Below are 51,512 nucleotides of genomic sequence, written 5' to 3' on the forward strand. Positions count from 1 at the left end.
TCTAAGAAAAAGAAAAGTGTTCTTTTGTGTTCAAACACATCGATTTACCAACCGAACAATTAACATTATAACACACTAACACATATTTAAATATTTTATATTTAATCAAATATATTTTAAATTTTATAGTATATACATATCACTATTTCTGTTATTTATTTTATATATATTTGAAGTTAATATAAAATGTGATTCTTACATATGATAAAATATAATTTTAAGAATTTTAACATAAATAATTATATATTTAAAATCTGAATTCAAAATTTTAATTAAACTAAAAAAGGACTTTGTCGCTCTTATTTTCCAACTATTAGATGCAATTAGACTATTAGTAAAGAAAAATCTATTTGAAAACAAAAAATATATGTAGAAGTGAACGCACATTGAAACTAAAATCATAAAAGAACAAATAAATGTTCAAAGAAAAAGAAAAATCACGCACTATAAGTGAATGTGGGTATTAGAAAAACCATAAACTAGTATTTGTGGCTGTTTGGTGTGGTTTCCATATTTACAATTAGAGGCAATGCTATTTGTAATGCTCGCAAACATCCCACGAGCCTCTCAATTCTACCTTTGCATATTTTCTTGATCCTTATCTCTCTGCAACCTTCCATTCCTTCAATTATTTCTCTCTCTGGATACCTCTCGACATCCATCTTCTTATATTCTTCTTTTATTTTCTCTCCAATCACTGCATCAAAACTAGCCACTGTACTATAGCCTGCCACTTGTTAATTTCTTGTACATATATAGTTTGAAGTTAAAGATTCGAGGGTATGGCTCTTGAAACTTGGCTTATTAAAGTGAAAACTGCAATAACTCATGGCTTGGATTCAGTCAAAACCTCTGCTCCGATACCAAAATCATCCAAGAAATCAAGTGTTGGAGTTTTAGCTTTTGAGATTGCTGGTCTCATGTCAAAGCTCTTTCACCTATGGCAGTCTCTTTCAGACAAGAACATAATTCGGTTGCGAAATGAATCCATTTCTATTGAAGGAGTTCGCAAGATGGTGTCCAACGATGAGTCTTTCCTTCTTGGCCTTGCATGCGCAGAAATGGTCCAGAACTTGAGGCTTCTTGCTAAATCTGTTTCAAGATTGAGCAAGCGGTGCGAGGATGGGAATCTTCGTCGTTTTGAACGTTTATTCGATGAGTTTGCCAACTCAGGTCATGATCCTAACTTTTGGGTCTTGAGTAGCAAAGAAATGGAAGCAAAGAACAAGAAGATGGACAGATATGTAACTGTCACAGCGACGTTATATAAAGAAATGGAGGAACTATCTACCTTAGAGGGTGGAGTAAGAAAGGCCTTGCAGTGTATTGATCATGAGTCAACGACAAAAGGACAGAAGATTATGGATCTTCAACAGAAGATATTCTGGCAAAGACAAGAAGTAAAGTATCTGAAAGAAAGATCTCTTTGGAATCGAAGCTTCGATGGTGTAGTTTCAATGCTTGTAAGGTCTATCTTTACAATACTAGCAAGAATCAAGCTTGTTTTTGGCATAGGACCTGGATATCCGACTTCTTTACCACGCAGTCTTTCAGCTTCTGCAACTGTCCACCCAACTGAAAACCCTAGTACTTGCAACTTTGTCTCAGGGCCATTAAAGAGTACAAAACTTGAAGGAGATAAAGATTTGGTTGATATGTTTTTTGAGTCAAATTCAAAGCTACTAAAGCCACCAGAAACTACACTTGGTGCTGCTGCTTTAGCTCTACACTATGCGAATTTGATTATAGTTATGGAAAAGATGATCAAGTCACCACAACTTGTTGGTGTTGATGCAAGAGATGATCTCTACTCCATGCTTCCAAATAGTATAAGATCTTCGCTAAGGGCTAGATTGAAAGGAGTAGGATTTTCTGCAAGCGATCCACTTCTTGCCGCAGAGTGGAGGGATGCCTTGGGGAGAATACTTGGGTGGTTGTCACCTTTAGCACATAATATGATCAAATGGCAAAGTGAAAGGAGCTTTGAGCAGCAAAATTTGGTACCAAGAACCAATGTTCTTCTATTGCAAACACTATTCTTTGCAAACAAGGAGAAAACTGAAGCTGCAATCACAGAACTTTTGGTGGGTTTGAATTACATATGGAGGTTTGAAAGGGAGATGACTGCTAAGGCCTTGTTTGAATGTGCCAACTTCAATGGACTCTTGAATAATTGTCAGAGTTCCACCTAAGAAGATGGTTCTTTTTTTCTTAATCTTTATTTTTTCTCTAAATTTTTCTGGTTTTAATTTTGTTTTCTGAAGTCTATCATGTTTGATCTTAGATTGAACTGAGTTTCAGATCTTTGAGGGTTTGTTAATTTTCTTTCTGACCCCGATCTGTATAAGGCAGAAACTATAGGTGTATGTACATGATATGTGATATGATTTTGAGTATAGCCTTCCATTTTCAAGCAATGCTTGGACTTTCAATCATAAAAATTGTTTTCAGCCATGTCAATTAACAGTCATTCTTATTATCATTATTATTGTTATGTTAAGATAATTGAATCGAGATTATGTTTGAAGCTTATAATGTGTGGTTAGTTACGAACTAAAGATTATTTAGATTCCAAGGAAGTGCGGTTTGTGATATAAAGTCATAAACTAACTTACATACAGAAGCAGTTAGATAGAAATTGTCAAATGGGCCCTCCAGGAACCTCAGGTTTTAGATCACAGCAGATGCATAGTCTATCAAAGTTGGAATCTTTTTAACTCCATTGGATCATCATAATGTAAAGATAGACTAAATTAAAAAGCAAAGAAGAGAAGAATTCCTACTATTTATGCATGTGACTGAAGATAAGATGTAAATGCCAATGATAGTTGGTTGAACCTATAATCTGTAAATGAGAATTGTTCATGCCTAGTATCTATTGTCCATATATTAATCAACAATTTAAACAAACTCGTATTCCTTGTCTTCTTCTTTCTTTTCTCCTTTGCTTTCCCTTTTGGTATGTACATATATTATTGGATTGGCCTGTTGATTGAGGCTGCTGATGTTGTCTTATAAACCAGAACATTACTATAGGACTAGTTTGTTTTTTAACATATCTTGAAACAATTAATATACAAGGACAAACCCCACAATTTAATTATCCCCATTCTCTTTCCATTTGTTTATACTTTTGTCCATTTGGACTTACAGCTCAGAGCTTCAAAAATGGTGCTTCTTTAAGACATTCTTCTCACTGTGTTCCCCACCCAACTTATTATCCTTTTTATGTCCCACCTTCATTTTCTTTTGCAATCTTATATTCCTTTGAATGTCCCCATTAGTTTTGGTTAATCATAGCTGAAAATGCATTTCTGTCTCTTTGCGAAATTGCAATAATCAAATTATAATTTAAGAGGAGTGGGTCTTAATTAATCACAAATTAAAATAGTTAAATATCTGTCCACAGAACAATCTGATTGCTAAGTGCCCCATGATCATATATTTTATATGTTACCATTAGCTTAGCCACTTGACTAGTCCTGCTACCTGGGCTAATCATTTTGCCTTTGGAAGGTGTCGTAGAAGGCTATGGAGTGGACCTGATCCAAAGTTAAAAGCTGAACCTTTGAGACCTCTGACGGCCAACAATAGTTTTTATGCACTTTGAACATCTTTATAACCTCGTCTGTCCAGGATAAAGCAGCTGGGAGCCAGCATTAGCAATCTTTGCCAGAACATGTGAAATTTTGGCTACAATATCACAGGCATGTATGCAGGAGAAATCATATCTTATTTGCTCTTCATACGTTCATATATTTGACCTTTTGAGTGAAAAACTCTGGGTTTTTTTTATTTACGGACATGAATTTTGTGGACATTTGAGTAATTATCTTTGTTAGAAACTGTGCTACTATGACGTATATATTTCAATTTACATTCTCTATTTTTAAATTAATTTTTGAGCATGAGTTTTATTCCATTCAATTTGATTTCCGCTTCGGCTTTGATATAGTATTTGAATAAATTCTAGCTAAGGCCCTTTATCAATTTTCGATCTGAAAAGTATAGAGCCGATGCCTTAGCCTGATAAAGACTCCATGGGATTGGAACTGGGAGCCCATAAAGGGTATGAATGTCAAGTCCATGTGGTTAGCCCACTCGGCGAATCAATTAACGGAATTGGATTGGAAATTCTAGGGGATGCTTCTTGCTACCGCCACCAGCAAGCAAATTGGATAACAAAGGGCAAAGAGAACAATAGGCAGAAACCAAACACGAGTTGGCAGCAGCACATAGAATACTTTAAACTATGTGTTTACCGGGAAAATTATGAGTAAATTCTGTTCAAGTTCCATTACTCGTGTGAACCAGAAAAATAAATGCCCGAGTCTATTGAAATATCTCTAGAATATGATTATCAGAGTGAAAGAGTTGAGTATAACTAATTGCGAATTCTGCCAAAAATAAATTACTAATTTGTGCAATCTGAAGATTACAAACAGAAAGTAAACCTTGATCCTAACTATATCAAAGCCTATTCATCCTAACTATATCAAAGCCTATTATCCATTTTATTACCCTTGACAAGAGGATTTTGCTTAACCAAAAGATCACGATCAGCCCTCTTGAAATCAAAGGTGCAGCAGTGCTCCTTAGGGTATCGATGCGTCCCGCAAAGCACCTTCCCGCAACGGCACGCAAACCCTGTAACACCCACTTTCTTGTTGCAACTCTCGCATCTGTTCTTCGCAACAGGAACCGTTTTTGCAGTCTCTTCTTCTTCTGCTGCTGCTTCTTTAATATTAATACAAGTTGCGATCTTGTTTGATAAGGAATTGGAGGCAGGTGAGGGTTCGGGTGCAGAATTGGTTTTAGCAATAATCTCTTGTTTGAGATAATCAGTGTAGCACTTGGAACACATGTTACGATTTTCTGCTGAGCCAAAGAAACCGCAACCTCTAGCGCATGAAGGAGGAGTAACCGAGCTGTTTGGAGAGTCCATGTTTCAGGGATAATAAAAAACTGAGCCTAGATGGGATGATGATTTAGACAGATATACATCCATATATAGAGAGAAAGATAGAGGATAGTTTGGGTACTTGAGAAGTGGATTCCGATTATAATTCTGAGACTCTGACAAGGAAAACTTTGGTGGGATACCGCTGTATCGTATCTTCCCGAACCTTCTTTAGAGGCGATTCAATTTCTTTTCCAAATGGATTTGACACTTAACTAAAGAGGCAACCATTAACTAAGCATTCAACTTCTTGGGATTGTCCCTTACATTGAATTCAATGAATTTACCCTTTTTTTCCGGTATGCGTCTAATTTTTATATTAACTTACCTAAATAATTTTCTTTTAAAGGCTTATTTATTACCAAGTTGACGTAAAATCACTATTGTATTTGTGTTTTTGATGGTTCAAATAGTATAAAATCTTTATATAAAATGTTATTTTCCTTTTCAGGGTGTCTCGGTTGATATAGTAATTGTTTATTTTTCTTCCTTCTCAAAATAGGAAGCATCATTTCAATTTCATCCAACACTCTCCTAATCTAAATCACACTCGGGTAAATCATCTTATGAAGGGCTTATTTATTTATTGATGTAAAATGACTATTGCCTATGTTAAGAGATCTGCCTGCACATTGAGCTACCAAAAATTGGCTTTTTCTTTTTTGCTTCTTATTGAAAAACTAGAGGCATTTTTACAGTTTGATGCATTAGCTATACCTGTTCACAAGTCTGTAGTCTCTCCAACTTATCCAACTTGAACTGAGCTTGGCTAGAGGCAATCAAACTCGAGACTGGCTTCAATTTGGCTGGCCATGATTCAATTTAATTAGCTTAATGGTACAATTACATCAAACAATTTTATTGATGGCTTATTAAGCTCAATCGTATCACCAACGCCGTATTGAATCAGCATGAAATTCATGAATTCAAAAAGTCCATATATTCCAGTCACAAGTATTTTAAACTAAAAAATCCAAAGAGACCAATTTCATCTCGAATCTCCTATGCCGGTCAAACTAAAAGGCCATATTGCTGTTTTGAAAAGCCTAAATCATTTCTTATTATACCCAACCATCACGAGGAAAAGAAAAATCATATTGTTGAAGTTTTCAACCAAATCATCAATTCAAGAGCCAAAATTGACCCTTCAGCCCTCACAAGAATAATACAATTTAAACCTAACAATTTAAATTTGGAAAATGCAATCAACCTATCACAATCTACTATTGATGTAAATAAAACACTCGCAATAACAAAATCTAATGGCTTTTAGTGCATTCTCTATTTGTCAAATGTGGTCAATTGGCAGGTGAATCCTGCCAACTTTAATAACTCGATTCTGTTCAAGTCTTCTTCTTGGAGCAGCTCCCAGACATGCCTAGATAACCTTAGCAGCTTAGTTTGAACGAATGATGACATATCTAAATCACGCATTTTACAGTACATCCCTTTCACTTGATCAAATGAGAGTTGTAAATTATTAAAAAAAGTATGATTTCCACTCATACATTTGCAGTGTAAATTACAACAAAAAATCTTATTAGAAAATAGCAAATTCATTGAATAGAAGACAGTTACGACGATAATTACAATCCTCAATGGACAACCCCCAGCGCATCCATATTGTAACCATTTAAAAAACCAGAAACACCAAGACTCTAGCCCATAAAAGACAGACAATAGCTACAATAAAAGGAGAAAAATAAAAAAAAACAAACAAACAATTGAATGAAAACACTGTATTGATGCATGCTTAGCATTTCTCTGATTTTGTCACTGAAAGTTACTGACATCCTATTTTTATAGGTTAACCGTTCAATTTTTTTTCCTTTAAAGAAAAGAATTTTGTATAAAGAAACACAGTACTCAAAAGCACAGTGATGAATGAAAATCTCTCTTCTTGCTTTTTTTTTTTGGTGGGATTTTTCAAAACCTTGATTGATTCAAAATCAAAGAGTATAAAAATGCTGGGTCAAACCCAACAAGGAAGTGTAAGTAATCAATAAGAAAACCTAATTTCTATTTGTCTACCTATTGATAGTGCCAATTTTACATGAAATTCTTTTTTCAAGACCGAGATTTAAATAAAATTCTACTCTGATTGCATGTAAATTTCAATTTTGCATAAATTCGATGCTTTTTTTTTTTCTTCTATGTGTTAGGCCCTACAAAAGCAATTAGACCGAACTCCATCGGTGATTGCAGTTGCAGAAAACCGTGGTTTTGGAGATGGGACCGAGAAGTATTTATATCGCATCAATTTGTAGAAAAATCTAATAAAAGATATCGCCAACCCTATTAAATTCTAGTATGCAATTTATCACTTTGCAAACCTGGATTTTGCAGGCGTAAAACCTCATGTCCAAACGCCTTATGATCAAACCTGCACTTGTGTTCTTCTGGATATCGGTGTTTTCCACAAAACAGATGCCCACATTTGCACCCAAACCCTAACAAGCCAACCCGCTTGTTGCAGCGATTGCACCTTTTATTTGTAACGGTTGAAGTACCAAAAGTGAAATTACGAACACTAATCTCAGGCAAAGTTGTGAATTTAAAAATTGAACCAGAAGCAGCATTATTATAATCTGTAGAAAAACATGACTTTTTACTAGTTCTTGAACAAGCACCAAACAAAGAATTAGCACCGAATATAGCGTTAGCATTAGTACTATCACCAGATGAAAAGAACCGAGGCTTTAATTCTTGCTTCAACGATTCCATGGATGATGATGCTATGGCTTCATTTGCGATCTCTATGTCTTCCTTTTCTCTAAAAGACTTTGAACAAAGATTGCAATTCTTTATCAATCGATTGAAGTCGCAACCGTTGACACAGTGTGGAGGGTCGATGCGCTTGCGTGACTCCATATCTGGCGTTGTTTTACAGCTATTGCTAGAGTTTTCTTGATTAGGTTTCGCAAATTGGGAAATTCTTTTTATCTTTTAATCTTGCGAGGGTTTTTCCTGTAATTTACATCTCAAATGAAATCGGTTTATTACTTATCCAACGGGCCAAAGGGTAAAACCGACATGAAGTTTGCAGGCCCAGAAATTTAACCAAAATTCCGGCCCAATATCTATGGGCTCGAAGTTTCTGTCCAATCAATGGGAATGAGCCCCGTTGGACAAAGTTCTAGTCACCAAATCTAAAAGATAGTCACCAAATTCAGCAGAGAGGAGCAGGTGCGTCTAATCTCCTTTATTGGAAAAATTGGTGCAGTTAGCAGGCAAAGTTTTAGCTGATAACTTAACCCACCACTATATATATGTAAGAAAGAGATGCATTAAGGGCACATCGAATCTGGTGTCTGTTCCCAGAATGACAGAGAATGAAATCATTGAAGCATCAAAAAGAAAGCACATCAGGCAACCACCATTTGTCCCATTTTTATGGGAGGAAAGGCCAGGAATTGCTAAAAAGGACTGGAAACCTGTGGTTTCTTCAGTTACTACCTTAGCTCTGCCACCTCCAGTCAAGCTTATTGCCTCTGTTCCCTTCAACTGGGAGGAAAAGCCTGGAAAGCCACTACCCTGTTTCTCACAGCCACCAATGGAATCACCACCAGCAACTCTCAATCGTTTACCATCCCCTCCCATGTACTATCAGAGATGTGATGACTGCGAGTTCAATAACGAGAACCGTGCTGGCCATGACAATTATGGGGAGAAAGAAGAAGGAATATTTGACTTGGACATTGAATCATTCAGCTTTGAAACTGATGATTCACTTAGTTCAGCACCTTCTCTCTTAGCAAATTGCTTGGTGTCATCAGTAGCAGTTTCTGATGCTGTTCCAGTTGATCACTTAGAAACCCCTTCCTCGCCTGCTTCAGACACTGACAGCAGCACGAGCAGCTACGCAACTGGAATTTCAAGCCTTACAGGGGCTTCTTTATTAGAATGTCTTTTTCCATTATATGCACCCGATTCTGGTTTCCTTGAGACAGTTGCACACTCCACAAAGGGCTCCCTCATTGCAACAGAGGTACAAAACTGCAATTCTAATCGTGCAAGTGACAATATTGTCACAACAAAAAGGACACCGACACTTGGAGAATTGATAATGATGAGTAGGAGGAGGAGTTGCCAAAGGAAAGCTATTCAAATGGGAAATCGGAATCTGCCAATGGTAAATTCGCAATTCATGCTTCTTTGAGTGTCATTAACAACTAAGAATAATTTCCGATGCTAAAGTAAACCACTGAGAAACAACTAAAAGGAATTCAAACGGAAATGCCTTAAAAAAGCAAATAGCAAGTGCATTTTAAGTTAGCTTCTTCTAGCAACATATTGAATTAAACAAAATAATTTTATTAATGATCTGCTATTCTTTTCTACATGATCAGAAACAAATTTACTCTTGCTTGATTGACACTGTCAGGAATTTATGAATTCAAAATCTTTCGGCTGCTGCATCTTTGGAACTGGTATCACAATGATTGAATGGTGGCAGAGGAAGAGGCACCATGCAAGACTTAAACTGATATAGGTTGGGCTTGTAGTTCAGAAATCACTCTGCAATTACCTTTCTCCATGAACCTTATATACCAGTTTGTTTTAGCTTTCACTTCCATTTATACAATATCCACAACGTAAGCACTTTACAGTTCCCAGAATGTACCCACATGTTCAACAGTACTAGAATGCCAAGAAATCTGAATTTGAAGTTTCGCCAAGTCAGTACCTGAATCAATGTGTATCGTTGGAAAATGATTAATATGAAAACACTAAGGCAACCAACTGACTAAGGCTGAACAAATTTACCAAGTAAGTCTCATAGTGTTTCATCTAGGAGATTTACAAGTTTCCACAACTTTTCGGATCCGTTCTATGACTATAGGAATATCTTCTTCAGTCAAAGTAGTAAAACAACAGCGGAACCATCCTGGTTCTATACAGTGGCAAGCTGAACCTGGAGTTGCATTGATCTTAGCAATATTCAACAGCTTGTCCCATAAGTCGAGTTCTCCCTTTTCACTGTAAGAGGGGATTAGTCCACTCATATTTGCCCAACAGTATAAGCCGGCACTACTTTCTGCACACTTAATTCCTAATTGCTTGAAACCTTCCATAAATAAGTGATTCATTCGCCTAATTCTCCTTCTATTAGTCTCAATATACTCCTCCATGAATCTTGTATCTGAAAGCATTGAAACTAGCAGCCTCTGGGTTGGAGCAGAAATAGAAGAAAATCTAGTTAACCTTTTAGCAGCAGTCAAAACACTTTCATTGTAGGAATAAATAGCCCCGACTCTAAATCCTGGAAGTGAAAGATCCTTTGAGAGTCCATATATAATATGAACACGGCCCTTGTCAAATTCTTCTTCCTCAAGAATTTGGGCCATGCTCACAAATTCATCAGTTCCGTACACAGAGCCAGCAAATATTTCATCAGAGATAATGTGAATGTTTTTCTCTTGGGCAAAGTCTAGGAGATCATAGAGCGTTTCCCGCGGTAATACATTGCCAACCGGATTTGAAGGGTTAGTAATCAATATTCCACGAACCTTTAGTCCCCGTTTTCTTGCCTGATTGTATGCTTGTTCAAGAGCAGTAACACTTAATATGAAACTGTCAGTGCTTCGGCAGTGAACAGGTATTAGCTCCACTCCTGTCCGCGATCTTATATCTCTATCAAATCTGCAGATTTTTTCCCTAATTAACTTCAAAATCTGACTTCTAAAGTAAAATTTTAATGAAATAATTCAAAATTTGACTAGTAAAGTAAAACTTTGATGCAATAATAAGTTCATAATTTGATTAGAGAATATTAGAAGGTCGCATTGGAATACAAATTACCCAGGATAATATGGTGTTGGCACAAGAAATGCATTTCCGTGGTCTGCCAAGCAGAAGCATAGAATCTCAACTGCAGGAGTTGCACCAGCAGTTAATACTATTTGTGATGGATCAAATGAGACTACTCTTCCCATGACCTGAGTCAAAAATTCCGCCATAGCCTGCAAGGTCCACAGGATATGGATAAATACGTGAAACAATAGCAGCACAGTCATCTGTATCATACAATGCATAGTCATATGTGCACATTATAGCTCTCTTGTCTCCTATTAGACAATGGCAAAGAAGAATAACCAAAACGTAGATGCAATAGATCCCTTAACATAAATAAAACACACCTCCTAAATAGTCTCTGCAGCATGTAAAATGTGCCTTCTCTCCATTTGAAAACTTGTATTTTTCAGAAACCATAAAGCACCAAAGATATTAAAAACTTCAAATGCTAGTCCCACTAAAATTCTTTATCTGAAATGTCAAATACCCATGATTAAAGTAGAAAAATCAATCTCAACAATGAAGTAGAGATAAAATTACACTTATGGATTCCTAATATTCACAATACCATGATCCTTTATTGCCAAGCAAAAGAAAAGATCCAACTAAAGGTTGCAATTAAAGTTCACCATGAACTTTCAGTTTAATATTATCTTAGTCCATAATTATGGAATCCAATTCGCAAGCCATTTCTCTGCCTCTCTGGATCAGCAAACTACTCAGACCTGATTATTATTATCAATGTTACTAAATGACTTTAAACTTAGATTACAGTGGCAGCAAGTACTTGTATTTATTCATCGAAGGAAAAACCCAAAAACACAGTGCAGAAAAAAAAAAAAGAAGCTAAACTAAAGCAGAAATGTTTAAATATTTAGATGCATAATGTGATCTTTCAATTTACCACTTTCAACTCCGTCAATCCGTCAAACGGCTGGTATGTCGCAATGCCATTGATGTTGAGGTCATCACTGCCGTCATTTCCAATTAAAGCATGCGCCACATTCTCCACCATCCATTTCTCAATCAAATCTAAACTTAACTGCAACCAGCAAAACAGTTAATTAATTATTAACAAGAAGCAAACAATATTGAATAAATGAATATATAAACAAGTGCAAACAATGAGAGTAAACTCACTCTGTTCTCAGACAATCCAAGCTGTATAATCCCATCCGGATTACCCGTTCTATCATACGGATTATTGGAAACCTTATCCAGCCCAATATAATAAGGCGAATCATTAGGTTTCGCAATAGACATCCCCCTGGTCGATAATCGAACCGGTCCAATCGACCCACGGGTCGATAAATTAGACCGAGAAGACGTCCTCGGGATCTCCGCAAGGTTTGGAGATGAAGCAGAGGGAGACGGAGGGTTCGAAGAGGAGTTAGGAGAACGATGTCGTTTTAGGTAAAGCTGGAAAAAATAGAACAAAGCACAAGGAATTAGAGAACCTAATATTAGGCCTCCTCTGCCTTGAACTACACCTTGAAGTGGCACTATTAATCTCATTCCGGTGGCTCCAGAGGATTTTCGGGGGGAGTTTTTGGGTTCGGCGGTTTGGTTTTGGGTCATTGGCTTAGGCGGATAAACCGCAGAAATTTGCGGCCTCGAGCGGACCGTCAGGTGAAGGTTGTAGAAATGCTTGCTTAGGTGGTTAAGAGAGAGAGAGAGAGAGAGAGAGAGAGAGAGAGAGAGGGGAAGACTGTGTTTGTTTGCTGAGTGTTTAGAACCGTTCGTTGGAGGGAAGATTGGATTTTTTGGTAGCTTTAGTTTCAGAGGTTTTGGATATTTCACTCTTGTCTCTTTCTTTTTTTTTTCTTAGAAAATAAACCTTTGTTGCACTAACATGTAATTTAAGATATTTTTATTTTATTATTTATAATACTTTATAAATATAACTATTAATAAGTAATGAATAAATTACATAATATGGGTGGCTAATGTTAACATAGCTATTATGTGTTATATAATTATCTCTTAATAATATTATATAATTTAACTGTTATTTACTTAATTATATTTATAAAATATTAACGTGATAAAAATATAATTAAGTAAATACAGAACAAAAATATAATTTCATGAAATAGATTAAGCTGTGCTAAAAAATCGCTGTGATAATAATAATTTTTATTTATATTTCATATAATATTTTATAATAAATATGAAAGTAATATATATATATATATATATAAAAGAATTTTATATTTTAATTAATAAATATATATCAACCATAATAAATTTATCAAAATATTTTTTAATAATATCTCTGTAAAAATAAATATGTGTCTTCTTCTTTTCTATCTTGTGTATTGTCTAGGAAAATATTCTCATGCCTAATACAGTAAAAGAAATAAAAGATAAAACTAAGAAAAAACAATGATGTGAGTACAATTTGTATGCCTTATCTTTCATTTTTATTCTTAATTCTTTATACCTCTATCTCTTTCGGATGAAAGAAATATACTGTGTAGTATATTATATAAATCTTTTAATGCATAAACTATATATATGAATGCTCTTTCCAATTCTAATAAGAGATATTTTTATTATATATTTATAGTTGGCAAAATGCAACTCGTGTCTATTTAAAAAATAAAATTTTAATTTAGCCACTTACTTATTGCCAGGATTTAATTTAAATTTTTAAATAATTATATATTTTAATAATATATATTCAAATTAGTCATATCTCAACAAATAATAATTTTATAAAATAATAATAAATTTTAAAAATTATTTTATAAGTTTAATATAATTGAGGCTTACCATCAAAGTCACTTCCTGGCCATCATCATAAAAAATATAATAAGAACATAGACAATAAGACTATATTTTAATTATTTTTGTTTTAATTTTATAATTTAAATATAAAAATTAAAATTTTAATTTCATTTCTCTTCTTTTAGTGACTGTTGTAAATATTTTTCTGCCAAAGAAAGAAACTGGATGAGTCAAAATATATAAAAGTTTTAGATTAAACTGAGCCTTAACTACAAAATCAGTGGCTAATTTAGAATTTATTAAAGAAGAATACAACTTTTGTTTTGTGAAAGTTATGTCTATCTTAAAAATATAAATTGTCAATGTGGCATTAAAGCAAAATGATGTATTTTATTTCAATGAAATGAGAAAATACAGAACAAAAATGACAGCACTGAAACTAGATTGTATTCTAGTAACTAAAAAGAGGGTTTTACTTAATAGAAAAAAGGGGCTTCTTTCTGTTTAGGTTAAACATTGAGTAGCAGTCAGCCACGCCATCTGTTGGGTCAAGCCCAACAGCTCATACGCTGCACCGCAAGAAATGGGGGCAGAAGAAAAACAAGAGCTCACCCTGCAGAACAACCAGATTATAATCTGCCAAAGCCCAATGGAAGGAAAATGAATTGTCAAACTGTCATAGGAAAGAGTCACTATGAAAAGTATAAACTCTTCACTTCTATCCAGGGGCCTAAAATCTAAAAGAAAAAAGAGGGAGGGAATATAGAAAAGAAAACCAAAGATTCTTTATTGCTTTTTGCACAAAAGAAAGGAATCGATGATGATCATATCATTAGTTAGTCTTCTTGATACAAACTTCTGAGAATGATATCATCACATATAGTGGGAAGTAACTTGATATTCCTTTACTCTATACTTGTCACTGTGTGACTTCCCCATTCACCATATTTTTTGGGTCGTGTTTAAGTTCATGTATTGCTCATTCGCATTATGTTTCCTGACAGGGTACCCCGCTTTCCTGCGTTTGTTGGTCCACCTTTGTATGAATTGCAACAAGCCAAGAAGGCTGAGCTGAACATTATTTCAATGCTAGAGTTCTACAATCCAAAGGTGGCAGCGGTGTACTCTTGAAAAATGTCCAGCGACAGTTGTTTCTAATTGAATAATTATATTAAAATATTTAGTAAAAATTTAAAAAATAGTAGTTGATAGTTGATAATTATATTATTTTTATTTTAGAGTTTTTTATCGGCTGATTTTTTTTTTTGAACACTATTATATTTATCAAAACTTATTAACAATAACTTATTTTAAATTGATCTCATATAATTAAATTTTAATATTTTAAAATAAATAATTATTATTTTGAAATTATTTTTAATAGTTAAATAATTATAATATTTAAAATTATAATATTTGAAATTAAATTTTTTTATTAGTAGAATCTAAATTTAAATTTTTTACTTTTAATATAATTTTTATAAATATTTTTAATAATAAATAAAATTGAGCTAAAAAATTAACTATAATACTATTAATTATTATAAATTATTTTTATTAATTTATATAATTAAATATAATATAATAATATATATTAATGATAAATTATACATTCAATGGTCATTTAACATACTAACAGCAGCCGCTAATAAAATTCTATTAAACAGTTTAATTTATTAGTTGCGATTGATCACCGAACCAAACATGCCTTTAATTTTCCGAGCGATTTCTTTTTCTTTCACTTCATATGAGATATCAATACACATCGAATTGTTTAACAGTCATCATTAAAATAATAACATCTCTAATGTGAGAAGAGAACTTGAACAAAGTAATCTTATCTCATCAATTTTTGCAATTATATATTTTATATATTGGTAACTGCAAATCAAATTAGGTTGTAGAATGATTGGCTTGCTAAATCTGTTTTCACATTAATTTGTTATATTATTTTTCAGTTAAGATTAAAAATTAAAAAATATATCAAACCGAAAAAAAAAAATCTTTAGAATTATTATACAGTAAGAAATGAAGTGATTTTAGCACTGGCTAGTTTAATAAATAATTTGGATAATTATAATATATCTTCTTTTACTATGTATATGCAGTCATTTTGAATTAAAAAGGTACATAAAACGGAGGAGCAGCAGCTGCAGCCCTTTGTATACAAAACGCAAGCACTGAACTCTGTAGAGTGAGAAATCAGACTAAACTACAAAACAAAAATAAACAAAAAGTCAAGAAAAATGGACAATGTTATGTCCACTATCATCCATTATCTCAGCGCTTCCCGCTATATCCTTAATCAATTTGAATTCATAGGAGCGTATGCCTTTTCTTGTTTTTTTTACTTCACTTCAGTTACCAAAAAAACAAGCATGTTCTTTAACTGTACACCAAAAGAATATCTGAAGAAGACGCGAGTTAACAAATTTGTACAGTGCAGAGAATATCGAACTGGAAAAGAACTGTCTGCCCAAAGACACTTTTGCCAGGTTTCATATTCCCATGGAAGAAGTTTCACGGGCACAGACAAAGACCAAAATTTGCAACAACAAAAATGACAATATGTTTACCAAATCACTGTCTTGTCTTTTACCTTTCCTTGATTCAAATTTCAAAAATCCTTGCATTGTTTTTTCTCTTGTTGTTCATTGATCAAATGAAGGCACCATATATATATATATATATATATATATATATATATATATATCAGTCGTGCCATTAATTAGTTGACAAATATAACAAACACACTTTCAATATCAAATGTAGCTTTCAAGTACTATCAGCTATGTTCATTTTAAAATGGTCCTATAATATGAGTTTATCAAGACGAGCCAGCTAATATTTGAATTGCTTCATATTGTTCTGACAATCTGTAAATGAAACTGAGCAAATTGTTTTCCTCTCTGCCCAATTCATTTAATTATCTTCGCTATCTCATAAATGCAGCATTATCCAATGTCAATTTCACTGCACTACAAAAATATGAAAGCTCTTTTATTATAAGATACTCTTACCCTTTGTTTGGGAATTTTTTTAGAATGGAAAGAAAATAAAGAAGGAAATAAGTTTTATTTTCTTTTCTTATGTTTGGATAAAGAATGAATATTTTCTTTCGTTTGGAAAGTGAAATAAAGAAGGAAAGAAAATTATTTTTTTATAGATTTACTACCTTGCCCTTTCTGTAATAAAATAATATAACATACTAAGGAGATAACAAAATAAATTAAGGAAACTTTTTTTTATTTTTTATTTTCTTAAAGGAATATTATCATAAAAATATATATCAAGCCCAATATGATCATTTAGGAAATAAAAATAGATTTTTTTATTATTGCAATACATTACTAAACAGTCTAGAAATAATAACATAAGAAATTAAGCAACACATGGGATACAACATAGTACCGAGAAGGTAAAAGAGAAACAGGAATTAACGATACAAAAAATAAAAATTAAGCAATCTAAAAAATTTGAATTTTTTTAGAGAGAAAAAGCTTATCTTAAAGAAATAACAATGAAGAGATTACCTCTTTAAACTTCTAGATCTCGTTGATTTACTTTTTTTATTGATGTTATAAATGAAAGGAAAAAAAAAATTACAGGTTCAATAGTAAAATAAATGGTTTTTTTTTTTTTTTCTCTCTTGTTTGTTAGTATAACAATTAGAAACGAAGAAAGAAATCTAGTAAAGAAGAAATGGTAGAATAGTAAATATACCATGAACAATAAAAACTTTCCTCCACCCTTCTTATTTTCTCTCCATTTTTAGAGAGAAAATAAGAAAAGAAAAATAACTTTTTTTTCCTCTTCTCAAACAGGGTAAAGTGGAAATTCCCTCTTGTTTTTCATCTTTATTTTCCCTCGTTTCAAACATAGGGTAAATATCATATACCCCATCCTCTTCTCTTCTGGTATGGTGCTCAAGGTGTCCTATAGCAATTGAGTGGTGCGAGTTCGAGCCTTTAAATTAGTGGGTCATATAAATAAGGTGTTATTATGCAGTAGAAATTAAACATTAAATTATATATTATTTAATTGAACATTACACCACATAATGAAAAGTGTATTGTTGGATCATACAAAATACTTTGTTATTTCTCAATCATTTCCCTTTTCATATTAAAGTTCTCAAGGTTTATACATCATTCTCCTTTTATATTAAACTTTTATTAAAAAGAATAAGATTTCAGTTTCTATAAATGGTGATATATACCCATCAAATGAATCAATCATATTTTAGGAAGGCTGCTAAATACATGGTAATAATGTTATTAGATAGAGGGTAAAATGGTGATAATGAAAAGGATGATACACTTACGAATGATTGGCCCGCCAGTTCAAATATGGAAATCACCCACCCAACCTATAAAACGTCTACAATATATATCTCTTTGCTCTGTTATACGATTCTGTTCTTTCCTTCCGTGTCTCACTGTATCCACCGTAATTATCGCCGTTCACTTCGATAAAAATCGTTTCTCTCCTTTCCCTGCACAACAATCTGACGTTTTTGTACTCAAATTTTCACATCTCCTTCTCCATTCCTCTCTCCCTCTTTTTCCCCGATTTTTTTTTTCGTAGAGAGAGGGATTGATAGCAATCTTATGAGCCACATCATTACAACTTTCTGCCTCATTTTCCGAGAAAGTTAGTGACAAAAGGGAGAGGAGAGAGAACAAAATTTGCAGATATGCATAAACTATTGTGCCTCTCCTTTTCCTGAAGCTAAAACAGAGACTTACAAGAAGAAGAAGAAGACAACGAGGAAAAAGAAACCTCTGCTTTTATTATTCTCTGAAGCCAAATACCAATACAATCTCATCAGAAATTAATCGGAGAAGGAAAAGAAAATATATGTTTTGGAAAAGGCTGTGAGCAATGATGTTTTGAGGACCGAAAAGAGCGAGGAGAGATGGATTTGGACATGTATGAATTTTGGAATGAAGAAATTGATTTCGATTATGAGTATGATGCAGCTATGTACTATGATTTCACCAGGCCTGAATCCGACTTCGAGTCTCTTGAAGCTGAGCGTTGGTTTGACTCCGCTGCATATTACCCTCCCTCACGTAAGCTGTTCATTTGCTATCTTGGATTGCTTCTATTCAAATGAGCTACAGCACTCATTAGATTAAAAAAATAATAATAATAAATTACTGTTAAAATGAATTATGGAACTTTCATGATAAATGAATGTTTTTTAAATGCTAACTAAATGTATTTTTGGTGTTGAAATTAGCTCTTATTATCAAGCTGAATTGGGAGCCAAGTGTTCCAGTTAAAAGTGGACATTCCTCTTTTATTTGTAGAGCTGTTGAAAATATTAATCGAACGAGTAGCAGTATGGACTCTGAAGTAACTTCAGCAGGTAATATTCACACAAGTATTTCCAAAGAGATTTAGCTTATTTTCAGTATCATTAAAACACACATTATGACATTTTTGAATTAATTTGCAAAAATGACTTCTGTACCAGCAAGTACGGAAACTCCGTTTTGGGTTTACTGTTCTATAATTCTACAGTATAACAATTGCCTTATCTCTTTAACTCATTTCTTGATTTGCATGAATTAAAAGCTTAATGGCGTTTCTTCTTATTTTGTTAATCTTCGTGTTGTTCATGACCAGCAGGATCAGAAATATATAGTGAAGCAAGATCACAAACCAAGTCACCTCTATCAAAATATTCACATTTCATGAATCCCACAGCAAGTCAGTTGGCGAAGCAAAATCGCCCTCCACAAATTCATTGCGATCGATTACTCCGGAGGTGTTTCTTATTTCTCAAGCATCACAAACAATCACATTGATTAGTTATCATCAGGAGATATCTTCATGTACATTCAGTCATTTGTTGGCCATTATTGACTGTATAGGTCTCAAAAATTTGTCAAAAACGAGGATAAAAGTTCAAGGAGCTCTTGCACGAATGGAACCCAGGCTACCAAAAGGCAGAAGCTCGAGGCTGGCTATTTATGCAAGGTGCATTGAGAATTTATCTTCTCTTATTATGGCAGCTTTAGTTTATTTATTCTTTCTGACACAGTCACGAATTGTAGCATAACATTGACTACATAAGTCTGCATATGAACGGAAAGTTGAATGATACAAAAACTCTAAAAAACTTAAGCATTGCCTTTGGTGATCCTTTAGGTGTTAGGTTTTTGGAGCTACTTTTGCTCACAATACAAAATGCTATCATGTATTTTAGTAACTTTCTACACAAACATGAGGCGAAGAAAGTATGAGTTGGGATTTCCAGTAAATACCGTCTTCTCCATAACATTGTTATGAAAGAGCATATTGTTTTATTTTTGCTTTTCTGCGTAATACAATGCAATAGCGATTAGCCAAATTCTATTTCTACCATGATAGCCTTAAGAACGCGGATTTAATTTGCTATTCAGGTTGCTCGTTTGAAGCATCAATCTCATTTTTTGCACAAGGAACCTAAAAAGGTCAGCAATGTACTTCTGGAAGTATACACTCAGGATTAGCTTTGAATTATTTTTCTTAATATAGCATTGATATTTCTTCAGGATGCTTTCATCGCTTTGCTAGCTACAGAGATTTTCTTACTGAAGTAGGATAGATCTATTTCCCTTCGTCATTTGCAATTTCCTAGACAACTTTTTATTTTTGTTGCAGGTTGGACTTACCGAAATTCACACAAAACTTGCTAAACCTAAAGTTACAATTCCCAGAGAACCAAATTTGGAAACAGCTTTCAGGGCAGAAAGACATAGGTAGCTTTCACCTCTTCTCATCTTATGCAGATCCCAATTCTTCTCCTTTTTTTCTTTTCACTTGGGGTGTGTTATGGCATTGCTGTTATAGCTGCTTTTGAGAAAAGAACCATTTTAAATATCATAATTAGAAGCAATTAAATTTGTGTTTGAGCTGCGATTTCATATATTCATTTCCAAAATGATTTCTGCAACATCTATGGTGGTGTTTATCCAACATAGTTTCAACTTCAGTGCTAAACGAACTACTAGGAGGATTGCATCATGAGATATTTCCTAATGTGCTATATGTTCTAAATTTCAGGTCCAAGATCAATTTGGATTTGGTTGAAACCGAAAATTCAAAGCCTTGTACCTTCAGAGCAAGACCCTTGAATAGAAAAGTTGGTACTTTCAGTTAAAACTGACTTTTCGCTCCTCCTGTTTGTCAAATTTTCTGAAAGCTACAAGCTTTAAAGTGAAGTGCTTCTAGATAGATGGTTCAATATTGACTGTCTTCTAACTATCTTTTGGGCTTGGCAGATTCTTGAGGCTCCTTCGCTTCCCCTCTCTAAGAAGAGCACTCCGCAACTACCGGAGTTTCAGGTTATTAGTAAACATGTTATGTGCTATCTGGCTTGAAGTTTGTGGCGTGATTTTTATTTACTCTCGTGTTTTCGTCATGGTTTGTAGGTGTTTCATCTGAGGACATCAGCAAGGGCTATGCAACATCAATTTATTAATGTAGGTTATTAAAAATAAGTCGTAAATCATCCAACATCTTGATGGTTTCTGCTGCCTAAGTGCATAGTCGTGTTTTGTACTGTTCGGAACTAATTATTTCTCATTCAGGAAGCAAATTCACCAAATTGTAGCCCCAGTCGACAGAATGAAACTATAAGATCTATAAGGTAATAGTCCCTACACTGGTAGCCTGAGCTAATTGTTGAAGATAATTATTTCAAAAACTTGTCTAATGATCAGTGCCAAATTTGACTTTCAGTCAATTGTTTGATACCCATTACCCAGTGAAACAAAAAGTACATCAAGCAGTCAAATTAACCCCTTCCCTTTCCCACTCACTAAAATACAAAAAGAAAAAAGGTTCATATATGAGGAAGTAATCACATTACAAAATATTGCATTCTTCATCTGGTTGAGTTGTATATGCATGTTTCATCTCTTACTTTTGTGTGATAAGGTTGTACCAGAGTATGACAACTTATTAAGTGCTACTACTGCTTGTTTTCTTAAAGCATTATAATCCAATTCCCAAAAGCATGATTAGTTTCTTGAAGAGGTTACAATGTTGTGCAGAGTAATCCCAGTTGCTGGTTTAAAGGAGAAATTGGAAGCACAAGATAAATTTAAAGCTCGCTGTCTTAATAAAAAGGTGTTTTGACTATCATCTTTGATTTATCAGTTGTCCGTTTAATTTAGTGATTATTAACTGGTGGCACTATACAGATCTGTTTGCGCTCTGTGTTTGTGTCTCATCATTTGATTATTTGGGTTGCTTTAATCCCATGCTTTTACTTCTTTCTAGGAACGTAATTTTCCAACTGATAAAAGATTCCCAAATGAGCCACCAATTGATTTATTTAGCAAGGTTTGACTGATGGCTTTTGTGAGTTCTTTGAAACAATTTTTATCATGGATTAGTACTCTCCCTGATGCTTTCTTAAAATTGTATCCAGCTCTCTTTGACATCTGAAGTTAATTCTAATACAAAATGTCGGTCAAAAATGACACGGCATTCAAAGGTTAGTTCCATAAAGATTTTGCTTTGCGGGGCTCATGAATTACTTTTATTTTTAGTCAGTTATAGCTTGCACTATTATCAGCTTACTAACGTACGAACACTTACTGAATGCGAGTTAAGGACCTGAAGGAGAACGCGCCAGGGTCTTCCCATTTAGGACAGCAGGTATGCTGGTTTTGGTCCGATGCATGTGTAAATATTACGTTTACATAGTCTTCATGCTCTAATTGATAAAAGTCTTAAGGCATGTTTTGGTATTACATTCACCTAGTTTTTATACTATCATAACATCGTGCTGCAGATGAAGAGCTTTGCCAAATCTCCGAGGCTAGGTGGCAATCATTTTCAATGTGGGAGCGACCGGATGATTTCTTCAGTTGTACCACAAATCAACAGGTAGCCTATAAATGTGGCTTCGAAACCAATCACATCCACTATGCCCTGGATTCTCGAGTACTTAAAACAAAAATCTTATAACATTTTTCTCATTTAGCTCATGAAAATATCACTTACCACTTGCTCGAGTAACTCGCAACTTGTTTGCAGAATCACAGTTGCGGCGTGCATTTGACATATTTGTTTTCTATTATTGATGGCCCATTATGGCAGGAGCTTGGACATACGTTGAGAATCAGATTAGTCGTGCAGAATATGTACATGAGTTATATGTATAGATGCCGATAGGTTGTTTTGTTGCTTCACTAGCTTCCAGAGGGAATAATGTGTGGATATCCGTAAAAGGTAGCAATTGCCCGATAGAATTTTGAAGACCAAATGTACAGAATGTTAAAAAGTCTGTGTTTCTGTTGGCTTTAGTTTATAAATATAATTTAAGTCTTCTCATTACACTTATAAATTCTCTTTCTCATTTAAAGGTTTCATCTGGACCCACTTCAGTAAATACTAAAGAAGCATTACAAACTAACTTAACATGTTTATTTTATCAAACATTTAATTTTCTTCATTCTTACTTTGGACCGACATAACGAGATCACTTGCATTTGTCGACAAGAAAACCCTAGAGATTTGTAATTTCTTTGTTAAAATACCAAATAAGGATTCGCAGTATATACTTGCAACCAGATAACTAGTAGTATATATTTTGCATAATGGGTTTTTACAACATAGATACCAAATTGGTTGTATGAAAGATTTTCAAAATAAAATACCCGATTAGACAGGATTGTTCCTAATATTAAAAATTAGTCAAGTTAGCTGTTACAAAATCCGCATCAAAATGTAATTAGCCCCGCCCATCCAATTTTGGAGCAGACAACCCATGTAAGCCAAAAATAGAGAGATCTGTTGCGAATTGCGAAAAAGATTAATCATAGCGTGTTCTTAGATATTACTTCCCGGAATCTAAGAAACCACTGAGCATCAGATGAGTTATTCTCCTGTTGAGCTAGCTGGTTCTTGGGTGCTGGTTGCTGCTGTCCTTTGTCAATCACAAACTTGGCATAGTCAATGGGCTTCGGTGGAGCTGAACAAGGTTTCTTTGTAGGAGGCGCTGGAAGAAAGGAAACCAAAACCCTCACAACCTCAGGCATTGTTGGCCTTTCAGATGGATGGCGCTTCGTGCACAGCAGAGCAAGTTGGAATGTTTTCCTGACATGGGTTATATCCATGCATGTGACAGAAACTTCTTGATCAACAACCTCCATCACCGTATTGTCATCAGCCTTGGATAGTATCTAGAACGGGAGACAAAGATAAGATAGTTATTCCAGTAACTGGTGCCATTGGTTAACCAAACAGAAGCTTAATGACAACACCCATCACTATTGCCTCGTTGACTTCAGTAACCAGTACTCTTATTCTGGGTCAAGTTAGGGGCTGGAACATTTAAGAAGACAAATGGCTGTGATACTTACCAGCTGATGCAAATTAGACTCATTATCCACAGCTTTCTTCCCAGTTAGAAGCTCTAAAAGAACAATGCCAAAGCTATAGACATCTGACTTTTCATTTAGCCGCGAAGTGCGAGCATATTCTGGGTCAATATAGCCAATTGTTCCTAGAACATAAGTAGAGGCATGAGTTTTTGCTGTTGAGATACATTTTGCAATTCCAAAATCAGATAGATGAGCTTCAAAATTGTCATCCAATAGAATATTTGAAGATTTCACATCCCTGTGGATAATTCTCGGATTGCAATCATGGTGAAGATAGGCAAGTCCTTGAGCAGTTCCAACTGCTATCTTTAGGCGTGTTTCCCAGTCCAACTTTACCTTCTTAGATGGTCCTGTTGAATTGTTAGCCATGAACCACATCAGTGACACAGCTGAAACAAACATAAATTGACAGGCATTGGCAAAAAAGAAAACCAGTTAAATCTAAGAGTGCACAATATCTTAGTACAAGGTAGGACACAATTGCAATTGATCTCTCCGCCCCTAGCCTAATTTAACCAAACATACTTCATTTTTTGAAATGCAAATCAGGCATGAAAACAAATAGAAGAACATGAAAGTTCCCTGACCATGAAGGAGATCCCATAAAGAACCATTGTCCATGTAGTCATAAAAAAGAAGGTTCCCACAAGGAGATAGAGCATAGCCATGCAAGCTAACAATGTTTCTATGTCTGATGCTGCCAATGGTCTCAAGTTCAGTTTCAAATTCTCGCAGGTTGTATGGATACTGATTGTAGATTCGCTTAATTGCAATTGGTCGGGATCCTTTCAGCACACACTTGTAAACTGTGCTTGAAGCACCATAGCCAATAACATACTTTTCACTTAGATTCTCAGTGCTTCTCATTATGTCTTCAAAAGTGTGGATAGCCATATCCATATGAAGAACCACAAGTTTGGGTGGACCTGGAAAGAACAGAAATTATCAGGATATAGAAACAAAATTATGTAACAGACCATGAAAAGCATATAGAAATATTTCTACCTTGAGTTGTTTTGTGAGAACATTTTATCAGCTGTTTCTGCTGGTTTGATTTGTAAATTGCAACAATAACCATGGACAATAAAGTGATGAAGCCCAATGTCATACAGACAACTGCAGCCCTGGAAAAGATTGCTGGACGGACAAGAATGAACTTAGCTTGGCGAGTAGATGGAAAATCCCAAAGGTTTTCTCCACACAGATAAATACATTAAACAAGAGCAGAGCCAACAAACACAAGTGCTGATGGTCAAGACTCAAGGTCTTACCTCTAGATTTTGGCTCATAAGGTCCACAAATAGAACCCAACCAATTGCCACATAACAATGGATTTCCAATGAAACTGGCACAGGAAAGATATCAGGCTAATTCAAGAAAATTCTGCCAAAGAGCAAGCATTGCTTTTTTATCATACCTTTCCGGTGGAAACCGTGAGAAGTTTCTCATAGGAGGTATAATCCCTGTTAAGTTATTGTACGAGAAATTCCTAACACATGGAAATCAACATGAATACCATCACAATTGAGCAAAACATGTAAAAGTGACATTTAAAGCACCGAAGAATAAAAGAAAGCTAAGAGAACATACAAATTTGCAAGACTGAAACAATTGGTGAGTTGATCAGGAATTTCTCCTTGCAAGCTGTTGTTGTTCAGTATTCTACCATACAATTTTGTCAATGACACAATACTGAACAATGTAAATAAGAAACAAAAGGGAGAATGAACTTCCAGACTCACAGAGAAACAATGTTTTGTAGTTGCCCTAATTCAGCAGGAATGCCCCCGGTAACATTGTTGAATGATATATCACTGGAGAAAAGGGAAACTGAACATCAACAATAAAGAGGACAATACAGGACGTAATTTATCTAAGACAAGTAGTTCTGATAATAGCTTACAGAATTTGTATACTCCTGAGATTCCCAAATTCAGCTGGCAGTACTCCATCAAGACGATTCCTGCTTAAATTTCTGGACATTAAACATAAGAAAAAAGCTAAATTCCATCAGACCAATTATGAGAAGAACACCCAAGTAAATGTGAAGAATCACTTTCAAACACTTACAAGGTAAGAAGGTGCTCTAGACCACCAATAGAAACTGGAACAGGTCCTGAGAAGCTATTGGCAGACAAATCCCTAAACACGTAATAATGCATAAGACACTTGTTCAAGTAAATGCTACCTCAATCAACATATTTTCATGGAGATACTCACAAAGTGTCAAGGTTAACAATATGTCCAAGCTCGAGAGGGATCCTGCCTTTAAAATTGTTTGATGATAGATTTCTGTAGGATTTAAAGAATATGATAAATTTAATGGAAACAGTAAACTGATTACTTGAGAAATAAGCTGTTAGAATCACAGCCCAAAAACTTACAGGTATGTCAAACTCTCTAAATTCTTGAAGCCCGAAGGGATAGTTCCATTTAAGCGATTACCATGCACATTGCTAAAATGGAAATAAATCATCAATGATCAAATGCTTTAAAAGTTTTGAAGCTTGTACATTAACCTAAATAATAACTAAAAACAAAATTTTGAGACATAAAAGTCCTACAATTGGTTCAGAGCAGTGCAGGAACTTATGTTATGTGGAATGGGCCCTTCAAGATCATTGTTACCAAGATTCCTGCAATAAAACCAGTAAATAACAAGGAAAGCCAAAACTGCAAAAGCATACAGTCACAGAAGGCTCACAATTCAAACAATTGTTCAAGTTTGCCAAGTTCGGGTGGAATGTTGCCAACCAGTTGGTTGTCATTCAATTGCCTGCACAAAAATTACAGCTCAGGAACATCACAAAGATACAGCATGTTAAATTCTGAATACACTAAATAGTTTTAGTTATGAGCAGCATCTTACAAGTAGCTAAGTTTTGACATGTTGCCAAGCTCTGGAGGAATTGGCCCAGTAAGTTTGTTGCCATAGAGATATCTGGGCAACAAAGTGAATAAGTAGCAAATATAGAAAAAGCATCTGTCACATGCATATTGATCCACAAGAAACTCACAGTTTTCCGGTGAATGATAGGTTGCCAAGTATAGGTGGGATTGGTCCAACTAGCTCATTCTCACTCAAATCCCTGGAATGCAAGAAAAATAAGCTGAAATCCTCACACAATAAACAAATGAATGCCGTAAATTGAAAATTTGAACACTTACAAAACAGCAAGGGCCTGCATTAAGCCTATCACCTCAGGGATCTTCCCCGTTAGCTTATTGCCTTGTAGTGACCTAGCAAAACAAGACCACTAAATTTTCTTTCATGCAGCTGATTAATATTAAATCAAGGTACAAGATACACTTACAAAGTAGCTACTTGCAAGAATCCTATATTATATGGTATCTCCCCGTTGATCTGATTGTATGACAGGTCCCTTCAAAAAATAGAAAGAATGAACATTTTTAAAAACAGTTTGGAAAGAGAAAGTGCGAAATTTTCCCCAAATGCACCTAAATCTTAACAGGGGCAAAAAACATACAATATCTGGAAGCTTGTACAGTTGCCAATGCTATCAGGAATCGTGCCGGTAAGGTTGTTGCCTCTAACATCACTGGATAAGGGGATAAAGCGAAGAAAATTTCAAATTACCTCAACTGCTTATCCATTTTGATAGAACACAAATAGAAGCGGAAATACTTACAAATACCACAAACCAGTCAACTGACACATGTCCTGGGACAATGTTCCAGTCAAGGAATTGCCACGTAACCCACTGCAACAAGATTGCACTTAAAATCAAGACAAACCATATACAAGAGCTTGCACTTAAAAATCTTGTTATTTGGAAATGTCCAAGTACTTACAGGTACTGTAATACTTCATTCCAATAGAGTAATCTTGGTATCTCACCAATGAGCTGGTTCCGAGCAAGATCCCTGAGAGGATTCACACCAATAAGAAGAAAATAATGCTGATAACATAGAAGGGAAAATCTTAGTAGAGCGAGTACTCACAGAGTCTTGAGGTTTGGAATTTGGGTTAAGGTAGCAGGGATAGGACCAGTAAGCTGATTGTTCTTCAAATTCCTACATTGAAAGGTATTATTAAACACCCAAGGTTCGGGACTATAAGACATAAGTTTGACAGGGAAACAGAGGAGTACTCACAAGAACTCAAGTTGCTTGAGCTTAGATACAGAAAATGGTATATCTCCGTCAAGCAAGTTATCCGATAAATCTCTGCATTTAATATTGGAATCGCTGTGTTAAAAGATGGTTTTTCGGAATACATCTCACACAAAAAGCAAATTTTAAGTTATAGAAGAGTACAAATGATAGAGAGAAGCACAGTTTCCAATCTCATCAGGGATTTGACCAGTTAGCTTGTTTCCCTGAAAGTCTCTACACATATTTAAAAGGAAAAAATCAGGGAGGGAGGGATAGTGCGACAAAACAAATAATGCGAAATTCAAGAAAATACATACATGGATTGCAAGTTCCTCAAATCTCCAATGGCAGTAGAAATTTCACCATCCAAGTTCAAATTTGACAAATTCCTTCAAAACAACTTGTGCAACTCAGAAACCAAACACAACAGTCATAATTCCAATGCAGGTAACCAGCGAGTGAAAAAAACAAAAGAGAAAACTCACAGAGAAACAACAGAGAAGCTGACATTATCGCAGAAAACACCGCGCCAAGAACAGAAATCTCCATTGTGCACATCATCCCAGTCAAGAAGCACGTTTGCTACATTGCTGAAGGACTCCTTTATCGACATCAATGCTTTACCTATATTTCATTATCATATACTCGAAATTGTTAGGTCTCTGAAGAGATACGAGCGTTCATTTAGGAAACTTGCTACTGGCCAACTTTATCATATATATTTGATTTCTGCGAAGTGCTTGCTCTGCTCTTATTTTTATAACCTCCTCTCCTTCGCAAGAGCATAAATAACAAAAGAGAAAGCCAGCAATGCTTCAAGTAATATCTAAATAAGGAATGATCATAAACCTCAAGTCAATGCACAGAAATAACAACAACAAAAGAAAAAAAAAAGGCAACCTTCATCATTAAGCGGGGAAGCAAAAGGACAGAGAAGCAAAAACAACACTACTTTAATCATGCAACATTTCATAATCAATTGCTTGTATTTCCTCATATCCTTTACTCCTTGCTCCATTAACACCAAAATGCAACCAATACAATGGAGCACAAGAAACAGAACATGAATGAAGCCTTGCTGCTACCTCTCTGCTTCTGTTTGATAAAGAAACAACAAAAGAATGAGCTTAAACTGTTATTTCTTTTTTGCTGTTGTTTTTTTGTGTGCGAGAGAGAGAGAGAGAGAGAGAGAGAGAGAGAAGGAGAAGCAGGCGCTTGGCGTGAACTGTAAGGAAGGAGTTAACACAGTCTCTTTATGAAGAGAGAGAGAGGGTGTGTATGAATTGTGATGACAGGCAAAAATAGTACAGGTACTCTAGAGAGAGAAAGTAGCAGTATAAGTGTAGAGAGAGAGAGAAGTTCTCTAAACGGCGGTGAGTAGACGTTAGTGGCTGATCCTTTGATAAACTTATGATTTGACAATGAGAGAGAGACTTTCTGTGTCTGTTTAATACTAAGGTAGAGAGAGGAAAAAGATAGATAGCGCGGCCGTCTTTCGTACTGCCGTTTCCCAAAGTGGTTACAATTTTCTGACAGCTATTTCATTATCTCTCTATCCCACGCGCTGTGCGTTACTGAACGGACTCATCGGACGGCTGTCATTTCTTTAGCTATTTAGCTCAAATGGACATTTGAGAAATACTAGGTAGTATTAAGTAATTTAATTATATCATTAACAAGAGTAGACTGAATATAATTAGTGGGTCTAAAACTAGAAGACCAAGTAATAATGGAAGGCTTTATTTAAAAATTTTGTTTATAAAAAAAAAAAGAAGAAGAAAGGATTTGCTTTTTAGAGCTTAGAGGTCTTTGGTCAATCCATGCAAAGCAAAGGTGAAAAGCATTTTGCAGCAATATAGTAACTATAATTTCCTTATTTTAATGCCTCAAAATAGTAATGCTTTAATCCTTGGAAAAGCAGAACAACTTTACAAACACTGTTGCGGAGAAAACAAACAATTGAATACAGGAAATGCAGAAGCAAGGCAGTGTCTGCGATCAGCATTATTACAGGTTGGTTCGTATAAAGCTGTCCTATGGCTATGCTTCTCCTTTTTTTTCGAACTTTTTCTTCTTTCTGTTTTCTCTTTTGCTCGACAAAATTAATATTTTGGTTTGGAATTTTCTTGGTTCCTTTGAATCGACCCCACTCCTGTTTTACACTTCCAACCCCTGGATGCAACCCCAGCCGTAGGATTGCCACCCTTTCCGTTTACATCTAAAGAGTTCATTCAAATTAACAATTACTGATTCCTAAATAGATCCTAAGTAATAAGGAATTACTTGCATGCTATCTTATTTTTAGTTTTCACAGAATAAATCTTTTGAATTTATGAGAAGAAAATAATAATAATAATATGACTTGTTTGAATTGATAAAATAAAATTTATTATATTCTATAAGAACTTAAATACTATTTATTTTTACTTCATATCAGAAAGAAAAATTATAAATTTTATTCTTAATTTAAATTTTTATTATTTTAATAAGTATTTAAACTGACTACAAATATTTAACATATTAAAATTTTTATATGATCTATAGTAAATAATAAATTTACTTAAATACTCTTGCCCTAGTTAGTCTCATGTTATTTTCATCTTCTTCTCGAATAATATTTATTTTTATATAATTATTGGCTGCTTCTCAAGAATTTAAGAAAAAATCTATTATCCTCAACCTTTTTAAAAATCTATTAAAAATTAATACAATATCTTTCTATTCCTTTATTTCTCTTAAAAAGTAAAATCACCCTTTTAACCCAAAAAGATTATAAACAAGAAAAGAAAAAGAGAAGCATCAGTATTTATTTTTATAAAAGATGAAAATAAAAAAAGAAAATTCAATTTTTTTTATCTAAGAACATTTAGAAAAGATAAAAATTAATAAAATTAAACATTAAATATAAAAATAAAATAAAATTTTATTTTTACTTTATAAAATTCGTGAGAGATATTATATTAAATACTAATTAATCGGATTAGTTTAGATTTTTAATCAAATTTAATATTTAAAAAAATATTTGGCGTCAGAATTATAGATATTATATTCTAATGATTTTGAATTTATTTTAATAGTTCAATTTTTATAGTAAAAGTATTTTCAGGAAAATAATAAAATTTTAAATTTATACATATGCATGTGCATGTGCTAACTGCTAATTATTACGTGCAGGCCTTGAAGCAATAATCACACCATAATACAAAAACTTTTCAGTGATTTAGCTGAGGCAGCGGGAACCAACCCACCATCATATCGAAAGAAATTGGTAGACACGTGTCAAAATCAGAGAGCCTCTATAGGACTCCTCTAGAAAGTGACACCTGACCCGACCTATCGCAGCTAGCACTAGGGTCTTTACACCTTTCAGAGTCTTAATATCAAAAGATAAGAGCCGACCGGCGATTTCTCCGCTGGTTGTAGCCGTCAGCTTGTACTGCCGGCGTGACACCCATGTGGGGTCTCTCCTCCTGATAGTCACTGGTGGCACGGCGGGACCCACTGGGGGTAGTGCATAGGAATATTATATTACTATTTGGATCTCAAAATGTAAGGATATTTGGCTGTCACGTAGGATATATGGTTTGTAAATAACCGGTTCATTAAAAATTCCAGTTTCTTTTTAGCTTTTTAATTAAGGGGTAGAATAGAAAGGACTGGATTGTAATGATTAAGTGAGATTCTAGTTCTGCTGCTTTTGGAATCCAAAATCTGCCACGTGTACTTCCAGAGTTCAATTTCCAACACAATAATAATATATTTGAAACGAAAGAGGTAATCCCATACACAATTTCATGTATAACAAAAACAAAGAAAAGAATCGTCCATGGAACGACTTAGATAAAATTAGTCGTTTTTCTGATGGTATATCAAACTGAACGCATCGTTTTATTTTGGAGAAACTAGATAGAAACTATCTTTTGGTTAATAATAGTTTCTCTAAGGATAAAGTATACGGAAATCAAATTATTATAAAAATTTATATTTTGTCATTAAAACCTCCAAATAATAAAATTTAATTATTTTTACTCGTATTGATTACATCTAGAACTCTAGATTTAATGTAAAATTTTTTTTAATATTATTATTTAATTATCAGATAATCTCCTAATAAATTAATATACAGTTTGTTTCGATAATAAAAATATATTATAATATAGATTCTGACACATTCACTTATTGATATGTTATATGTTTTTACTCATGTGGCAAGCTTCTTTTCTCACACAACAATATTTTTATTTTCTTCGTTAGCTTATTTGTAAGTGGATAGTGAGTGAAAGTTGTTTAGTTAGGCTACATTTCACCATCTCTAATATATTATCATAAAGATGTACGCTTCATAAAATTAGACTAATTCTAGAAAAAAGTTCTACGATTGCAGTAGCTACGATGTAAGTTAAATAAAAAATAAAGATATAATTTTAAAACATTTAAAACGGTCACAATTTATATTATCAAAATAATAAAATTCTTACATTTAACGATATTTTAGATATTGTTAATGTTAAGAGTTAATTGAATATTTTATAAAAATTAATAGATTTAATTGAGAAAAAAATAGAAATTTAATTAGATGTTTTATAAAAATTAATAAATTTAATAAAATCAAAAAAATATAAGAATTTAAATGAACTTTTTTAATAAATATAAATACATTTTTATACTTTTTGCCTTTTATTTTCTTTTATCCTGCCCTGAAGTATTAATAAGAGCAATGAAAGAGAACTTTCCAATAATTTTAAAAGGGCAGTAAAAACAGAATAAAAGGGTAAACAAATAGTGGGACCCAAAGGGTATTGGTGGAGAAATAAAGAAGGAGAATTGATTGCAGACAGCAGAGTACCCGTGATAGCTATCCCAAAATGTTAACTGTGTTTGTGTATTAGGTTGAAATAACATTAAATATGTGAAAATGGATGGCGTCGACTATATCATACCCATGTTCTTGTAACAACCAAACCGCATAAACTTAAAACACTCGAGAACTATACTTGAAAGTGACGCTACAAAATTATACTTAGACAAACCGGATTCCTGTCTGGGCTTTGTGATCAGCAACGTATCTCCCCGGCAAAACATCAAAAAGAAAACAACCTCTTCAGAGAAACAAATCAACTAAACATAATTAGATAAGCTTAAATTGATAAATAAGACCATTACTGCATTCATCAGGTTTTGATAGGTAGCAATGGCATGGTTAAGGTGTGTGGGTTGGGATGGCTAGGGGAGGGTGAACCAATTCTTTTTATCTTTTATTCCTGTTGTTCCATTAAATTTTTCTTTTTAGTTAGCATTCCTTTTATATTTTTAGAAAAATAAGAAAAGAGAAATATATATCATCATATTATGAGCCCAGTCATTAATTACATTTATTTTTGAAAAATATTAGGGTATGATTGAGATATATATATATATATATATATATATATATATATATATATATAATATCTTCAAATAGTTTGAGGAGCATTTTTCTCCCTTTTACTCCTCTTCCTATCCTATCTTAGTATAAAATGAGAATTTATTCTAAAAGTCTAGTGAGATATTCTAAATGAATCTTTGTTTTGAATCGATTACACCAAATGTAGAATCCCATGAAGTCTAATAAATACAAACTTAGTTAAATTTGGGTCACACAAGGAGAATGAAATGCAACTGCCATTGATTGATGCTTGTGAAGAAATCCGGAGAAAGAACTGGCTCTGAAAATAGTTATTTTCTAGACTTTAAATACTTCTTGAACACCACCTACACTCTTTAATACTAGAATTATTGTTCATAATTAAGAATAAGAAAGGGGCAGCAGTAAACACAGCATCCATTAAAACATCTCCTCGTTTAAATATGAGCGTCTCAACAAACACAATATTTATCGAAATAAACAGTGTCCAAGTAGAATGAAGGTTTAAATTGTTAATGATCGGGTTTCTTCATTATATAGCAGAGTCGGAGTTCTCCGCCAATGCGACAATAGTACACAACCATAACACCACTTTCAGGAGGCCAAAAAAATACGAGAACAAGAATGCAAGAGAAAATGCCAATAGAAGAAAGCAAGTCAAATTCCAGTGGAACATCCAGATTTCAAAAAAAAGCTTGTTATCACCCTGGCAATACCCTGGAAATGAAATTTGCAAATAGAAGGAACAGCAAGAGAAACACTTCATCTCTGCTGCTTACGACACCGGATCAGCATTGTGCCATCCCTTGGTGCAAGGTGGAATGGTCATGAATTCATCAAACTCCTTTACATGGACATCGCAACACTTCCACTGCCATATCATAGCAAATGTAAATTGACAAAAGATAATGGTTAAAACACAACCTGAAATAAAACAGACAGGAAATCAAATATAGCAAAAACATATACAACTGGCCGCACCCCTCTCAGTCGATCATGAAAAACAGCAGGCCCAGGATGATAACTACATGCAATTTCGTGATTATCCTTTTCTTTGAAAGTTTTGCCACAGCCCTGATTCCTACAGGTTTGGGGCTGGTTTATATCAACTATCTTCGTTCTTGGTCCAGAGGACCCTTGTGATGCACTGCTTCTAGCAGGTGCAGGTTGCTTGACTTGTGAACCTGAAATATATCCAGTGTGCTTTAGCTTCCAAAGCAATTAAACATAACAGAAAGCCCGGACGTAGAAAATGATGGAAGTTAAAAGATACATGAAAAGATTATATACTAATCCAACCACGTGCTCAAGGAAAAAAAAAAATCAAAGCAGCAGCAGAAACTAAAACGGGATCCAACTGTTAAATGCCAATTCTAAGAAATTATTTTTCTTAGTTTATTATTTTTCTAAGGAACTTCTACCCAATACTTGCCTCATTCTCTTACTATCCTAACTTTATCATTAGCACCAAAACCAGATATCCGGCATTTTTTTTTATTTCCATATTTGGCTTTACATTTTAATCAGGGGAAGGTGGCAAGTCAATAAAACAGAAATCAACTACCTGACATAATTCTACTCTGCATTTCTCGAACCCAAACAAACAAAAAGTTGTATGTGCGCACACTATTAAACTTCTTTAGTTTTTAGATTTTCCCTTCCCCCACAAATTAGCAGTAGACAATTTTCAGGAAGCAGTACAACAATGGGAGAAAAAGAAGATGATGAAGAAGAAAAAAGTTCATACTGTTCCCTTTAGCATCAATAGTTAATCACCAAAACTAAAAGGTCACACCAGCACTTGGAAATTTTTCACACTTTTTGCCAGATTATTGACGACCAACAATCCATTTGCAAGGGCCTCAAAAATGTTCATAATAATATCACATACAGTGAGGTCAAACAATAGCAATTTTTTTTTCTTTCCCATTATATTCTACACATGAAATGTCTATGATTTCTGCTAACAATCCTTTCAAGTGAAAGCATACAAATGAAATTACCATGGTCTGAGCAAAAGAAACCCTGCTTGCACCTAGGACAAGATTCTTTAGAGGACAAGTTGGTTGCCATAGCAGCAGCAGGAGCAGAAATTGGTTTCTTTGGACTTGGTGTAGTCTTTGATAACACTGGCTTTTCAGTTGTGTGTTTACCTGTCTTACATCTTTATCACAGAAGATACATTGAGCAACTGATATTAAAAATCTATAATCAAATTAAGATACTGGTCATGATGAATATGGCTCTAAGAAGAAGTAGAAGAAAAAAGTGGCAAGACGGAACCACAGAGTTTCCATTCCTCAACAAAGAGAGAGGGAAGGAGAGAGAGTTATAGAACATACCCTGGAATTTCCAGAAATAAGGTGAAATCATGACTTCTTTTCTTGCAACAACTCCATTCTTTAATCCCATCATGAAATATAGGCTGGAAAATACATTCAAGGAAGTGACAGCAACAAAAACATCAAAGTTAATGGAAGGGATGGCTAAAGAGGAAAATCTTTCCTCAAAACAAAAAAAAGAGTTCCTTTTTCATTTTCGAAAGAACAAAATGAATCAGGAAAAAGATTTGGACTTACACCCTGAGATTCGTACACATGCAGTGATACACAGACCAACCATGCAAGGCAAAAAAGTCAATTAGCATAATCCATGAAACATGATATATCAATATTTCTTTATAAAAATAAATAATACAGAAATCAGCATTGCAACTAATGGCTCATTGATATACATGGAATGATAAATAATACGATAGGAGGGAAATATACAAAACATTATCACAGAACAGCCAAGAATTGTAGAATGTTCACAATGACTAGATAATGTATAATATATATAGCATACCTCAAATTATAAACCACTCAACAATAGGTACATATACTCTTTCAGAATGAGTGCTGTAAGCCTAAGCTTTTGGGCATTCAAGTATTTATCAAAGTTACATATCACAGATATTAATAACATAATGTCGCCAGCTAGAAGTCCTTTGACAAATTCTCAATAATGCAAGAAGAACGAAGTGCATTGTGACCAGGCAGCCACCAATTAATTATAGAAGAGAGACAAGTATCTTTAATAATGATTTCTCTGTAAAATTTGAATAATTGAACCAATCTTTACTGCTTGAAAGCAATTAAAGGAATGGATGGTTTTATTGCAAAATTCAAATCATCTCAATTATTAAAGAGTAACCTATCAGTCATTAAGTGTATGGTTTACCTACTTTGTCAATTTTGCAGTTATCGCATAGACTGAAATTTATTATTGAAACAAACGCAGTTAATTAATCTTTTTGCTCCAGTTAAGCTAGCAGTTCATGCCAACCGTTTCAAACAGTAACTTGGCGAATTCTACAATAGGGGAAAAAGAAAAGGAAGCCTAAGGAATCATCACTGTTTAACCTAGTTGAACATGGAAGATTGGCGAATTCTATTAATCTTGCTCAATTATTGAAAAGCTGACAAACAATTTCGGCAAATCTACAAGAAAAGGTATGGATAGAAAAGAAGAAGTGCAAGAAAGTATATTTTATGAGCATACCGCGTCATGGTATTGACAGGAACCTTCTGGATTATCGTCGTCAGTGAAGGTGGCGTTGCAGCCGATTCGCTGGCAGCGGAGCCTAACGACCTCCTGCTCCATTTTTTTCCTTTTTCTTTTTCTTCTCTAGTCGGTGGTGGACCAAGGCTGCAAAAACTCGAGCAGAATCTGAATTGTCTCTAGCAGGCTTTTTCATTAGTCCTGTTATAAAAGGAAAAAAGAAAATAAAAAAACAAAATATACATATGAAGTCTCGACTCTCGGACTTCGAATTTTTAAACTTTTAAATAATTAATTATTTTTTTAAAATCAAAAGAACAAAAAACAATTACATTCTTAAAACGAAAAAAAAAAATCTATTTTAAAATATAATAACTTGAAATTCAGTTAATTTTATAGGTTAAAAATTACTTTAACTCTTCGGACTCATATTCTTTTTATATAGAAAACTTATTTTATTTTTAATAAATAAAATCCATAATATTTTAATAAATAATATCAACACCATCATCATTTATTTTAAAAAATAAGTTAACTCTAAGAATATTATTAATTTATTTTTCAAATATTCAAAATATAATTGAATGATTTGTACGCTGTGAGATTTAATTGCACTTTTACTAAAATGAAAGTGCTTATAAGTACTTGTGCAAAAAGAAATACAAGAACTCCGAGAATTCCAAGATCAAACTAGGACTTTTCCACTACAGCAGCACACCACTTCCCTTGCGTCCTTGCCGTAAATGGTCTCACTTAATAAATGGAAAAGTGTGTTTTTCTTTTTCTCATTTTCCGACTCGTTTTTGTCCTCATATAATGTATTTTTTTATAGGCCATGTAAAATATAATGTTGATTAATATATATAGATTAAAATGTATTTTGTAAAGATCATAATGAGTGTAGAATTTCCATTCAAATATCATACTTTTTTGATTCACCATTCAAATGTCGGATATAATATACGATTTTGGCTGCATTTTACTTATATATTTGTTAATCCTTTTTTTCCTTTCTGTTAACACTATTTTTCCATTCGTTTGCGAGTAAATAACATGCAATTCTTTTAAATCATATGAGAAAATTAATGAAAAAGAAAAACATATACCTTTTTTCTTCACTGTAAAATACAGTCTCGAACACATTTTAAGTAGAAAACGAACCAAATCGAATTTTAATTTCTTGATCCAATGCCTTCTAAATTAAAACCGACTTCTTCTAACATCTGTCAGAGTCTTGATTCTTGAACCGACTTCTAAACTAAAATCATTGACTCGTTATCTTCTACAACTTTCGTTTTTCCTGTTACAAAATCATGATACCTAAAAGAATTGTGTACAGCAATATAGTATTACAGGTAAACTATGCCAAGCGATCACCGATGACAAGTGATGGGCACAAACATAAAAATTATATTTACACACTATCCCCAAAGAATAGGAAAACTTCATGCATGTGCATGAGAAATTGGAGCTGAATTCTTCATGAAACTGAAACTCTGACGTCTTTGCTGAAATTCCAACATGGAATTGGCAGTGAGGAGAAATCCATTATATTTACAAATTACTGAAGTCTTCAGTTCAGGGTCACAATAATCTGTTATGTGCTTCGATCGTGGAAACTCTCTCTCTTTCCTGCACAAGAAAGATAAAAGATTAAAGGGAAAAAAAAAAAAGGAACAAGATAACGTTACGTTTCATATTTGTTCTTTTTATTCTCTCTTTTTAACTCACATAAACAGGAAAAGAAGAGAAACGAGGTGCAAGTAAAGATCCGGGAGCAGATATTCAACGTGATTTTTACTAAACAATAGATATTCAAAATTCCGATGCTGTCCTACTGATGAAATTTCAGGGAAACTCTACTAAATATTGATGAAAATAAATCAAAATGCAATCCATAACTAATTGTCGCACTGACATATGATGTGCGTGATGAATACAACTTAGTCACATGTGCATCCTTAAGATAAAAGTAAACGGCTTCCTAAACAAAAACATCCATCAAAATTTTTACAAGTATACAGAGTGCTGGATTCCATCATTTCTTAAGCTTCTAGGAGTAGCCATTCGTGCTATATATATATAAAAGAAAACATTTCACAAAACCTAATATACTTCACAATGCAATTTAAAAGAACTCTTAAGATGCAGTCTTTACCGCAAACATAAACATTAGAAAGAGTTAAACTTTATAACTATAACAAGCAAACCAACCAAGTAAAGAGTAAAATATTTATTTATTTTCCGAGCTGAAGCATATTATTTAGTGGTCATACATTCTATATAAGGGTGCCAGTGGACACGTGCACATTCATGCACCCATAGAGAGATATTACAAACCTCATTCTGTGTGCTGCTTTCTGGTGGAAACCATTGCATTAGAACACCCAAATTCATGACATTTGGTATCAATTTGAACAAAAGAGGAGTGGTTACCTGAATGACCATTTATTTAGGTAAAAAAAAATCCAAGAAAAGAATAATTAAAGCTTCCAATGCCTTGCTATGTATAAAGAAACAAACCAGACTAAGAGCTGTTGTTCCAAGAAGAAGAAGATACATCTTTCCCTGCATTAACCAAGAACCAATTTCAAGCATCGAGTTAATACCCACATACTCAAATGGCACATATTGCGTACCAACTTCGGATTCTTAAATCATACTGTGTAAATTTGTAATAGACACACATAGAGGGAGAGAAATAAGAGAGGTCACCTCAACCAGATGAAGATTTGAGGCACGGCTTAGAAGAACAAAAGCAAACTCTCCAATTTGTGCAAGCAACACTCCAACCTAAAGCACAGTGCATTAAACAATTCTCTTTAAGAAAGGAGGGAGAATAACATAAATGAATTTTGGTACTTTAAGGTTAAGCCAACTCACGTGGAACGATGTCCTAATGCTATATCCAAAAGCTTTCGTAACCACAGCAGCAACAGCTGTCTTGACAACTATAACCAGAATCACAGATGCTAGCAATATATCCACATGATTCCACAGAAAATGTACATGTATGAGCATTCCAATACCAGAAAGGAAGAGAGCTGCGAACAGGTTGCGGATTGGTTCCACCTACAAAGTAGAAAAGCAACAAATTCGAAATAATGTACTGAACACATACATAGCCATATCTAACAAATCTATAACATATTCTAATAATTATATTTAGCCCCCTAAGAGTTCATTTTCATGGATAATCGAGGCATGATGTCTTGAAATACATTATAGAAGACTACAAGCATTTAAGGCTACTGAAGATGACCTTTACAATCCAATATGAATGCTTAAAGAACTTCAAAAGATAAAAAAGAGAATAAAAACTAAGAATTGAAGTATTTAATATCACAAATGACAAAAGCTTAGGACAAAAGATGCTAAAAAACTACCTGATCTAAAGTGTGTTGTGCAAAGTCGGTGGTAGATATCATAACTCCAGCTACAAATGAACCCAACTCAAGACTAAGGCCAAGCTTGTCACTGCACTGAGATGGTTGAAAGAACTCCAAGAGTATTACAAGTGTGACGAGGAAAAGTATTCACAAGCAGCACATGATGCATGCTGCAGCTCAGCATCTTAAGTTAAGAGAGTTAATCATGCATAAAATTTGGCCATTAAAGAAACATTTCTGAAAAAATCTTTCCAAAGAAAATATATTGAAAATAAATGCTAGTTCTTTATGGCTTAATAATCAGCAGATGAGTGTTCTTCCAGGACAAGAATTATTATCATGACAAAACGATCATAAAGTACAAAGCATTGTTTTCCATGTCTTATCATCCACAGATAACTTGGCAAAGGCTTAATCTACCTTCCCGGCACTACAAAGCATCAATTCCTAATCAGCAGTTAAACAGACTACTCTGCTATCTTAAAAGTGTAAATGAAAAGCAGTGGCATGTTATTTCCATTCAAAGGGTTGGTTATTATCTCATTGTCTTCTGAAATGACAAGCAATTGAGCATATGTTAATTAATTAAACTCCCAACTTGGGTCCATAAAGTTCATATTCACCAGGTTATACTTACCCAAGCAGATAATAAACAGAAGGCAACAACAGCAAGCTGATAAAGCTCATTTGTCTGAAACACAAGACGAAAACAAAAGGTGAACTTATGATGGTCAATCCATAAAAGAATCCAAGTGAAACTATCGGAATGCCAGAAATGCCAGAAACTCACTTGAGATGATAGCTGTATCATTAACTTAAGAAAGCGAGGAACAAATGACCAAGACAAAATAGATGCAACAATGAGGAATATGGACAACACCAACAACCTGAAGTTCACGAGATAAAGAAAGTTGTTGATCCTAATCATTGATCTGGGTATCACTAATAACTAAAAATTTTAAGGAAAAGCAAAGCAAGTAAGGGATGCGGAGGCAGTTATGAGGGAGAATGCGGCAAAGCAAACTTACAGCTTCCCCATTGAAACCATTCCTTGTAGCATGCCACTACTGCCACCCAAGACTGGGAGCAAAGCAAACAACAAACCAACAGCACAATCCTGCAATAATTCATGGTGATAGACTGTATATCAGAATCAATATTTCCCTTCTTCAACATGTCATCTATTGAAGAAGTGCTACCAAATAAATAAAACAGCGTAAAGGAATAGGAAACCTGAAATATAAGTGTGCCGATTGTGACTTGACCATGAAGAGAATTACTACTATTCCGTTCAACTAAAAATTTTACAACCTGGTAAGGAGAAAAAGAAAGCATGAGTCCAAAGTTTCATCAGGAGGGAAAAAAATCAAAAAGAGAAATACTAGCATCATACTGTCAAACAGTACCACTGCTGTTGATGACATTGACAGGAAGAAACCAACAAAAACACCCTCAGACAACTTAGCTCCACACAACTGCATAGTTGACAGACATCCAAATTTTAGCAGAGAATTTAAAAGAAATCATTGAAAGAAACAAAAGAACTTGGAAACTTAAGCAACAAACCACAGCAGTTACGCCACACAAGAACATAAATATAACAATTTGAAGTAGCCCTCCTACTACAGCAACAGGCCCCACAGCTTTTAACTGCATTAGGAGTTAGAACAGTTTATCTAAATATTTAAGGAAAAGTTTCTCATAAATACCTGTATGATTTGCAGAAAAAGCTGATGCATGGTTTAACATACATATGAATTTCCCAAACCAAATGTGTACCTTTGTCAAAGAAAACTCCAGTCCTAAAGCAAAAAGAAGAAACACGACACCAAATTGAGCAACAGTTTCAACCTGTGATGAAAGCAACAAGAGGGTAACTGTCATCATATAAAAAATTTATTAGCAATCAATCCTCAAACTATTGAGGTCAACACAAAACACACTATATTTGCCAAATCCCAGTCTAGACGTTGGCTGGTACTACATCAAATGTTATTTTGTTGAGATGGCTAGTTAAAGATATGGGAGTCACTTTTCCTGGGCCCAAAATCTCTTTAATTATCCTAATAGGACAGTGTAATGCACTTCATGAGTGAACTAAAGCAAGTTATGTACTCAGAAAAAGACCAAATTCTGAAAACTAAGTACCAAAATCCAAAACCTAAACTTGGAGTTCTCCCCAAATATCTTCATCAAAACCACAACAATCATGGCCATAAACAAAGAGAAAAATTAAGCACTAAGAAAAAAGGAAAAATGATATACCTGTACCATCTCACTAATAAATTTCAACCCCCCTGGTCCAATAATCGAACCAGCAAGAATATAGCCCACGATGATCTACCATAGACAGATGAAAAAATCACCTCAAATACTGAACAAAAAAAAAAATCACAAAATAAACCTGAACATCTACCTAAACTAAAGTTTGAAAAAAAAAAAAAAAAAAAAAAACTAACGTCAGCACAAGCAAAACATGATAAAGTTAACTATTATGTACATATACTAACCGGTTGTCCCAAGCATGAGAATATAATCCCACCAATAGCAGCAGAAACTATGGCAACTACCAGATCTGAAATTAATCTGTAGAAATGTCAAACAATATATTAAAGCATAAATCAAATGCAGTATAAATACCAAAAGCCCAATAACTTCCAGCCACAGGAGTTAGGCCAAAAAGAACAAGTCATGCATTACAGACCATGCATAATTGTTGAACGGCTTATCATACCATGAGACCTCATAACATTATTTATAGTAAACAGCTAGAAATAAATACTTAAAAGACATTAACCTCAAATCTACTTGAAGTACTGGATACTTGGACTTCTTGTTTGACATGACAAATACGTTATCCTACAAATAGTAAGAGAATAGTGTTACAAGGAATAAAGATGTGAAAAACAGTTGAATCCATGAATCTGCTCAAAAGGTTACAAATAAAGAGCTGATTATAAAATTTTGACATACCTTTTTGTCGATAAGGGTTGTCATGTCCTCAGAATCTTCATTTTCCAATTTAAAAACATCTTGAAACCCAAATGATTTTGTTCCACTGCCAAAAATATTAACACAAAGTATATATTTACAAACTATCAGTTTTTGCCATTAAACGAAGAGAATATATCTTAGTATTCAATGCCATACTGCAAGATAATTTTGCACCACAAAATACTTTAAGATTCCTTACTTAGCAACTTGCGTATCATTTTTCTTGGCCTTGTTGATTTTAACTACAGTCTCCAATACAGCCTGTAAAAACAAACCAAGACTGGCATGAAAAGACACCCAACTTTCCCCGTAAAATACCAAAAATAAAGTTCAAAGACAAACTGCATTAACTGTTGTTTGAGCTTCATGACCCACATAACTAGATACCTGCCAATATCCTTTTTCTAATTATGCGTTACAACTGTGTAACTAGTCTAGTAAGCCAAGAATTTCAAAATGCATTACCAGGGAAGTTATACAGGAGAATCAAAAAATACCAAGATCCAACCTGTAAAGCCCTTGCATATAGTATACTAAGGGAGACATATACCTAATTTATTGCTGCGAAATATATTCTCAAAAAATAAATCTAGACTTTTAATATTTTATGAGTAGGGCCTGAGATTTAAAGAAGACAAATGTACCACATTTGATCCAATACAAAATTAAAATTACCTGTTCATCAGCCACACTACTGTTGAAACTGCTTCCATCAGAACCTAGAAAAAGAGAGAACAAACTTGAGAATCAACCATACAGCATCTAAGGAACTGAACTATGGACTGCTAGAATAAAGTGCATAATTATCAACTTAAATCGGCATATAAAATAGAATCATGTGCCGCAGAAGGCATAGCACAACAAACATCTAACTGAATCTAAATAAAGCTCATACTTAAGCGTCATAGTCAACCTAAGGAGAGAAGTCCAGGCCATGATTATCAGACCTGTCACTAATCCACAATTTAACAATGAAATGGACAGGCATAATTAATTCAGATTTTTAAACAAGGAACTTCTTTAAGCTCATATTTAAATCGAAACAAACCCATTGCTGCAGAGCTCTGCAAGATGATTTCCCAGTTTGCTTGTATCATATTTCCAGTCATAATATCTATATTGGTAAAAAGACTCTTTGACTTTATACCCTCTTTTGTGTTTTTTAAACATAATTTCATAGCTTCTCATGAAGTTATATAATTCCTTTGAAGCTATATCATGGTCCTTTTGCTACCTCCGCAGCAAAGATGAAGGGGAAAAAAGAAGCAGTCTCGCCTACGTAATCCTCATGTTAGAAAGAGGGTATTAGCTGCAAATCTCATCACTTCCATCAAATATCAATATCCTATCTCATTTGCTTCAATAGAGCATTGAATGTTAAAAAACCATCTCACCTTTTAACAACATGTTATGCTGCTATGTTTATTCAATCTTGCAGTTGTAAAAATTGTCAATATCAAGATACATATTCAAGTCTCTTGATCATTATTCACATTGAACTCCATAGATATGAATTCACAAAAAGTATAAACAACTACTGAAAATCGGTTGCCACTGTTAAAAACACTTCATAGATCCTGGCTTTTTCTACTGCAACACTTTTTTTAGAAACTATTGTTACTTTTGAAATAAATTAAAAGGCATGATCCGCACTGACGTTTACATATTGCACTCCGAAGATAAGAAAATCCCCACTGATTCTCCCAGAAGATTAAACTAGGAGTAACGGGTGAATAAATAAAATAAATAAATCAAGACAACGTAAAATGAGATCAGCTAAAATATATGCCCTAGAGTATCTTAGTTGACGAAGTCATATTCAACAAAAGTGACTTCAATTATGAATCTAAATAGCACTACTAAATTATGGATTGCATTCTTATATTGCCATAAAATATAAAGACAAAAACTCGTTCAATCTCTAGTCATTCATGTAAATTGAGCACCATGTTTGTGTATTATCAAGGGAAAGTAGTATCAACTGAAAATTTTGAGTTTAAACATAAATAAAATAGGTCATCTATATTTCTTCTATAAAAAAAGAGAGAAACAGAAAGCAAGAGCCAGAAACCTTCAGGCTGATCATTTTCAGAGAATTCTTTCTGGAGAACTCGATCGAACATTTGCGCTATACTGCCATCTCCATTATCAGGTGCGGATGAATTTAACAAATTCCCGTAAAACCGCTCCCTCATTTCCTTGTCAGATCTCGCCGATACAGAAATCGCTGTAGAAATTAATAGGACTAGCAACGACAGCAACCAATACCGTTTCGCTCCGAAGATCGCCATAGTCTATGGCAATCTCTCCCTCTCTCTCCTACAATTCAAAATCCAAAGGGAGAGAGAAAGGGGAAATTAGAAGAGTATATAATAACAATGCGTGATCGTGCGCGAGATCGAACTGGAAAGCCTAATATCGTGCACTTATCTTTTTCCTCTGTTCTTTGTGTTTGTTATTAATCATTGGGACTTTAATTAACGACTCATGGCGGGATCGTGTTGGGCTATTGGGTTTTGCAAGTAGCTAGTGGCGTGAGAAGCTTGCGTCATATCGACGTTCCGCGCGTGTAAAAGTAGATCTCGCGTCTCAGACTTCTTGTGATTAAGGTTTTGTTAATGTGGTTAATAATGGTGAAGTATACAAAAGGATCGAGGTGCTTTTATCATAAAGATTGTTAATTTATATGATTAAATTTGTTTAATAAATGTAAGGATATTTTTTCAATTTTTCTTTATAAAAATTATTAGTTTTATTTTTATTTAAATCTTTATTAATAAAAATACGATTAAAATATTATAAGAATTTGTAATGCATACTCAATTATAAAAAAAATATGTCTTGTTAAATGTTTTAAATGTTAATGCATTGCAGTTTTATTTTAAGAAATAACTAAAATAATTTATTAGGAACATTCCGAAGAATAATATGATATAATTTTTTTATCAATTTATAATTAATCATTGATATAATTATTTTTTAGGTGAATAAATTATTTTTTATTTATAATTATATAATTTAGTTGATAATCACTTGTATCCATTAGTTAACTCCTTTTTCTTTGAGGAAAATAATTTTAATTAGTTAACTCCTTTCAGTATGTAGTGTTAACTCCAATTAGTAATTATGTCGGTTAGGATAATATTTCATAGATCTCATGCAAAATATATATTTTATTATTTCATTACATTAGTATAATATTTGATTGAAATTTATTAAAAAAATCATTTTATATTTTAATATTATAAAATGTACTGATTTACTTATATGGAGTTTATTTAAAAAATTTATATATTTTATTAAAATATAATCTAATTATAACTAATTTTATATAAATTTAATTATGTAAAATATTAAATTCCTTCATACACTTTTTAAAATATAAATTTTAAATTCATAAATAAATTTTATAAATCTCAACTAAACATATCCTTGCTAATCTAAAAAAATCAAAGATACAATACAAGGTAATAAGGGAAAATCACACAGAGTGCCTAGGTATAGCATGTTTCCATTGTTATTCTTCTTTTTCTTGATGAAAATGAAAATTTTAGTCATTTGTTTGGACAAAAGTATATTCCTGTTCATAATTATTCAAGCACAGGCTATTATGCTTGTTTGAGTTAATAAATGACCCCATTAGTAAATTAGTAAAAACTAAAAAGCATGTTCGTGGGGGCTGAATGCGGAGTATTACTAAGCAAGTGGTTAATATGCTCCTATCATTAATTAAGGAGTCGCAAAGCAGTGATGTGATACTCATACTGCCACCTCCACTCCTTCTCTACTCGAAGAATAACCAAATCGTTTTTCAACTCAAAAGAAGAGAATCATTTTCGAGCTGTAGGGCAGCGCAGCATGATTACCGGAAATTTTGAGATTTTTCATAATTATATGCGTAAGTTTTAGACAGATTCTTGTGGAATACATTCAGCAAATAAAAATTCTTCCATAGTTTCATCTACAGAAGGACGAGCGGAGTTGCTGATGGTGTAAATTTGAATAATAGGTCAGGTGCTAATCGGCCCATGGCGTATGGGCTAAAAGGTGGAAGTGGAATTTTAAACTCGGGTGTTAATCAGCCCATGACGGGTCTTAGCCAAGTTTGATATCAATCACAAATCAAAGGGAGAGCGTGCTCTCCACAAGTTCAACACCACCCACTTTTCAAACTGGCTGATACTTTTGTCCTATATTTTTTAAAGTTTCAACGCCACACACCTACTCAGACTCCGATTTTGTGTTAGATAGAGCGAGACCTACTTACCCATTTCAATGGCGACAATTGCTGCTGCAACTGCACTGGCCGCTGGTTTTTGTTACAGCAAATCGAGAGTGGAGGGACTCAAGCCAACCACTCATGCAGCTGCCAAACCGAGGCGCATGATTGCTGTGAGAGCTGAAGCTCAAGGCATCAACCCAGCAATTAGAAAGGATGAAGAGAAAGTAGTTGACTCCGTTATGGTCGCTGAGCTCTCTAAGCCACTCACTCCTTATTGCAGGTTTGAATTGCTTCACTCACTTCATTTTATGGCAGTTTACTTCTGTTAGCTTCACAACTTCACAATGATTGTCAAGTAACAAAATAAAAGGTCTTTGTTGCATGAAAATGAGCCAAAACCATCAATATTTGTTTCATTGAATATTATAAAATTATAATGGTCAAGTAGTAAAAAAAAAAAAAAAAAACCCAAAACTTATGGGATTTTAGTTAGTTTTGGAAATATTTTTTATTTTGGTAAAAATAGCTCAATTGTAGGCCAATATACTCAATTCTGTTATCGCATTTGAGTGGGACATGAAGTCGTTACACCATTCAATTTACCTCATTTTAATTATAATTAGGTATAATGTTCGTAAATTATAACTAATTTATAATTCAGATTACTTTTGCCAAGACTAAAAAGATTCACTAAGATCATATATAAGTCCAAAATCATAAAAGTCGGTCGTTTTGGATATTTCTTTTGACCATCAGCCAATTATAACTGGACTTTGGATGCCTCACCATGGCACGAGCAATATGGTCAGAATTAGTAATAGTATGTTTAGTCGAAAATTCATAAAAGAATTCTTTGAATTAGTAATGCTATGTTTAGTTAAAAATTTATAAAAGAATTTATTTTATTTGAAAAAAATTATATGAAAAAAATAAAATTAATAAAATTAAAAGAAATATTTTAGTATTATAAAATATATTCACTTATTAATGTAGAATTCGTTTGAAAATTCTATTTGTTTCATTCAAATTTAATTTAGTTATAACTAATTTGAAAAACTTTGATATATATATACGGTGCAAATCTTGATATTTTTTTTCATGCAATTATATATAGCCTCGTGTTAAAAGATCATTATAAGAACCCTGCAAAGTAATATGTTGCATCAAAGGACGAGCCAAAGTTTTGCATTGCTCTAATTTTTTATTTTTTTTTGTTTTTCATATATGTTGACTTTGATTAACTAACATGGATGTGTTTCTGATATATCCTTTGCTCTAACTTTACTAATATAAAAGCTGCCTGTCACTTTGTAAAGCTAAGTCCTGGTCTATGCTAGTTTCAAGCATTCAACATTACCTTATTGCTTAATTTTTGCTATTACGAGACCTTGTAATTGAGGATGATTTCATCTGTTTCGTTCTCTTGTTTGTCTTATAGTTGAGTAACCTGCATTTGTTTTAAATGCTAGATGCTGGAGGTCGGGGACATTTCCTTTATGTGATGGAAGCCACGTAAAGCACAACAAAGCTACTGGTGACAATGTTGGACCTCTGCTCCTGAAAAAGCAGAAAGAGTAACTACATCTTTCCTTATTTTCTTACAGTTGTTAATGAGCCATGTAAACCCTTTTACGATGAAAATTTTTTGTGCTGTTTTCTGATGATCTCTGTTCATTTCCTTTGGATTCGGGAGAGTTCACTTTCATGTGTTGCATTCCCAGTTTTCAAACATAAGATATTGCAGTCAAGAGTGTGAGACAATATTATCTTTTAGTTTATTATTGCCTTGTTGTCATGCCTTGACCAGACTTGGTGATCGCTTGTAGTCCATAGTGAAAAAGGACTGCTGGAGACATGCTGATTTTGCAAGGAGTTCGGCAATAAAAATACTATATTAAAGTTTGACTTTTGATTTTTTTTTTTTTTTTGTTGAACAAGCTTAGAAATTTCCCTTGTCAACTTGAAGTTGAGCCCAATCCTTAAGTGATTAATCGGGAACCAGGGGCTTATACGCCCTGGCCCATTTTTCCGGAAGCCTACCTCTTTTCCCATTTTTGCTTAACCCTTACGAGAACGAACCCCAGCACTCGTCTCTCTCCCCATCTGTGGTTTCTGGCTCTGTTTTAAATATCAACATAAGATATCATCACCTACATCTCGAACTTATTTACTGAGATTAGGAGTCTCTTGCTATTTTAAAATTGTTGATGCTCTAGAGCTAAGTTTCAAAATCATACCCTGTTATTTCCGTCCACTGGACTAACCCTACAAGCTAGTTTGTGGCAATCATTTGTTTGCAATAGAAAGAAGAAGGGTCATGATTAATAGAATGTGAATAAAATGATATTATGATAATAGACCACGCCAGTAAAGATATGCCATGATGGTTCAGGATCCACTCCTGCTCAACATTCATTGCCATGAACTATCCAATTCTTGCCATAAGCTCAGAGCAATGACATTAGGTGGGCATATTAATTAACTAACCACAAAGCTATCTGATGGACCTCATTACATAAATGAATATACCATTAACAAGAGTAGTCGTACAAACCACTAAGATATAGTGGCATATCTGTAACCACTAAAATATAGCGGCATGTCTGTAGATGATAAAGATGAATGATTTTGATAACTCAATGACATAAGACTATAAAAAAAATTATAAAAATATTTATATTTTTTTATATTTTATTAAATTTATCTTTTTATTTATTTTTATTATGTTAAAATATCAAACTACAGTTTTTTAACTTCTTTTTTTAAATTACAATTTTGGTTATTATTTTGATTTTTCTTTGATTGTTTTTCAGTAAAACAACTAAAAATAATTACACTGTAAATTTAAAATAAAAAATTAAAAAGTCGTATTTTTTAAAAAAAATTACACATTAAAAACAATATTTTTTATTAATTTTAGGATATCTTTTAACTGTTCCCAAAGACTATATGAGAAGAAGAACCCAATTCCAATCTCTTAATGCTCTTGAACTTGCTGATGAAAAGCAGTTCCAATTTTAATAATCATCTCTTTTGTCTGCCACTGAAGGTTTTTTTTTTTTTTTAAGGAAGGGAAAGTGATTAACTAGACTAGGTTAGCACTTTACAAGCTTAGGTGCTTTTGCTAATAATTTTTGCAGCTACCCCTATTGGCTTCCTTCCATCCTCACACTATGAGTGTTGGCATGGCATCACTTTATTTTCTCACTGTTATGTCACATTTTCCACAATTGACATGGGAAAGTACTTCTTGGACAAAAAGTTGCATATAGTATTAAATTAAAGGCAATTATCATGACAAATGAATAGTAATTAAAGATAAACAAAGAACCCGCAATGATCAAGGCAAATGAAAGATGCTAAACAAGCCAATAAGACAAGGGGCTCAAATAATTTATCGAAAATTTTCGAAAAAGAAGGTGAGGAAACATGTTTCATCAGGCTAACGAGTCTTAAATGATCCAAACCCCACCAACCATTATCCGAAGCAAGTTGGCTGATTTGGAATTATTCTTTTATTCCCAGTAAATGGTCACGATAAGTAGTGCAAAAACAGATGATCTCAGGCTTAACCTAGTTAATTTGAACTAGCTCTGCAAGTTTGAAAGCAATACTTAAGCTGAACGCAAGTTCGAGATAGGCAGCACCGTACAGAGTGGGAAATTATTACAGGAACAATTCTTTGGTGATTCTTTTGCAAAAGTCAAAATGATAGTACGGTTCGATCTCATGTGATGTGATGTGAACTATGTACTTGCATTCATGGCACTCTATACTATATCCTGATTAAAAAATCATAGGATGATAAATGGAATCTCGGTTTGAACTAATTAATTAATAATGGATTTCATGTGTATAGCTAAGCTAAGTGAGCAAGAGAATGAATTCTATATTTCAATCGCTCGAGCTGGTCAACAAATACAAGCTGAGCTTAAGCTAGGTTAGAGTTTTCGTGCATTGCACTAGACAG

General features: G+C 33.7%; 10 protein-coding genes across 14 annotated transcripts; 4 read left to right on the forward strand and 6 right to left on the reverse strand.

Moving 5' to 3' along the window:
• The first annotated feature begins 433 nt into the window (after window positions 1-433).
• On the forward strand, window positions 434-2,532 carry LOC8266024 (protein PSK SIMULATOR 1). Its single transcript, XM_002510857.4, has one exon. The coding sequence runs from the start codon at window positions 783-785 to the stop codon at window positions 2,190-2,192; it is 1,410 nt and encodes a 469-aa protein (XP_002510903.3). The 5' UTR covers window positions 434-782; the 3' UTR covers window positions 2,193-2,532.
• A 1,847-nt stretch (window positions 2,533-4,379) lies between these two features.
• On the reverse strand, window positions 4,380-5,251 carry LOC8266023 (putative zinc finger A20 and AN1 domain-containing stress-associated protein 8). The gene has a single exon (XM_015723685.3). The coding sequence runs from the start codon at window positions 4,943-4,945 to the stop codon at window positions 4,496-4,498; it is 450 nt and encodes a 149-aa protein (XP_015579171.2). The 5' UTR covers window positions 4,946-5,251; the 3' UTR covers window positions 4,380-4,495.
• Window positions 5,252-6,415: 1,164 nt separating this feature from the next.
• On the reverse strand, window positions 6,416-7,970 carry LOC8266022 (zinc finger A20 and AN1 domain-containing stress-associated protein 1). The gene has a single exon (XM_015723114.3). The coding sequence runs from the start codon at window positions 7,829-7,831 to the stop codon at window positions 7,259-7,261; it is 573 nt and encodes a 190-aa protein (XP_015578600.2). The 5' UTR covers window positions 7,832-7,970; the 3' UTR covers window positions 6,416-7,258.
• A 177-nt stretch (window positions 7,971-8,147) lies between these two features.
• Window positions 8,148-9,639, forward strand: LOC8266021. The gene is made up of 2 exons (XM_002510854.4): window positions 8,148-9,092; window positions 9,345-9,639. The coding sequence occupies exons 1-2, from the start codon at window positions 8,283-8,285 to the stop codon at window positions 9,450-9,452; spliced, it is 918 nt and encodes a 305-aa protein (XP_002510900.3). The 5' UTR covers window positions 8,148-8,282; the 3' UTR covers window positions 9,453-9,639.
• LOC8266020 (probable aminotransferase ACS12) lies at window positions 9,254-12,660 on the reverse strand. Of its 2 annotated transcripts, XM_015726306.3 has the most exons (5): window positions 11,897-12,660; window positions 11,661-11,798; window positions 10,763-10,923; window positions 9,728-10,603; window positions 9,254-9,647 (listed from the first exon to the last, which is right to left on the reverse strand). In XM_015726306.3, the coding sequence occupies exons 1-4, from the start codon at window positions 12,332-12,334 to the stop codon at window positions 9,748-9,750; spliced, it is 1,593 nt and encodes a 530-aa protein (XP_015581792.1). In that variant the 5' UTR covers window positions 12,335-12,660; the 3' UTR covers window positions 9,254-9,647; window positions 9,728-9,747. The 2 variants fall into 2 exon arrangements, with proteins under 2 accessions (XP_015581792.1, XP_002510899.1); XM_002510853.4 differs by having other exon boundaries at window positions 9,254-10,603; window positions 11,897-12,658.
• A 5,194-nt stretch (window positions 12,661-17,854) lies between these two features.
• On the forward strand, window positions 17,855-22,835 carry LOC8266019 (protein TPX2). Of its 3 annotated transcripts, none has more exons than XM_015724826.3 (16): window positions 17,855-18,561; window positions 18,732-18,860; window positions 19,121-19,262; window positions 19,369-19,474; window positions 19,900-19,950; window positions 20,141-20,238; window positions 20,543-20,621; window positions 20,761-20,823; window positions 20,911-20,961; window positions 21,070-21,128; window positions 21,535-21,610; window positions 21,764-21,826; window positions 21,915-21,980; window positions 22,100-22,144; window positions 22,281-22,375; window positions 22,589-22,835. In XM_015724826.3, exons 1-16 carry the CDS (start codon window positions 18,405-18,407, stop codon window positions 22,605-22,607), a joined length of 1,299 nt encoding a protein of 432 aa, XP_015580312.1. In that variant the 5' UTR covers window positions 17,855-18,404; the 3' UTR covers window positions 22,608-22,835. The 3 variants fall into 3 exon arrangements, with proteins under 3 accessions (XP_015580312.1, XP_015580305.1, XP_015580309.1); XM_015724819.3 differs by having other exon boundaries at window positions 17,856-18,561; window positions 22,526-22,835; XM_015724823.3 differs by having other exon boundaries at window positions 17,857-18,561; window positions 19,124-19,262; window positions 22,526-22,835.
• A 214-nt stretch (window positions 22,836-23,049) lies between these two features.
• LOC8266018 (LRR receptor-like serine/threonine-protein kinase ERL1) lies at window positions 23,050-29,492 on the reverse strand. Its single transcript, XM_002510851.4, has 27 exons — window positions 28,891-29,492; window positions 28,476-28,614; window positions 28,308-28,379; window positions 28,153-28,224; window positions 27,991-28,062; window positions 27,838-27,909; window positions 27,688-27,759; window positions 27,525-27,596; window positions 27,363-27,434; window positions 27,189-27,257; window positions 27,043-27,114; window positions 26,892-26,963; window positions 26,744-26,815; window positions 26,579-26,650; window positions 26,439-26,510; window positions 26,259-26,330; window positions 26,095-26,166; window positions 25,945-26,016; window positions 25,778-25,849; window positions 25,617-25,688; window positions 25,465-25,536; window positions 25,292-25,363; window positions 25,146-25,219; window positions 24,880-25,011; window positions 24,462-24,800; window positions 23,854-24,224; window positions 23,050-23,673 (listed from the first exon to the last, which is right to left on the reverse strand). Exons 1-27 carry the CDS (start codon window positions 29,006-29,008, stop codon window positions 23,308-23,310), a joined length of 2,976 nt encoding a protein of 991 aa, XP_002510897.2. The 5' UTR covers window positions 29,009-29,492; the 3' UTR covers window positions 23,050-23,307.
• Window positions 29,493-33,810: 4,318 nt separating this feature from the next.
• Window positions 33,811-37,138, reverse strand: LOC8266017 (cysteine and histidine-rich domain-containing protein RAR1). Its single transcript, XM_002510850.4, has 6 exons — window positions 36,938-37,138; window positions 35,974-35,976; window positions 35,737-35,819; window positions 35,398-35,558; window positions 34,376-34,578; window positions 33,811-34,265 (listed from the first exon to the last, which is right to left on the reverse strand). Exons 1-6 carry the CDS (start codon window positions 37,037-37,039, stop codon window positions 34,170-34,172), a joined length of 648 nt encoding a protein of 215 aa, XP_002510896.1. The 5' UTR covers window positions 37,040-37,138; the 3' UTR covers window positions 33,811-34,169.
• Window positions 37,139-38,023: 885 nt separating this feature from the next.
• Window positions 38,024-45,954, reverse strand: LOC8266016 (K(+) efflux antiporter 5). Of its 2 annotated transcripts, XM_015726380.3 has the most exons (21): window positions 45,392-45,954; window positions 43,996-44,039; window positions 43,520-43,581; window positions 43,300-43,384; window positions 43,124-43,185; window positions 42,837-42,912; window positions 42,592-42,666; window positions 42,106-42,177; window positions 41,893-41,976; window positions 41,733-41,801; window positions 41,560-41,637; window positions 41,355-41,443; window positions 41,117-41,213; window positions 40,964-41,017; window positions 40,324-40,419; window positions 39,967-40,009; window positions 39,821-39,888; window positions 39,653-39,730; window positions 39,461-39,505; window positions 39,278-39,373; window positions 38,024-38,569 (listed from the first exon to the last, which is right to left on the reverse strand). In XM_015726380.3, the coding sequence occupies exons 1-21, from the start codon at window positions 45,609-45,611 to the stop codon at window positions 38,522-38,524; spliced, it is 1,641 nt and encodes a 546-aa protein (XP_015581866.1). In that variant the 5' UTR covers window positions 45,612-45,954; the 3' UTR covers window positions 38,024-38,521. The 2 variants fall into 2 exon arrangements, with proteins under 2 accessions (XP_015581866.1, XP_015581862.1); XM_015726376.3 differs by having other exon boundaries at window positions 39,821-40,009; window positions 45,392-45,951.
• Window positions 45,955-47,464: 1,510 nt separating this feature from the next.
• On the forward strand, window positions 47,465-49,320 carry LOC8266015 (CDGSH iron-sulfur domain-containing protein NEET). Its single transcript, XM_002510848.4, has 2 exons — window positions 47,465-47,822; window positions 49,012-49,320. Exons 1-2 carry the CDS (start codon window positions 47,596-47,598, stop codon window positions 49,118-49,120), a joined length of 336 nt encoding a protein of 111 aa, XP_002510894.2. The 5' UTR covers window positions 47,465-47,595; the 3' UTR covers window positions 49,121-49,320.
• The last annotated feature ends 2,192 nt before the right edge of the window (window positions 49,321-51,512 follow it).

This window comes from Ricinus communis, chromosome 4, assembly GCF_019578655.1.
Source record: "Ricinus communis isolate WT05 ecotype wild-type chromosome 4, ASM1957865v1, whole genome shotgun sequence".
NCBI lineage: Eukaryota > Viridiplantae > Streptophyta > Magnoliopsida > Malpighiales > Euphorbiaceae > Ricinus > Ricinus communis.

What these genes read in the sequence shown, in the direction of transcription:
- LOC8266020 (XM_015726306.3), bottom strand. Translation starts at nt 12,334, where the DNA reads ATGACCCAAAACCAAACCGCCGAACCCAAAAACTCCCCCCGAAAATCC. An exon ending in TTGGATTGTCTGAGAACAGA is followed by an intron (nt 11,799 to 11,896) that starts GTGAGTTTACTC and finishes TGCTGGTTGCAG; the next exon opens with TTAAGTTTAGATTTGATTGA. An exon ending in GATTGACGGAGTTGAAAGTG is followed by an intron (nt 10,924 to 11,660) that starts GTAAATTGAAAG and finishes TGGACCTTGCAG; the next exon opens with GCTATGGCGGAATTTTTGAC.
- LOC8266017 (XM_002510850.4), bottom strand. Translation starts at nt 37,039, where the DNA reads ATGGAGCAGGAGGTCGTTAGGCTCCGCTGCCAGCGAATCGGCTGCAAC. An exon ending in TTTCTTTTGCTCAGACCATG is followed by an intron (nt 34,579 to 35,397) that starts GTAATTTCATTT and finishes GATATATTTCAG; the next exon opens with GTTCACAAGTCAAGCAACCT. An exon ending in TTCATGATCGACTGAGAGGG is followed by an intron (nt 34,266 to 34,375) that starts GTGCGGCCAGTT and finishes ATGATATGGCAG; the next exon opens with TGGAAGTGTTGCGATGTCCA.
- LOC8266015 (XM_002510848.4), top strand. Translation starts at nt 47,596, where the DNA reads ATGGCGACAATTGCTGCTGCAACTGCACTGGCCGCTGGTTTTTGTTAC. An exon ending in CCACTCACTCCTTATTGCAG is followed by an intron (nt 47,823 to 49,011) that starts GTTTGAATTGCT and finishes TTTAAATGCTAG; the next exon opens with ATGCTGGAGGTCGGGGACAT.
- LOC8266024 (XM_002510857.4), top strand. Translation starts at nt 783, where the DNA reads ATGGCTCTTGAAACTTGGCTTATTAAAGTGAAAACTGCAATAACTCAT.
- LOC8266019 (XM_015724819.3), top strand. Translation starts at nt 18,405, where the DNA reads ATGGATTTGGACATGTATGAATTTTGGAATGAAGAAATTGATTTCGAT. An exon ending in CTCTGAAGTAACTTCAGCAG is followed by an intron (nt 18,861 to 19,120) that starts GTAATATTCACA and finishes GTTCATGACCAG; the next exon opens with CAGGATCAGAAATATATAGT. An exon ending in CAATTGATTTATTTAGCAAG is followed by an intron (nt 21,827 to 21,914) that starts GTTTGACTGATG and finishes AATTGTATCCAG; the next exon opens with CTCTCTTTGACATCTGAAGT.
- LOC8266016 (XM_015726376.3), bottom strand. Translation starts at nt 45,611, where the DNA reads ATGGCGATCTTCGGAGCGAAACGGTATTGGTTGCTGTCGTTGCTAGTC. An exon ending in AATGATACGCAAGTTGCTAA is followed by an intron (nt 43,385 to 43,519) that starts GTAAGGAATCTT and finishes TATTTTTGGCAG; the next exon opens with TGGAACAAAATCATTTGGGT. An exon ending in CACAACACACTTTAGATCAG is followed by an intron (nt 40,010 to 40,323) that starts GTAGTTTTTTAG and finishes TCTACTTTGTAG; the next exon opens with GTGGAACCAATCCGCAACCT.
- LOC8266018 (XM_002510851.4), bottom strand. Translation starts at nt 29,008, where the DNA reads ATGGAGCAAGGAGTAAAGGATATGAGGAAATACAAGCAATTGATTATG. An exon ending in CTCAAGCAACTTGAGTTCTT is followed by an intron (nt 27,910 to 27,990) that starts GTGAGTACTCCT and finishes CTTTCAATGTAG; the next exon opens with GAATTTGAAGAACAATCAGC. An exon ending in ATGCAGGCCCTTGCTGTTTT is followed by an intron (nt 26,964 to 27,042) that starts GTAAGTGTTCAA and finishes CTTGCATTCCAG; the next exon opens with GGATTTGAGTGAGAATGAGC.
- LOC8266022 (XM_015723114.3), bottom strand. Translation starts at nt 7,831, where the DNA reads ATGGAGTCACGCAAGCGCATCGACCCTCCACACTGTGTCAACGGTTGC.
- LOC8266021 (XM_002510854.4), top strand. Translation starts at nt 8,283, where the DNA reads ATGACAGAGAATGAAATCATTGAAGCATCAAAAAGAAAGCACATCAGG. An exon ending in GAAATCGGAATCTGCCAATG is followed by an intron (nt 9,093 to 9,344) that starts GTAAATTCGCAA and finishes TGACACTGTCAG; the next exon opens with GAATTTATGAATTCAAAATC.
- LOC8266023 (XM_015723685.3), bottom strand. Translation starts at nt 4,945, where the DNA reads ATGGACTCTCCAAACAGCTCGGTTACTCCTCCTTCATGCGCTAGAGGT.